Raw genomic sequence first — 72,089 nt, 5'->3', positions numbered from 1 at the left:
TAGTCTTTAAACTGTTTCTAAGATACTCAGTATTTGCCTTCTCAATGTCACTACACTGTCGAACATGTTTTTCTAGTGTCCTTAGCTCAAAATTGTCTTCGTCAAAATACATTTGCATGTCCTCAAACGAACATTCACACTGCCGGCACTTACTATAGGCGAAACCAACACCCTCTTTAAATCCACAAAGCTCATGTTGTGCTAAGGTGTCTCCACAGATCGAAACTAATGCTCCAAATATTTCACGTTCCCCATTCGCAGTTTGAATATTAACACCATCATATAGCATTTCCAAGTCCTCATACAACCTGGCCAAAATTCCATCCACTCCACAATGAGACAACTCTCTCTTCTTTGCAATAGCAAGTAGACGAATTGCAGCGAGTTTTGATCTATATTTTGGATCAATGTTTCCTAATGTATAATAAAACATTAGTAACTTATTCTTGGAAGCATGAGATCCAAGTGGATTGCAGATTTCAATTTCGTCTGAGTAAATGATTATCTGTAAAGCAGAGGGCCGGGCTGAAAATAAAGGGTGTGATTTCATGAGCTCTCCATCTATGATGTCATACAGATAACCGCCACTTCTGTATTTTTGCGGCTGATCTATCATTTCTAAAACTTTTGGATGGGACAATAACTGTTCTAAACTTTTAATCAGAGGTACGTAATGAAAACATTTGGTTCTTGTGGAGAGGACCCTTTTTGTCCCTTTTTTCTTCAAGCAGGCAGTATACCCAACAGTAACCTCCTCTGACTCCACAAAATTGAAATTTTCCTTAATCACGTTGTCCTGCCTGTATGTTGTTGCAACAGAGGAAAATGGATCCTCAATCCGGTCGAATACTGCCATCGCTTCCTTTTCAAGTTCACTTCCTTGATGTTGCTGGAATACAGTTTGTAGCTGACTCCTCAGATTAGTCACCAACAGGGCTTGATATTGCTGCATTGCAGCCAAGACATCATTCACACCTCTCTGAAAAACAGTCAAGAAAGAAGAGCAAATTAAATCCAAACAGTCCAGTTTTAAAACTGTTTAGCACACAATCTCTTTTATAAATAATACAAATATTAATAAGAGTAACATCAACACAATGATGCTTTTCAACGAATTGATAAGGCATTATTAAAAGTAAATTCAAAATATGAAATTATCCTAACTAGATAGCAGAGAGCAAATACAAGGCATTATTAAAAATGAAATCTCATGGAGATACAAGTTAAGTTGCAGCTAAGGGAGACTAATTAGGTAACTGTAAACTGACTTGGATTTGACATGCAGATAATCAACAGAGCCACAGATGAAATGAATGTAATAATGTTGTATGTAGACAAACCTGTGAAAGATGGTGTTTTTCTCTTGCAGTCAACATAATAGCAGTAGCTTGTCTGGTCAGAGTGTTATAACTGATGTCATCCTTAAAAAAAAAAAAAGGGAAAAAAAGAACGTATAATAAAACACACTGTTGCCACAAACACTGATGTGCAGTGATAAAATAGCATTTTATGACAATCCAGTTGAGATTTTTTTTGAAATGGTGAGACATAAACAAAAAGATTGATAATAAAGCTTAGCTGTGTAATGAAGGAAATAACAGACTTACCTCTGACTGACATGATGCAGAAGAGTCTACAGCAGGACATGACCCAACAGGCATTACATCTTGTACCCTGTTTTCCACCACTGCTTCATCCGTTTGATGCTCTCTGATTTGTACCGTCGCATCAGCTGGCCTGTAAGCCCACGCATTCACCGCTGAAGAGGCTTCCGGGCTTGCTGTTGACCTCTCTCTCCGTGAGTTGCTGCTGCCACTTTCCAGGTGTTCGTAGTGGTTTCTTCTAATGTGATACCATAGTGAGTTGTAGACTCGATACTCTTTGGTGCATCCATCAATTCCACAAACAACGCGAAAATCTGGACTGCGACTATGAGCAGTATTAATATGACTCAATAAAGATTTGAGAGTGAGAGCCACGAACACAAAGCAAATAACACAGCGCCAAATCATTTCCCCCGTTTTTAGCCTGAGTTAACTAGCTGGAATCCGACCTGCGTTTTCCCCTGCTCTGTCTGAACTGTCTGAACCGGGACCTGGTGATACGTCACGTGAAAAGGTAAAGGTACGTACCATAATTCAGTGTCTTATGACGGCAGAAACGACTTGCCATTTATCAATTATCACATGAGTGTGACTCAATTTTAATAATTATAAAGTAATATGATCTTATTTAGATGAATATAATTTGTATAAATGCAAAATAAACTAATTTAGTCTTAGTGCCCACCCCCGCCCCCTCTTGGAAGATGGTACAATCCACCCTGTTGCGCCTTTCCCCCCCCCGCTTGGAGTCCGTTGCAATTTGAATTCGGCCTACACAGAAGCTACTCCGGATGTCACCTGCTGCTGCTCGAATTGATTATTCTCAAACGTCGATTGTGGATATCAGAGTCAAAAGATGGAAAAACTGGACGAGGTCGCAATTGCCACACTAAGAGGTATGCTACAGGGGTTACTTTTATGTTGTACTGGCGTTCTTTACCTATCTTAACAATTCGTGGATTTGCGGCTAATGGGCTAAAGTTTAGCAGCTAATCTACATCAAAAAATGTCTGGTGTTGCATTATGATTCCCATCTAGAAATAGGTTAAGTCTAATTAAGCTTTGGGTCCATTATGTTAATATTAGGGGCTGTAAATGCTGAAAAAACAGCAACACCTTGTTGTAAAACGTTAAGGGTTAATTGATTAAGCAGTGCCATGCCCAGGCATGAGCCGGAGCCGTTGGAGCTCTTTTGCGCGCACAGGACCCCGGCACTATCAGTACAAGGCGCCTGAGTTTAATCTGTAGGCTAACGCATTTGTTTAAAGGTGCCATTTGTGGTGCCAATTGTCTATCAAGCTTTACAAAATATATTAACTGACATGAAATGTGAATGCATTTTATCTAGCAAGGCTCTATTGTCACTCTTACTGTAGTTTGCATGGCTTCAATATATGTACCGGTAATTTATAAATGCTGTCAAATTCACTCACTGCTCTTGAAGTAAAAATGTTAAAATCTGAGGGAATTAAATGATAACCTTTGTTTCTTGGCCCTGTCTGTAACTGTTCTATATTCCAGCTGCTAATATTGGAGAAGACTTACTCCCCTCGCTTTCCCGAGACGACATCAAAGACCTCTTTCCTGGTCCTGAAAATTTCTTGAGGCGGCGGGCTATATGGCTTGTTGTAAATAAAGATGAAAAGGTCAGGTTTGTCTTTCACAGTACAACATAACTGTTTAACAGTACAACATTCTCCAATATCACAGTTTAAATCTGGTTCATATACATAAATATGACATTTCTGCTTTGAGTCCATTTCAACAGTGGATATAAAATAAAAGTGTTTTTTTAATCCCCAAAATGATAATGCTTAAACTAACAAGTAAGAACATACTATGACAAAGTTACTCAATAAATGTTTGTGTAAATGTGTTTTAGGTGGATACTGCTCCCGAAATTCAGCAATCACCCCCCACTGGAGGCAGTGACTTTTCATTAGAGGAGGCCAATACTTCTAAATTTGTGACTATGTCAAACCCAGAATACATAGTCTTCACCGACAGTGAGCTTGAACAGGTGCGACGCTCCTACTTTGAACAGAAACGACTGGGGACCGAGCACAATGGGACCCTATCCAAGGAACTCTTCTGCCGACTCATAAGAAACACTATGACTAACATGATCTCCATCGCAAGAGCCACAGAGGACTCCAGATACCCCACCAAACATGAGGTGAATGCCATGGCAAAGCGACTGGTGGATTACTATCCAATGATAAAAGACAGGTCATCAATCAATGAGTGGGTGAGTAGATTTTGTCACTTTTGTTTTTTGCCTGTATGATAATACTGAGATTTCTGTTCATACAGTGCTAAATCGTGACAGAAAGTTCAAATGGAGCAAGACATTGCCGAAAGCTATAATTAGAATATAAGAAAGTTTGAGCCTATTGTCATTTTTTTTAATGTTAACTACGTATGCCTCGCAGGAGCATGTTGCCAAAAAGCTCATGAAGAGACTCTCAAATGTCAGAAGTCCAAAGAAGGCCAAAGGTCCTCCTTCCAAGAAACCACGACAAGAAGTCAGTTCAGACGTTGCAACTACTGACTACGATGGAGACTCCAGTACATCCACCATTATTCTGGAACGGTCACCTGTTAGTCCCATGGGCATCCCAGTAGATCTGTCACCTAGAACCAGCACCCCAGTGCAGAACCGGAACAGCAGTGATGAAGAATGTATGTATTGTATTACATTTAATTTGTCAGTTTTACTTGTCAGTTTGGAAATCTCATGTCCCCTTTCCACCATAACGTTCCTGTAATGTCTTCAGCTTGTTCAGTTGACATCATGGACAGCCAGAAAATCCAAGCAAGACACTACAAGACCCTCCAAGAAATATACAAGTCCAAAAAGCCAAACAAAGCTGCGGTAACTCATTTGCTGAACATGGAATTTGAGTCTCGAAGATGCTTCATCACCTCTGATGTTTTAAAGGAGCAAGACAGAGCCACAAAGATTCTAGAGGCTTACCCTTGTTTCAGAGAACTGGATCATGTAAGTAATGTTTTTTTTAATTTTTTTTTAAGAAGTCATCAGAATGTACTTTTTTCAGTTTTTTTTTTCTTTATCTGAATCTATTTTTCAGGTGCTGGATGAGCTGCAGCGAATCATCCAACCGACCAACTCCCAGTACATATCAGAGATGCAGAACAGGTGGAAAACCTTCTATTCAAAGGTCCAGTTTTATGGAGTGATGAAGAAGGCCATGAAGATTCCTAAAACTTTGAATGGAGGTGAAGTCACAATACATTGACTTGTTCATTTTATATAATAATGTCTCGTAATTATTTGTTATGTTAAAGTTATTTATGGTACCACCTTGTATTGTCCCTTTTCCATTAAACCAGTGGAGCATATCACAGCTGTCTTCAGAGCCCTGCCACTGCTCTTTCCGTCCAGCACTTTGCCACCGAAGAAACTGGGCTCAAGCAGCGAGGCTCTTTTCCATGTCCTAGCGGTGAGATTTACAGACTTACTGAAATATTTCATAATAAATGTTAGTGTTTCAGGCATACATTTTATATTACGTAGGTTTAGTTACTTTGAGATAAACTTTTATCATTTCAAAAGCTCCAAAGGGGAAGTGTTTTCCATAGTGTACTTAATGTAGTACTAACATCATTGGAACTAGCTGTGCATTCAGCATTTGCAGTGGGCTTAATGCTGAGGGGTTACTGTGACTATGTGTTTTAAAGTACAATATGATTTCACTAATGTACTAGTCCAGGTCTTAAGTTTATGTTACTTGCAATGTTTTTTCTAATCTTCTTGATTTATTTGTGTCATCTAGACTTCTGAGGATCCTAATGGTTTCTTGCAACAGCGACCCCTGTCTTCTCCGGTTCTGCTAGTTTCTGAGGACAACTACATGATCGCAATCGGAAAAACACCTGTGACCACCTTCACCATGGACGGACTTAATGAGGGACTTCTCTACGTCATGGCATATTACTATGCCCTGCACATGACCTACCCCAAGTGCATTTCTACACTACTCTCAGTACTGCAGACAGAGGTACTTCAAGATTCAATTCATGAGCAGGATTTGACCCCTCACTACAAAAAAGCGATGGGTGAGTGGAAGTCATTCAGTGAGTGAGTCCCTTTGTCCATCACTCTGCCCCACTCTGCCTGTTGTTGAAGACTTTCAAAGAAAGTTGATGTTCTGTTTTTAAAAAAAGTTCATCACAGTTGGACACATTTGTTGGTGAGATTGAAAACCTTTCCTGTGGGATAATATGCTGCAAAGCAGCTGCAACATGTTGTTTATTGCTGTAGTATGCTGCTACAATAACTGATTTTTTTTTTTTATAGTGAGGTTCAAATCAAAACTGGTTTTTCAATCTGTTAGATTATGATAGCTCTAATGTGGAAGTCCTTTTTTGGATGTTAAGTTGAGCAATTGTATTGCAAAGTTAATAAAAAAAATATTAAATGAGAATGTTTTGGTGTCTTGATTTAAGACAACATCACTTATATTTGTTATGCTGTTTTAAGAAATTATGTCTTATTTGAACTACTTTTATGCTCATTATCAATCCCAGATTAAGGTGTCAATTCTTAAATTTAATTTAGTCAAGAGACTTAAATTCTAATTTTAAGTAACTTAATCTTAAATTTGTGATTTTTTCATTGCTTGTTTTAGAAGAATTCGGGTTAATTTAAGATTTTCTGTCTAGTTTAAAGTCTCATTTTAGTCTTTCAGAGCTAAGAATTTTGGGCTTAATTTAAGAAATCTTGTCAAGCAAAAAAAGCTTACCCCATTGGCAGATTTTTTTGCTTGATATAGGATAATTTGATTGAATATAAGAATTTTTTGCTTCTTTTTAGAAGGGCAGTTTTTGCAGTGTGAGAGAGGTGATAATGTTAGCCACAGTCGTTTTATAAAGCCAAGCACGATCTCAGATTATGGGATCATTTATGAAAGATCCTGATGTTGTCTGAGACGATATTTTCCCTGACATCAGTTAGATGAAACCCCCCCCGTGATCAAACATGAGGAGGAAAGCTTCTTACACGATTACACAAACACTTAAGGTATCCTCCATAACGGATTTCTCTCATTTGGATTACATACTCTTTGGAATTAATTTAAACAATGCAAATTTCTGAAAGTTAGAACTTATTTTGAATACCTTAACTATAGACAAAGCAACAAACTAATGATATTTTCTTCTATAACAAATGCGAGGTGTTTTTTTTTGTCAAGTGACGAGAAGAAAATGAGTCACACGTTATTAAATAGAAACTTCCCAGCAGTCCCACTGCAGACAATAAGTTGGAAAGGACTGAAGGGTAAGATTTGTGTCCAGTGCTTGGCTTGGAAACATATTATCATAAGAGCAATTTACTTCATATCAAATTGAGCTTGTACTTATTGGTGTGAAGGTAATTTACAGCAATGTCACTGTTAACAATTCAGCTTAAAGACACAATGAGGAGAGAATAATTTACTGTAGTCTCTGCACCTGGATGGAAACACTTAATAAAAAGAACGGCTTAGTGCTGCCACTCACATCGATGCTAGTTTCCCTCGTGAACATTGGGATTTGTTTGTTTGTTTGGCAGTTACAAGTGAATTCATCCAACTTAATAGTATTTAAAGTGCAGAGTAGTCAATTAGAGCAAGTGGGTTTAAATAATAGTTTAAAAGAATATCTACATCTTTTAATGAAATCTCAACTTGTCAATGTTTCACTTTGGGATTCAAATGTTGCTTTAACATCAACATTAACAGCTACTACCAGAGGTTTTCAGTGGCGATAATTTCAACCAGCTTTAAGTGTCTTTTTTTCATCTACCTCTCCAACTTTGATTTTCTTGAAGTTAGCATGCTAACCAGCTAACCCTGGCCTGTCCCGTCTTTGAATTAGACCAGAACATGTGGATCAAGTGGAGTGAAATAGATGAGATTCTCTGAAATAAGGGTGATGCCCTTTGAAGCTAAATGCATAAGTTTATGGTTGCAAGCCATTAAACGGACAAACTGATTAAATCTCCACTGTTTATCACACAAAGGCAGAAATAAATGACGTAGTTACTAATGATAAATAAGTTATAGCAGCAAAAACAAAGCTGGTATTCTTATTAGTCTATTTCATAATAGTAAACACCATTAATCAACGTTAACAATATTAGCATGTAAGAAGAAATAGCTTGTAAAGCGACCTGCTCACAGACAGTTAAACCATAACATAATGTAAAAATGCAATCATGCAATAGGGAAGAACCCATTTTAAAACCTGTGGTGTGACATTTACTTTATACTATGAATGAGTGCAAACTTGCCATGAGACGAAATATCATTGGTGTTACAAATGTAATAGAATTAATAATTTCACTGCACAGGCAAGTAAACAGGTAATCCTGTACATCCAACATGTCTGCAAGACTCTAGTGAGGTGCAGAGCTGACACATCATATCCCTGCTATGACTAGAGGTTATGGTTCTTTGGAAACGTGTGAACATGGGACCACAAAAGCCAGGGCTAGTCCTTGGGTGAAAGTGTCATATTGAGAAAGAGAGAAAAAGCCAGACTGCGGTTCGGTCTGAACATCCACATTCACAGAAAAGGCTGATTCTATAATATAAATTCTGTCTTAATATTTAAATCTGGTGGCCAAGTGGCCATGCTAGGTAGAGCAGCAGTTGGTAGGGCAGGGGCAACATTAGGCTCAGACAATATTATTTCCTTCCTACACATCTTTGGGTCAGACGGGACCCATTTCTCATTTCACTGGCTTTGATTTAATAATGCACCCATACTCTGGAAAATGAGGAACACGAGTGATCGCTTTCTTACTTTTCTCTGATGTTGGCTTGTCATGGCTCTCTCTCCTCTTTAACAGCACCGCCCAAACTTAAGTCTACCTCTTCCCCCTCTACTCTAAAATCCATCACCACACATCTCTGTCAGCGCCACAGAGACCCTGAGTCGGGTGCACTGAGTTGTCCATGCTCACCCAAGCACCAGTGGACCTCCGATGGGGAAATGCTTGGCTACAGAGAAACCTGCACGAAATTAAATTCTCCACTTGGCTGACTAGGGTGACTCGTCCTGGTCTGCTGGCCTGCTCCTTCATTATTCCTGGGCTGATAACTGACTGAACGGGATGTCTTGTCTGTTTAATGCCAGCTCAGCTGCTGCATGGGAGGAACGGGCTTGTCACTCTCCACTATAACACTCGGTATTACCATCTCCACTTCATTTATTTGGCTGCGATTTTGTCCGCCCGTCAAGTCACCCGTCCCCCCCCAAAGACACATGCAATTCACCACTGCTCAACCTTCTGCATCTTTTAGGAAACTCTTCAAAATAACCTGTCTAAAATTTTCATTAAAATGTCATTTAGATGTCACACCGATGATTTAGATTGGAAACAATAAAGGTGACCCTAATTGTATCTTTCTCATAACTAGTTCTCTGTGGGTGGCACTGGGTTGGTTGGATTTCATTAATATGCTCCCTTTTGTCCACAAAAACACAATATCTTCCAGCTTCGAGCAGAAAACAAAACCAAACAATGAAAAATACCCACTGACCACGATGAATACAAGAACAGAGGTTGTTGATGGAGCGCACAGTGCGCTTTGCTTCCCTGCATTTATGAGCATTGAGTTAAAGGTTTCTGCATGAGGGCACCGCATGATTGAACGTTGTGATATGGAAACACAGGCAGGCAGCCACTGTCAAAGACACGGCTCGCACTTGACCCCGCAAGCACTCAGCCCCTGGCCCCCACCCACTTTAGCAGCTCTGGCTTTTTCTCCCCAGCTTGCTTTGGGGCATTTGCAGAATTAAAATGAATATGTCCTCTCCTAATGCACCGGTATGCAGTGTACTAATCATAATTCATAGTCCTAATGCATGCTTTTAAGTGCACATGGTGGTGTTGAGCCCTTTGGTGCTCATAAAGGGGAATCAATGGCAAATGCTATTGTCCTACTGGCACACGGTCGCTCAACAAAGAGCATCAAAGATAATCGAAGGCTTGGGAGTGAATAGTAATAAGTGTTTGGGCCAAAAAAAAAGAGAGAAGTCAGTATTTGGAAGTCATTAAACATCCAACGCCCACCCCTTCTGTGTAACCACAAAGCCAATAGCATTGTGGGACAAAATGTTTTCCAATGTGACAATTGATTGCTTTTTGAGGTAGTTGTTGGTTGATTTCATAATTGGTATAATTTTTCACGAGTACATGAGTGTCATGCCATGATGGGCTGTAGAATCTAGGTAATGCAGTGGCCCGTAGTTCAACCTTGGGATCAATAATGTATTAAAACCAAAGGCCTATTGAAATAATAGAAGGGTTTTCACCAGGGGAAGAAAGGCAGAGGAAGAAAAATGCACCAAAGAGAAGTGCTGGAGTCCACGCCAGGCTTCCACTGTGAGGAGCATTGTTTTCATGCCAGCGCTTTTACTCCCAGATATAAAAGCGCAGTGAAAGTCGCAGTGATGTGAAAACTCTGGACTCTGTGGCGTTGACATACAGTTCAATGTGCGAGGAGCTTAAAGTAGCACTTGATAATTCAGTGTCCAAATGAACTGCGAAACCGAAGCTGTGAACACAAACTGTTCACTTGTTCTTATTTGGAAAGCAGTCGGCGCGTTGATGAAGTAAACAATCCCAGACCGCTTTACCTACACAAGTCATTATTGGCGGCGTCTGATCATCGTATAACATTTTGCAATCTGCGGTTCCCTGCTGCTATCGCCTCTTGTCGGATCTGCCTGTTTTGACAGTGTCTGAGAGAGGAGCACTCTGTGAGGTGTCAGGTGAAGACTATATGTGACAGATTTGGAGGGGAAATCAAGAGAAGACAAACAGGCAGCTAAATGCCTGGGAAATGTCTCAGCGCTCAGACAGAAGGCGATAAGTGCTGTTGACGCAGACATGACAAGCTAGCAACAGTAAACCTCAGGACACGCAATCCCACCGGAGGCCCGAGACTGGACACAATTGTTGATGACTGCTGAATGTGCTTAACAGCTCTTATGAAAAGAATTAACAAGAAGTGGGAAGCTCCGCCGCTGCCGCCGCCGCCGTTGCCACACACACACACACACGCACACGCACACACACTAGACTTCAACCACCTCTGCCTTTCTTCTGCAAGCTCTTTGATGTTTCCCTGTTTCTCTTCGACAGTCAGCTTCGGTTTTGATCAAGGCTTGATTTCTTGTGACATATCTGAATATCTGACACATATTATGAAAGCAATACAAGCCCTCACAGAGAGGCCAGGGTGCCTCGAAACTTGAACTGCTGCAGAGCGTCACGCAGAACAGGGCAATGACAGAAGTACGTCATCCTTCCACACTGCTAAGGACCAAGAAACTGTAACTCTGTTTGTAGGAAGTGACACAAGTGAACCAATTGTTCAAAGTCTCCTCATATTGGTGTTGATTTATTTTGTGGTTACAGACGCACATTGTCATGAGGGTCTACGTATATTGTACTTTACTTCAATACCATCAGAAAAATCTGTTCTATTAGTACTATTTTCTATTTAAACTGAGCATTATCAATACAGAAACTGTATTATATCTGTATTATACAAGGTATAAAATATAACTTGAGTGTTTATTAATGTAATAACAAAATTAGGAAAATCTAGATACACAAAAAAAAGTTAAACCAATTAAAAAAGATAAGAATTATTATCACACAAATTTATTTAGATTGTTATAATTAAGGTAAGATGCTATATAAAAACAATTGTTAAATTTAATATGATCAAATTAAAGTATTATGCTTGTGATCATTTTACCATGTATTTTCATGTACTTGTCCTTCACAAATAAGCAGTTTAAACAGAAATATCCTTTGAACTTATAAAAGTTACTCATCCAATCCATCAGTGTGTAACAAATAAAATGTAAAACAACTTAACCAGCTGCATAAATGGCTAACTTATAAAAATATCTATTATAAAATACAATACTGTATTATATCATTTCTTAATTGGGCCAATTTACTGCACATTTGATGTTTTATTATTTTTTAGTAGTCCAACACTCACCTTTTAAGTTAAATTAGCGTGTTAGAAAAGAGTAGCTTCCAACAGTTACACACGAACATTCGATTTTATCTAGAGTCATGTCTGTTTTCCATAAACTACCAAAAGATTTGGCTCTCAAAACCGTTATGTTTATACCTACTAAATATCTGCCGGCCTTTATAGCTTTTTCTATAGTGCTCTTGCTAAAATTATGATAATGGCAATAAAGAGCACTGAGAGTGAATCAAAACGGTGGTGTTGTTGGCAGTAAAACCAAAACACTGAGCTAAGAAAGAAGCTAAAATGCTCCTTGTGTCTGAAGGTTAATGACTTAATCAATACAAGCTAATTCTGTCCCACACACCTTGTGATCCATAGTTTATATAAAAACTGTTTAGAATCTAAAAGCCACTTCCACCGCTGCTTACTTCTGAGATAGAGCTGATACCACATTACATTACATGTCATTTAGCTGACGCTTTTGTCCAAAGCAACTTGCTTTTTTACGAACACTCAGCATTTATTAGGGGCCATTTTAGGGGTTCAGTATCTTGCCAAGGACACTTAGGCATGCAGATGGGAAAGAGTGGGATTCGAACCGGCAACCTTCTTGTTGCAGAACACCCGCTCTCTCCCAACGCCATGCACATGGTACAACTGGGCCTTTTTAAAGCATCCACTAACAGCATCCACCTCAGACTCCCCCTCCACACCCAAAGGTTTGACGCCTAAAAACAGTAGCAGTCCATGGTTCTCGACGTCTGCACAGAATTGTTCGGTGAATCAAAATTGGGATAAAACATTTGAATTACAGAACCCAACTGTGACGTCTGCCCTCCTGGACTGCCGGATCATGAATATATATTGCATTATGAAGATGTGATGACATTTAGAGCAATCACATTTAACCCTCTCCTCTTGTGCCTCTGTTTTTACTCTTCCCCACTAATGCATTTTGCAGCGAGGGATGCATCTTAAAAGATTCAGGGTAAAATGTCAGCCGAAGCAGACACTGCTCTGGAGCCGGGGTCATTTCAGAGCAGTCTGTGATTCTGGAGCGCTCACATGCACACACACAAGGGGGCTCTATCCTTCACCACCACCACCGCTCCACCACTTTCTTCTTTTCCTGTACTCCATTCCACCTCCTTCCTCACTAAATATATCTGTTGGTTTACCCCTCCCGTCCATGTGACTGAGAGGGAGGTAGCACCGACGCACTACCAGGAGAGAGAGGCCTGACCAGTTGGGCGCTGTCTCCCACCTCATTACCAGATGCAAATGAAACGGGTACACATGTTTAATATTTAGTGGCAGCAGAAATGTCAGGCTGGCACAAGATGGAATTAAACAGCACTGTCAGCGCAAGTGAACTCAAGGCTTTCTCAGCTATTTCACTTCATATTGAGTTACTGTCACAATTTATTTCACAGCGGTGGGACGACTAGTGTGAAAATGTTCCGTGATGCCTTTTAAGGATCGAAGGGGAATCAGGGAAGAAGTGTGAAGGGTATTGTCCTGATGAGGCTTTGTATTTATTTCTGAGCTCTGTGACAAAGCTTTATTGTTTTAACAAAGCTCGACTATTTATCAGGAATCTTTTTTCTTTCTTTTAGATGAGCCTGACAGCGCTCCTGTTTTATTGGATGGTATAATGATTAAACACAAAAGTGAGAGCCAGCAAATGCACAATGTTGTTAAGGACAGTAATATTATGCATACATTGTGCTGCTGAGCCATAGACCTCCTAGGAGAAGGGGTTTGGTTTAACTAATCCTGATGATCCATACCCATATCAAATGTGTCATCCTGGCAACACCAATAGGAAATGAAGGATTTAAAGGAGTGTGGCTTTTCCCTCTGCCATCATGAAAGCAATACAGAGTAATAGCTAAAAAAAAAAATTATATATATCATATGTTGCAAAAACAGGGTAGCATATTGAGTATGCAAAAAGACGTCGGATTGGATTTTTCACTCTCGTCCCCGCACTCTGACACACATTATCAGACTCAGGGCTAAAGCAAGTTAATGTTCGTTCTAATCAGCGTGGCAGATAACAGCGGGACCCACAGGGACCTAATTAAAGATACTGTGAGAGGTTTATCTTTGCGGCACTGGCAAAAGTCCCCTCATCGGTCTGTCCTGGCGAGGGGGCAGGAAGTAAGTGTTCAGTTGCTAGTTCATGTATAGCAGTTTTTGGCACATGGGTTATTTTAACAGCCATTCTTCTAACGCCCCATTAAAAGGAGCTGATGAGAAGGGGAGGGGGGAGTGGTCAGATCAAAGTGAGAGAGGGAACAAAGTTGCATATTTAACTCACGGAAAGCCTTTATCAGATTCTAATATATGAGTGAATGGAAATGAGAAAGTTTTTCTGTGGACAGGCAGTCAATGAACTCCCACCGCCTTCTCTAAAAAACAGTAGAAGCGTTTCATTATTCCAAGGTGAGGGCTTTAAAACAGCATTTTAAATGTTACCCCGCTGTTCAAGATCATGAAAACCTTTAATTTCATGCAAATGAACAGCAAGGAGCATGGAGCTTAATGTAAATGCTCCTTTTGTACTGTTGTAGAAGTGAGCTGGAGAGAGAGGCCAAGAAGAAAATTCCCAAGGATTCTTTAATTGCTATCTGAAATTATGTAAATCCCTCTGCTAGGCTGAGTGCAATTATCCAGCACCTCTCGCTGCCAGCTTTACTAATGTCTAACAAAATATCGGTGGCTGACATTTAGACGTGGTAATGCAAATGAGAATTAATTTTTCTTCCAAGACAAAGGGCAGTGGAAAGATCACACCATTTCATACAATAAGGGCAGAAAAAAGTGGGGTTTGCAAGATGACAAAAAATTGTTGATCGAGAGATGAGCTCAGCATTGAAGCTCATTTGCTATCAGTGCAGCCTGGTACAGGATAAGATTATTTTCTCTATTCTGCACCATTAATCTGCCTCTATTGCCACAAAGAGGTATGCTGCGAGCAGTAGACATTCATTTAGGGCCGGAATTAATTGCAGTGTGGTAATGATATGGGGAACCCTCCCCGCTCCCCATTGTTACAACACGCTCCTGCCATCGCCTTGATGTTGGACTGTTTGGGTCCCATATTTCCATTTATCTCCCCCGGTACAGAGATGGATGTAGGCCAGGCACTGCAGCCCGGTGAGACTCCCCCGTGTGCAGCTCGGAACACCTGTCCCCCGCTGTGCATCGGCACCCCCAATCTTTACCAGGCCAAGGAGGAGCACCATCATAACACTTTCCCCCAACCCCACCGTCTCACGGGACGCCCGAAGGAGCAAGATGAGGGAGAACCGAGAGGCCGGTGTGTTCATCTGACGCCCAAAACTGCATTTCTTACCTAGAAATCAAATTACAAGCTGCTGACATGCTGGAAAAACTGGCTATTCATTATTTGAATGTGGATACTATGTGCGAGACACCCCCAACTGGGACCGTTCTCAGATGAAGGGAGGAATAAGACTGGGATGCACCAACAAGTTGCCGTCCACCATGCTACTCTCAATACGTCCCATCTAACATGGCAAAAAATAAACAGACTAATAATGCACACTTAGAATCAGCGGCCAGGTAAGATGATAAAAAAAAAATGTATGTAATCCCTAGTGTAATGCATAATGTTGTTTTCCTGTGAAAATCTCATATCTGTAATTTATAATTGTTAAGAAAAATCCAACTTGTAGTTTTCCACCATGTCTGTAAAAAAAATAAAACTCAACAATATGTCTAAAATCCATTGCACTGGCTGAGAGAACATTTGACACGAGCTCTTTAACCTACACTCAGTATGGGTGATAAAGCCCGTGTTAATACATACAGAAGCCTGTGCATCTGCTGTTCTGCTACAAGAAAACATGATTGACAAACAGTCATTTAACACATGACTTCCTGCTCTGAGGTGTTGTACTCGGCTGCATTTTATTGAGAGCAGTTTGTAATATTCTGTTATTCAACCATGTATGTTAATGGGAAGTACGAAAAAAAGGAAATCCAGTACAGCACAGTACGCCACCTTAAATGAACATGTTAGTACACATTTCTGACTCTGTCACTGGATATTATAAAGGTATAGACTTTACAGTGAATTGACTCGTAGTGTATTGCACATGTGAATACTCCCACTGAGTGTATCTGGCATTGCATAATGTGTCAGTCCTTGACGTACAGTTATTTTGATTTTCTAAATTACTTTCAAATGGGCTGTTATCATGAGTCGGTTTCATACGGGGAACAAATCATCGCAGGTCACAAGAAATAGGCTTTGAGAATTCAACACACAGGACCTTTATTTTGTTTCGGTGATGGCCTGTCCAATCGGGAGCTTTATCATGCATGCTAATGTTATCTCCGGGCTCTGCACCTACACTGCTAATGTGCCGCATTCTGTATAGGTGTTTACCATTGTATATAACCCCCACTGCACCTTTTCTCCTCATCTCCAGCTTTCTAACCTCCATCTTCCCTGCCCCTCCACCACCCGTACATCCATCAGAGCGCTGTCATGGTAGAGGGGCTTCGATGCTCCTTCCTGATGCGGCCATCAAGGCCCTCCATCTAACACAAGCCGACACATCATAATAACAGTAAGAGGCCTTTCCTGTCCAGTGTCATGCTTGGAGAGATTAGTTCCCCTCCACAAAACCCAGGTAATTTGCTTTTGCTGAAACACATTTGTAGAGCGTATTCTTTCAGGTTAACTAGTTCACGAGAGGAGAGGAGACACTTGCTGCACAGTGTTTGCTTCTTTCTGCCATTATTCCTCTCGGCTGTTTTTACGTTCAGGCCAAACTCTTCATGTGTGTGTGCCGCTGAATGCACATATCTGGTCCTTGCAGTTAAAAATCGATCAGGCATGTCGACACTACTTTCATGGATATGGTGCTCACGTGCAGCAGCGTACACAAAGCTGATATTCTGCAACGGAGGGCAAAATTAAAATGAATAATAATTTCAATGTGTCGACTTGAAAACACATCAGAGTGTTGCCCCTGGATTTTCACAGACTTTGGCTTCAGGAATACATGATATCTGTTTTACTTACACTAGTGTCCATGTTAAATCACACACAGTGGAGAAGATGACCACTGAGGGACAAGTCAGTAAAGCACAGCGTTTTATAGCTGTCATTATTTCCTGCAGAATTATTGGGTGGGTGAGTTACAGATAGGTAAGGGTTTGAATATGTCACAGACATAATGGGACATTAATCCATCTGTGACCCAGGTGTAAAGACAGTCAAATGTCAATTTTGGTCGCGGCTTTTAAAGACATTTTATATATGTATTAAAAAAAAGGAGACTAGATAGAAAGATAAAATGTCCAGGGTTAATTTCTGCAGGTCTAATGTCTATTTCATTCTTTATTAATCACAGAGGGTTGCTCTAAATCCCCTCTGTGTATGAATGGGCTGTGCTCTGTGTCTTCTCACATTTGCTGCATGATCATATTTCATAAACACTGCATTTGAATTTTTATGTACAGAGTATGCAATATTTATGAAAAACTGAATATGTAAATAGGTAACCTTTATTTATGAGTCCCTGCCAGACTCGTACTCTTAAGTATTACTTCGGATGATAAGATGGATAGACAAACATGTTAGTTAGGGGGAACGTGTGGCTCTGGAATGATTGATAATTAACAGCTTAATCAGGTTGGAGGTCATAATTTACCTTCTTTCGTGTGGCAGGATTTTTTTTTTTTTCCAAGGCTGGAAAAAAATGAACATATTCATAATTCTACACAATGACAAAAAACATTCAACCTTTAATCATTCCTCTGAAATAGAGACCAAAGGATGTGCTGTTATTCTGCTGGCTGGCTTCTATTAGGATGTATGGCACTGCCGGACATGAGCGGAGAATATCCACAAATTTATTTGAATGAATCACCCAGGAAAGAGCCCAAAACTAGTCAAGTCGGTGTCTTTTAGTCACACATTTAATCCTAATGCTGCATCCTGTTACATTTCCAGGCTGTAAGTGCCTCGGAATTACCCATCCCATCCTGGAGGAGTCCTTTTTTCTGATTGTTTAGAGAGCGGTTAGCATGCCGAGGATGCTCCAAATACAATTTTACATCCACTTATGGAAATCCATTGTTCCTTGAACATTTCCACACACAAACCAATATATGCTTTTCTAAGAGGTCTAAGACCTCAATTACATCAAATGCAGTTTGTCCTGCTGCTGGGCTGCCTGCTAAAGGGCTTAAACAACTGTGTCAATGCTACCCCCTTGTGACCGCACTGCAGCAGGAGCATTTCCTCACAGCCGCCGTTCACTGCAGAGGAAACGGTCCACTTCAATAACATAAAAGACCTTTTTTTACAAATAATATTGTGCTTGTATGATACATCAAAAATTGACACGTATGATGCACATATTTTAAAGATTGTTGGTGTAACAACAATCCCCATCATGCTGCACAGGTAACCCATATTCATTACAATGAGTCTTTGTGGAATTCTTGGCTTTGAAGGGCAATTGTCAGACATCGTCACTGCAGCTTGAACTGAAGCATGATAAAGATTAAAGGGAACTCAGAGATATTCTATTTGCACAAAAGAAATTGAAGTGTGTCATCAGAGCACCTACTGCATTTGTAGCTCCCACATCTCTTTCATTAAAACCAGAAGACGTCTTGGAAGTTGCCACGCTGACGTGCAGACAGATGTGCATGTCAGAGGCATGAGAGGGAATATTTTGGGGGGCACTCCTCCTGCTGTCCTCTCCGCCGGCAAGAAGAATGCACGCACTCTTTTTATTGTATGGACTTGAAAAGAAATAATTAGACACACAGGTATATAATTGTGCAAAGCTGCATGGCTCACTTGTCACATGTGGCAGAAGGAAAAAAGGGCTGGATTCTCTGAAGTGCAGTTTGCCATAGGCCGCCACTTTAATTTCCCAAGTTTGCTACATCTTCAAAGACGGCTCAGGAATTTAGAGAGCTTTCTTCTTTTGTTATTGAAGCGGGGTCTTAAGCAGAGAAGTGGAACGATTTTTACAAATAGTATTTTATTTGCAAAAACTGAATTTAAATTATGGCACAGGGAAATATTATTGAGCAGATTATCAGATTTATATATAATTCGATATGACCTAAACATGTTCCTTGTGAATAATAATGGATATTTCAAGAACACAGAAATCACCAAACAATGTCAAACTATAAAAATCTCTATTAGTATAAGTAACTCAATTTCCTGTTACAAGATCAGATCCTCGGAGGGTATTTCTTAGAAACTGTGTACAGAGATACTGAGATTAGCATTTCCAACAATTCCAACAAAAACTGGGAGGCAGCAGAGCATCAATCAGGATGGTTATGCCAGCAGTCATAAACGTTGATGTTAGCCAGCTGAGAGAGGAGAGTTTATCCGAAAGCATGAAAAATGTCAACACACATTCGTCCACTATAACGTCCAATACAGGCACTTTCATATATATATATTTTTTTTTTTTTTCACAATATGATAAATAAAGCTTTAACATCGTTTGAAAACAGGCCCACAGCATTAAGATGAAAGCTTATCTATTAAACCACACAGTAAAAGAGATGCAGGTTGGATCTCACAGTGCCCCTCTGTGTGATTCACTGTGATCCGACGAAGCTGAGGTTATATTTGGTTGCTGCACTTTATGTTGACATCTCACACAGCAACCCCACCCCCCCAGGTTAGGGCACGTCAATCACAGGACACGTGACTGCAGGAGTCCCCGCCTGCCCTCTCATTGACACCTTCCATTGACTTTCCTTCATACAGATCAGTGAGCCTAAACCATTTCATTCAGGGTGACCCGCTGCCGCTCCCCCCCCCGACTCCCACCACTGGACAGGTTGATTTGTGCCTCACTGGCAGGCTTCAACACAGCTATGACTTTTATCCACTTAAGTATGTATATTTTTACCCGACTGCAGGGTTCCATCTCTCATTAACAGTCCGTGCACACTGGGAAGCGAAGCGTGGCTCCCAGCGCCATGTATGTAAGCAGCCTATGTACGCAGCTAAAACAATGTTCACTTCAGAAGAAGAGAAACACTGTTTGAATTATTCCCTTCCCTGACCTCAGGTCCATGTATGTAAACATGTGACCTAATCTCTTGCTACCACGTTGTTATTTATGTCATATAATCATTTCAACCCCCTCCGGATGCAGTCGGCAAACAAACATGACCAAAATACATATTTAGATTTATTTGTCTGCAACTGTCCAATAAAACATATCCTTTGCATTTCCATCTCTGGGCTTTGGTCCCAGTGGGAGTTGCTGGCTGAGAAATGTTGTGCTTTCAAGCTTCAGGGAACAGCGATGTGAGCAATGTTCAGGGTGGAAAAAAGAAAAAAGTGGTACGCTGCCTAAGTGTTGTACTATAAAGAGAGAAGAAGTGGGTTTTCACATTCCAAAAGCCTCCGAGGGTTTAAGCTCTGCAGTGGAATGTGGGTGCAATCATCATACTCATCTCAGGAGAGACTACAGCGGGCTCTCGACCACTCACTCAATCTTTGTGTCTCACTCTCCTCTTATTTCTCCGTCTGTGGCATCATCGTCTGGCTTCCTTTCACTTTGTCCACCTCTTTAATGCCCTCCCGCACTTAAACGAGCCGTCTGAGTGGCATGTTTTCTACCGGGGGAAGAACAACTCCGAAATACCCAAATGAGCCTTGCTCATGTCTTTCCCCCAGTCGAGGAAATCAAATGTACGACTTTGTAATGAAACAAGTCGATTTTAAAAGCGGAATGAAATATTTTATGACGTGCTTACGCAGGGAGAGAGAATGCCTTGATGAAAGCTGTGCCCCTTGGTGCATTGTGGATTTCATCCTCATGCCATCCACACATGGTTTAGGGTGTTTGTGGCAGGAGCGGCATCCCCTCTGTGACCAGTCCCATAAATGAATTACTATAAAAAGGGTTACTCCAGGGCTAGATGGCTTTTACGTAATTGTGTGGTGGTGAAAGGGGGTAAGAGTATTTCCATAAAATTTCAATAAATTGTGCATTTTCTCAATGACTTGTTGCCCCGCGTGAACGGCACAGCGAGAATTCCTGACTCCAAGAAATGGGGTGCAAATCCTGGCAGCGGCAATCGTTATTTTGCAGTTTAACCCGTTAAAAGGTAGCAATATGCTTCTTCTTCTTTTTTATAGTGTTTGCATATTAAAGCTTATTAAAAATGTCATAAAATGTCATTGGAGGTCATCCACATATGTGACATCTGTGTAAAAACTGCCTGTTAAGTGCACCTCATATTCACGGGACATTACAGGGCTAAATGAAATTCATGACCACACGGCTGTTATCCCCTGAGCAATACAAAATGGCTTTTTTTTTTATTTAATATGCTTGTAAGTATAAAAAAAAGTGTAAAAACAAGTTAATCATGTTACAACATAACAAATCTTTACTGTAAATTTGCTCATTTACCACAGAAAAATTGAGTAAATTCATTAAAATAGACTGTTGTGACACGGGCCAGCAAACTAAGCAACAATCACAATGCCCTTGTGAATGTGTTTTGTTCACATTAGCTACAGTCATAATCATAATTGTCGTACGGAAGAATGTGACCCCAATCTCTCATGTCACCTATTCCAACCTCGCAGAATCACCAGTCACGCAGAATTGAGAAGCTGATTTGAACACGATGATTTCGGAGCATTTCAAGTTGTGAATGTACGTAGCACATCATTTTTAAACTAACTGATATCAAACCGTTCACTCCCACCTCTGTGAAATGGCTGGCAGCTGCTATCTGGGTGTCTGGAATATTGGTTTCTCCCACTTTCTGTAATTAGCAATGATCAAGAGGAATTATAAGCGGCGGTTAACAACATTGGACTCCTCAATGACCCTGATAGATGGTCAATTATAGTGATCAGGTCGTGGCGTTTATTGGATTTAAAGTGGCAGTGATGGGCCCTTTTGGCCTAGTGTGGGTAATTATCACATTTATGCATGATTTAAGGCGACAGTGTATAACGAGAAAGACTTGACTTAAATTTAATCATTTTCTTATCTATGTATTTATGCAAGAGTTAACAATGGATGGCCATGAGTGGAATAATGCAGGATTAGTGTGAGATCCACGTGCTGTCACAGCCACAGTGTTGCTGTGGGCTCGTCATATCTGAGGCTGCAGGAGAATTGACTGCTTCAGACAACTTGTGTCAGAGATGGGCTCGTTCCTAGAAACGTCTTGTTTCATTCATTTTTTTACTCCTCATATATATGTGTATAATTCACTTCAGGGCATCAGTGACGCTTTTCAAAATTAAACTTGTCTCGCTTCCCTGGTTATTCTGTATTTTATCGTGACCTCCACACGGAGCTACATTTTTAAAGAACGCTCACACTAAAACATCTCATGGTCAACAGCCTCTGGTTTTGCTAGCAGGGGAAATATGCCAATAGAAAGCAGATGCTACAAAACGATCACAGTTGTCGATAAATTTCTCTCTTCCTCCCCGTCATCCATTATTCTGTGCCTGTTCCGCAGGAAGAGGCATCTCGCCACTCTTGCTTAGGCAGCCACAGACAGCTTTCTGAATCCAGACACCTGAATATGATCAACTGGAAAGCTGCGTCTCGGCTCCTCTGGTAACAGAGGGAATACATCAGTGCCTTGTTTATTTACTTTTTCCACATGCCAGAAAAGGTCAGAGTCAGAGGATTATACTGCACGGCCCAAGTAGAACTCAATAAAAGCCCAGCAATGAAAACAATATCATCCATATTTTAAACAGCTGGCACCAAACAGAGGGAGTCTTACACTAGGGTGCCAATTATTCTACTTCTCGGGGTTTTGCAGCAAACCACTGTAGCTCAGGTGTTCTTCTCAAATAAAACAACACAATCATCCAGTTTGTGAGAAATCAGAGACAATCTGACGAATGCGACAGCTATCATTTATGTATTTTAATTTGTTTATTTTAATCAGGAACCACTCACTGATGCTTAATGCTGAAGGGAGGGGGGGGGGGCAGATTTATTGCTGTTTAAATGCAGAGGTTTTTCAGGCAGCAAGTGTGGTTGTTTTCATAGTCTGGGTTTGTTTTCCCTCCATGGACTTATTAAAGTCAGTGCTGCACAGTCTGTGCTCTATAATCCTGATGTATTATTAATCATGTCTTCCCATGCAACTCAAAAAAGAAAGAAGATCCCTCTTTTTAGATTTTTGTAACTTGAAAGTGAATTGAATTTGCAGCAGAGCCTGGTCCACGGCGACAGGATGCTTCATTGTGTATGTCCTGCTACAGAGCAAAGCAAGTGAATACAATGGCTGCATTGTGAGCGGTTGCAGCACACTCTGTGCCTTGTCCAGTGGGGCATGTGAGTGTAAGTTCACAAGTGCTGTTATTCTATAGAGAACTGCTGAGAGTCAGACATCACGGTGCATTAACAAGAAAGATGTCCCAGTGTTATATTAATTTGTCATGGTGCGTTCACACCAAAACTGAATGCGAATTTTCCTTTCATCAATTGTGTTTACATACGTGAGCAACACTAGTAAACACACTATATTATAACGCTGTGTTGTTGGCTACTTGCTGTGGAAACATTACATTACATTACATTACATTACATTTAGCTGACGCTTTTATCCAAACCGACTTACAATAAGAGCATTTAACCCCGAGGGTACAGACCCAGAACAACAAGAATCAAGAAAGTACAATTTCTTCAAAATAAAACAAAACTACAACGTGCTATGAGTAAGTGCCATTTAAGTGCTACTAAAAAGTGTTCGTTTCAAAGAGTTATTAGTGTTTTATTTATTTTTTATTCATTCATTCAAGGTAAAGTCGGAAGAGGTGTGTTTTTAGTTTTCAAAACGGGTAAAAGCCAGAGCTGTTGTGTGTGGGTCCTCACGCCCATCCAGGTGAGCTGCTTGTTGGGTTTGGACCAGGACCTGAGTCCGGTGAGTTCCATTCTCAACACTGATTGGCTTTCGCAACCTCGCATCACAAAAGTGTTTCATAGACACAAATGATAATAATGATAATAAAAATACCTTTACTTGTATAGCATTTATCTAATCAAGGTTACAAAGTGCAATGCAAAATACATGTCAATAAAAAACAATTGAATAAAAAAAAAGTTAAGCAGATATTAGAGTCATATTCAATTCACTTTAATATTAATTGTCAGATCATAACCGAGACCTTAGAAATTAGAAACAGTTCAGACTGACGCAATATTCACGTCTATTGCATCGTGCCATTCAGATCGTTGGCTTTGCTCAACACGAGAGATGCAAAATGTGTCTATTTGCGTCTTTGCATTGACGTTGTAAGTAATCTCATCACGCGTAATGTTAACTTTGCATTCGCGGTTAACACAGCATAATAAAGCCTTTACTTTTCATTGATTCAAGGAACTAATGACGTGTTCGATTCCTACAATGGAAACCCTATAGATGCTATTAGCCGCGATGCTTAATGTCAGTATTTGCTCTCACAAAACCCTGAAGCAATCATCATGTCTCTTTGAAGCTTCAAGCTTTGTCAAAATAAAGAGAAAGAGACAAGCCTTTTCACTTTAATCACTCAAACCCGTATTTATATGACAGTGACATTTGACAAAGGATCAGATTTTTGCCGAGACAACTAGGCAAATGATACAGATGGCAAATACGGTTCTTTTATCTGAGTCGCACTCGGAGTCTTCTTTTGATTATATTTCAGGGAAAAGTTACCAAGATCTCCTCTCGTGTCTCTGTGAAATGAAAGCACGTCAGATACAACAGCATGTGAGGTGATCAATATTCCAAATGTACAACTCGGCAACAGTTTGGGAGTCATGCTCACATATACCACCCTGTCATCATGGCAGGTGCTCGTGGCTTTTTTTCCCCCTCCTCCTCTTTTATTTTTTGCCTCGCATGGGTAAGATGATAATCCAAGCCTAGTCTACTGACAGACTGCAACATGATTCACTTGGACAGTGACTGACTGCACATCCAATTTGTTTCAACTCCAGAGCAGCAGCTTATTATCTGAAATGCATGAGATGTCTGTGCATGAGAGGCATGATCAGCTGGGGCATGTGCCGGGGCTGCTGGGAAAGTAATCAATAAGGGATTGTCTCTTGTAGTTTAGGCCGACACATTATGACAGAGCTGAAAATTAAACAGGCAGATATTAATAATAATGGAAATCAGAGGCTCATGGGAGAGATTGGGGGGAGGGGGCGAGACTCAAAATATGTATCATGCTCAGCTGTAGGTGTATGCGTGTTGGAGCGCGTGGAGGGGGGGGGGGTGTACTTGTTGTTTGGGGGGTATTATCTCCTCCATTGAAATCAGAGGCGGATTTAGGATTTTTCTAAATCAGGGGCAATAAAGGGGCCACTATTTACATAGAGGGGCCAATTTTATGTCCAACATCTATGCAAGATTCTGGATTCAGTAAAGTGCACATTTAAAGGTCCAGTGTGTAAGATATAGGTGAAAGGGATCTATTGACAGAAGATTTATATAAAATAATCCTAGTGATGTTTACACAAGTGTGTTTCATCTAAATTATACAAATTGTTGTTTTACTTACAAATGAAATCTTTATATCGGGGGGGAGGGAGTCCTCTCTATGGAGGCCGCCATATTTCTTGTAGTTACCACAGGTTCTCTTTCCTGTTTGGAAGGGGAGGGTGAGGTGAGGGGTGCTCAGCTGCTACATGCAACTTCACCATCACTAAATTATACACACTGCAACTTTAGGTCATTCCTTGTTTACTGTTAACTCTATAGCTATAAACAAAGACACACATCATTGAATATATTTAGAAAATTGTATCCTGTTCGAGCACATTCTGTTCTACAAAGAAGCTTAGAGTGGCCAAACCCCTGGATCCACCCCTGCTGGAAATAAATACAATGTGAGAACTGGATGTAACCGTGAGAGCTTAGTGTTCATGTGATTGAGAATATAATGACACGTTTTATTTTTAAATGTGGCACTGCTCCTTTCAAAACTTATTAGCATTAAAAAGTTTACTAGTTTTATAATATTTCAGTTCACACAATTAAACGTTTTGGCAATTCTTTGTAGCCCCTTGTGGCTGAGGCATTTAATTGGTCAATAAAAGTTCATTTGTGAGACACTCTTATAATAAGCAACAGCTGAAATGACACAAGAGAAAAACAGATTAATAGTAGAGAGCACATTCCGACTGCAATGCATGCATGCATAACTTATTATTTAACATGGACTTAATCACTTTTCGTCTTCCATTTATCCACTGCACGTGCACTTATACTGACACAACATGGGTATATGGCACATATGATAAGCATCCGTGCGTAGTTCACAGCTTAATATGATGGGGACAAACCCCAAAAGGTTCCCAGTGGCATGATACAAGAGGTCTCACACACAGCCAGAGGAACAGAGACAACTAAAGAGACATTCCCCTGCTTTGTCAATTAGCCGCGGCAATCCGTTTCTATTGTTTGGGCAACAAACGCGCCTGTGTGGGTGGGGGCGGGGTGGAGTGGGGGGAGTTAACAAACTGCATTACAGGCCATTACAGATGCAGTGTCATTGATTATTTATACCCTTATAAAACGCCTGGCTCCCTGGTGGACCAGGCTTGCTTGGCTAGCTCTGATAAAATGCTCCCTCTAAATCACCAGACCGGGCAAACAACACATTCAAATACATAAGAGAGTCGAGGGGAGGGAGGGGCGGGGGAAAAGTGTGTAATGGATGTGACGATCGCTGCATCAAAAACAAGAAATAAAAAAGATAGCGTTCTGATAGCTATAGGCCTATCGCAACATCTTATTAAACTAGTAACTCATAGTGTTCCCTGCTTTTTTTTTCTGATGTGTATCTGATATGTGTGATTTGAGGGAGCTCCTTCTTGGAAGAGAAATTGGACAGGGGATGGCATCCCTCCTGGAGATATGTTCGTAGGTGATGTTTCTGCATTAGTTAGCAGGGGAGCAGATGGCTGCTACAAGCTCACGAGGAAGTCAGCACTTTTCTTTTTTTTTGTTACTTTCACGTTGCAGGTGTCTGCGCTGGAGCAGGACCTTCTTCAACCAGTCACCTCGCCATGGGAATACTCCCTCGCTGATATTAATGGTCGCCCTTGCCGAGCACCACCACCTCAGCACAAAGCCCACTGGGAACTGGGAGCAGAAAACGCCACACCTCTTCGAATCCTTGCTTCTTAATGACACTACGCTGACATTGTGGCGCCTTCAAAAACTTCCCGAAGAACATATATCAAACGCTTAGTCGACTAAAACACCCATGTAGTAATTTGACACGCTGCCCTCTAAATATTTGTTATTACCAAGATATATCGCCGCTGATGAACCGCATACTTTATCATTTGGGTTAAAGGTCAAAATGCCAGATGTCCCATAGCACAGCATGTGGAAAAACATGCAAGAAATGCACGGTGTGTCTCGATGGTGACAAACGCATGCCAACTGAATAGCAAAGAGGCACAGTAAGTTCATATTGGACACACTTCCCAGAGCACGGAAAGTATGAAAGAGAGAACATCTTGTGTCATCTATCTTCCTTAAATGCTGAAGCCGTGACAAAGTGGATGGAGAAATTATGATAAATGATAAGACATATTGCGTCAATATCTGTAATTCTCTTTCTTCCCTCCACTGTGTTTTTATCCTCTCTCTGTTTAGTTGAAAAGACACCCGTTCATTTAAATTGCACTTTGAGGGGCCAGATTGTGATCAAATTGAAATGGGCATTGCACATGTTAATATTAATATCAATATCTCCATCCAGGAGAGAGATTGTCAGATGGGCTTTTATGAATTGATATCTTATTTACACATAGAAGGAAGCAGATCTAGAAGATACAAACTGTACAGATGTTTCTTTACCCCAGCTTTCTCAGAAAGCGTAAAAAGAGTCAAAGAGTCAAATGAAAATGTACATCACACATCTACTAACCAGTTTCTGCACAGATAAACACTAGTCTCATAAATGGAATTGGAAATTAAAGTTAAAGACATTTTTAACTCATTATAAAACATTCATTTTAAACTTTTATAGTTTGCATACTGAACAGGTTCTGTGGTCCCACTGTGGACAGAGTTGTGTTTCATTGTAGTAAATGCTGACAAGTTTCTGGATCGACTTTGGGTTAATTAAATTAAAGTTGTTTATCTTTTCATAAGGTGGGGTTGTGGATCAGTTTCTATTTTATCTGTCACATGGATTGGATACTGAAAATACTTAAGACAGTTATCGGGTCCCAGCATTATCGTATTCTCAGTAGTTTATTGGAAGTAACTTCTTTAGGCAACCAGGGATCCAGAGAAAAGGACATTTATATTCCATTTGGGATATTTATGTCAAATATTCAGTTTACTGTTAGAAATTTCCCTGTTAAATTACAGCAAACTACTAGCAGCTACAGTTGCCAGTAAGATCCCGTTTTTATAAAGTGTAACTACAGTCTGTCTTTCACCTATATGCTATTAGGGATTGTCCTCTTGTAAAAAACAAAACAACAGCCCCATATTTTGTCTGTGAAGCATCAAAAAAGCATAGTTAGGTTTATTGTAAGGCGACCTCTAAAGGCCCTTGTAAGTATGACAAAAGCAAAGGAAGCAGTAGGGAGTCAAGATTGTTTACATATCAGATTGTCCCGATTTTTCTATCAGAGTACTCAAGATGCTATATCCAGGTTTCTCGAAACAGGGTAAGATGTTAACATGTGTGAAACGTAACCAGGATACTCCCAAAACCTGATCCTAGGCAGAAGGAGCACTCGGAAAAAAGAGTGGGGACAAATTTCCTACATGGTGTTTCAGTTTGGAGGACTTGTTATGCAAGTTAATACTAAGACTGGTGCCAGTAACAACAATTAACAATGGCTCTGTTCTGTTCCAGCCATGGCAGTGTGACAGTGAGTCAACACCCTCAATACCAGGCCCCTGAAACCAAAGCAGCTTAATTTAATTCCGCCATCATTAGTTTTATTAATAACACCTTTTTTAAGTTTATTTCATGGTTTCACAAAAAGAAAAAAAAAAGAATGAAGAAAGGCTCGGGTTCATGGAGCAAATTAAATCCTGCAGCACTAGTTGGTAGTCGATACATCAGTGGGTTAGGGGAAGAATTTTAAACTCTCCAGAAGAAGACCAGTGGGCAGTGAAGTTAGTAACGGATGGGAGTAATATGGTGATATTTCTTCTCTGTCATTAGGGTAATAGCAGCACTGCTCTGAATATACTGGAGTTTCTACCGACTGCTGGCAGGGGTCCCAAACACAAGAGCGTTGCAGTGGTAGAGCCCTGCCCTTTCCTTTTAGAATCCTTTACATTGGTTCTCCTAATATTTTTATGTGTTCCATAAATATCAACGTGAATACCACATCATGTTTTACAGTCCCTTAAAAAAACGGTGATCAACTTTACATTAGCCTTGAGAAATTATCTTTTTTACTTCCAATGAGGAGTTTATGTTTTCACCCCTGTCTCTTTGTTGGTTGGTTGGTTTGTTTGTGAGTAAGATCACATAAACACTACAAGACAAATTCCTACGAAGCTTGATGGAGGGAAGTGGCATGGTTTCAGAGAGGAACCCATTCAATTTTGTCGTGGATCTGGACCAGGGGGTGTATGCAGGAATTTTTATATCAGCTTTTTTGAACATTGTGAGATAGTGCGTTCTCACTGTTCTCCCAGGGACTAATTCATGGAGCTTGATGAAAAAAAGTCAGGGATACTTAGGTAACTACTATCCATGAGTGAAAGATTTATTACAATTAAGGGTACTGTTGGGCCTTGGCGGAGGTATTCACTCTACAGAGGGTAATTCTGCAGATTGGCAACACGGCAAACTGCAAATGAAAACTCACTCATTATCTCCTCACCACTTTGCCGGTGGAGGGGTGGGTGAAGTGTTGGGGTCCACAAAACACTTTTTGGAGTCTCAGGGGTAAACAGTGTTGAAGCCAAATCCAACACATCTTTAATTGTAGAAAAAACAACAGAAAGAAAACATACAATGCCTCCATACTGCTTCTGTGGTGTCATCTAAGTGTCAGCAAGCCCTGACGTCTAGATTCGACTCGAACAGCGTCATGTACATGTGTTTTAAGCCAAAATGTCCACTGTGATCCACGCGTGAAAGCGGCATCATAGGATAATAAAAGCGGACATCTAGAGTACAAACATGGTGTGAGTGACCTTGTTTGAAGAAGTGGTCACCAGTTACTTCAATTGTATTGGATTTGGCTGCAATGCTTTTTACCCCTGAGACTCCAAAAGTGTATTGTGGACTCAAACACTTCACCCACCCCTCCATCAGCCTAGTGGTGAGTCGACAATAAGTGCATTTTTATTTTGGGGTGAACCATCCCTTTAATGCCTCCTACTTGTTACTGTTAAAGTCTTTGGTGACCCCTGATGTAATGACTCTTGGCTGTCACTCCATCGAGCCAGTGGCAGAGAGGAAGTGCAGTAGAAGCTGCCAGTGCACTGAGTGAGTTGTGTGTCAGTGTGAGCAGCCCTGGGAACTGAGAACATGACAGGAAGATGAGTGAAAAGTGCCACGCAATACAACGCAACATCCCCTCAGAGGAGTACGACGTGCTGGTGACTCATAATGTGTAATGTCTTGTTACCCTGCACACACACACACACACACACACAAATACACCCACCCACCAACAGACACCCATTCAGAATCCATAAGGGATTTCAATTTCCTGTACAAGATACCTGAGAAATATCTAATTACGCGACTGAAGCATGATTGAGGGGTGTAGTAATGGACTGAATGGTGACGCTGGGAAACACCTTGTTACAAACTGTTTCTCGGATGCCATCAGTCACACTGCAGCGGGGAGAATGCTACTGCAACAGGTAGCTGACTGTGTGCAGTCAACGGAGCCCAACCTCTCCGTGTGCTTTGACACACAGAGCGGGAGAGTCCAACGGGAAAGGACGAGGACGTGGGACCGGAGCAAAGGACGAGGGGATCACACCGCCCGGAAAAATGTTTGCAGAGTTGATACTGAACACCGTTGTCGAGGTTACTATTTATCTCATGCCAGCCAAGTTGGCACGCACATCTGGCGCTGGGTACTTAGTGCAATTATTTATGATTTCCTCCAAGATTTAAAAGCTCTTCGCCCGGCCTTGTAATGCAGTAACTGATTGCACTGCTAATGTAATTAAGGGGAGATTATGATGTCCACGTGGCACACCAGATGGTGGCATTCACAGCGATGGGGGAAGGCACAACTGGCACACCACTGCACAAGGGCAGTGAGGCGCAGTCAGTCGGAGCAGTCCAGACTCCCCACCAGACGGAGGAAAGTATATGTGCGTGTGGGCGTGTGCCTGTGTGTGTGTGGTGTGCATGCAGATGTGAGTGTATGGTTGTGCTTGATGATAAGTTGAGCAATGGAGTGTAAGCTGGTAGAGATGAGCGTACGAAATAATCTACCCAAGAAAGTGCCAGACTGACCGTCTCTGAGCGATACGAGTGGGATACATGTATCTCTTCTTTTTACAAAGAATGCAAGTAGAAAGTGACTCAACTTTCAACTTGCATTTCAGTGCTTCGGCCAAGAACACAGATGGCATAAATGGAAAATTAAATCACATTTGGCAAAGCCATCATGTTTCAGAAGATGTTTCAGCCACGAAAACAATGAGACTAGACCAAACTGACCTTTAATTAGAGAAAAGGCATTATACTATAGAGCCTTGCAAGGCTGTATCCTATGAGGCACTAAGGGTAGCTTTCTTAAAGCTTGTTATTATAAGCTATTCAGGAGACACAGGGTTTTTTGTGTGTAGACAGAAAAAGAGAGGAGGAGGAGGGGCGTGAGGGTCATATATGAAATGAGACCTGCAGATTTCTACAAAGCCCGTAATGGGTTCATGCGGGTGACGGGGACATTGGGGCGCAGTAGATTTCCCAAGTTGAGATAGGGATATTATTACTCTCAGGGTGGCAACACAGAAATCTCCGTCTTCAGTCCCCTGACTAGTGTCAGCAAATTACAAAACACAGTGAATGACCTTTACACAGGGAAAAGAAAACCTTTGCTGTTTTGTTTTTTTATCATTTGGGTGCAGAGTCATTCACAGAGGTATCATTTTGGCCCAGGGGCTCCTCAGTCATCCGCTGATTACCACTCACGACTACAGCGTTGTTAAGACTTACCAGAAAAGGCGTGCGATATTCTGCACCTGATGGGATGATCCCGTGTTTATGGGATTGACTTTAACTGAGACGTATCATAAAGTGTACACGAAACAAAGCGTGAACGAGGAAATCACAGTTTTAATGAACCTTTTCAAAATGCCAGCTGTAATGCTATGCGTCCTACACTGGCTGCTCCCCCACAGAAACCTGCCACAGCCATCATTCATCTTACCCCACAGTCCTCAGCGTGCGATGTGCCGCACATTAAAACACTGTAATAGCTGATGGCTTTCACAGTTAGCATGTGTTGCTGATATCTCCAGACTCCCGACGAGTGTTTCATCACCTATTCCATAATTAGACCATTACTTGAGCAGGTGTAGCTCTTCTCGAGCATGTGTTGTGTTTCTGTTTTTTTCTTTCCCACACTGACACCTGAGTTTTTATCTTATTGCCAACTTCAAAATAAAATGAGCATGCCTATTTCTGAAGGTTGTCAACACCTTGATGTGAGAGCGTGTGTTGGTGGGGTTATGTGTGTGTGAGGTGGGTAGTGGTGTTGATGGAGGTGTGGTGTTACAGTATCTGATGAAGTAAGACTGGAATAAAAATAAATCTTCCTCCACCATGTAAATGTCTCTGCTGTAATTATTTGTAGTTAATATTGACATACAGACATTAAGGATATGTTGCTGTGGTACAGTTTTTGAAAATACTGTCCTGAAGACTGTTTGGCAACAGGCCAAAGTCTTTATAGTTGTTCTGTCAACTACTATCATGTCCAAAGTGTATTATATCCAAAATGTATTATATATAAAATGAGTTATGTCAAGAATGCACTCTTAACACATGTCTCTGCTGTATTTATTTGACATTAATATTGACATCTGTGATTTGCTGCTACGGGACAGTATGAGAACACTAACCTGGACACTGTTCATAAGCAGGCTGGTATCTTTAGAGTTGTCCAATCAATCATTCTTACATCAAAAAATATAAATTTTATGTATTAAATAACATTAACTCACATGCTAACTTAAGTCGCTAAAACAGAAGGATTTCTTCATAATAACCTATACTATTCAGATGGCAGCTACAACAATAACTTAATCAAAAGAACATTTATCAGCAATTATTTTAATAAAGGATTAATCATTAAATTCAATTTAAACCCAAAGATGATAATAAAAAAAAGAAAATAGTTCTGGGTTTGCAAATGTGCGACCTGTGACTTTTCTCTGTCCTTTGGCGCCTCAGACTGTTCGTCTATGACTGCCAGTTGCAGTGCTGCTGAGAAACAAGTTAAAGTATAGTTTTGGAAAAGATGATCATAATCCAGCGTCACAACAACAACAAGATAAAGATTTAGCAAACTGTTTTACGCAGCCATGGTGGTTGAGATTTACTGACGCACGAGACGACTAAACCCAGAATAGATACAAGGGCTGCAAAAGCAGAAAGTGCCATGTTTCGACTGTTGAGAATTTCGAGAATTAATATTAGTCAAATTAACCCAAACACAGGCAAGACATTGCGTCTTCAGTTAACATCAACAGTGAGCGGAGGCGGTGAAAGCTGCTGGACGTGTGAGGTGGCAGAATATCTCCCCTATAATTATATGAGCATCATGCATTTAAAAAAAGGGAAAACTGATCACATATTGTGTGGGCCAATAAATACATCTCAGTGTGTGTGTGTGTGTGTGTGTGTGTGTGTGTGTGTGTGTGGTCCCAGTGAAGACACCCTACTGGCCTGTGGCACCATGTCACACAACAGAGCAGCACGTCTTTGATAAGTTATTGGATTTGGTATCATGAGGGTTAGAAATAATAATTTTAATGGGAAAACATCTGCTGCTGGTTGCTGTTTTGGACAGTCAACAAAGCGGCTCCCCGTATCCTAATGTTGAAGCCAAGCTAATACATTGCTCTTCATCTTACTTTTATCTGATTACAGTAATGACATGTGATGATTATTGAGAGAAGCAACTGTCAGAGGGCGTGACCTTAGATTGCATCCATGTAATGACGGTCATTTAGTGAAGCACAGCCTTAATTTTGTTACCGTAGTTAAATTGGCTCTCAGAAGTTATTGCAAAGAAATACACCCACAACTCAGTGTGGCGTTGTTGTTCTGGGCCTTGATGCTCCGTGCAGACTCACTCAGACAAAGTCAATTGACATGTTGACCCTTTCTGATAATGCTTTTCTAAGATGTTGTGCTGCACTCATTAGCTGTGTCTCCGGGACTGCATCTACCCGGCCCGTGAAGACCGCCCCATGCCAAACTCAAATGAGATGGTGTGGTCTGCAGAGGATTTCTGAATCAGCCTTACCAGCTTGTTTCACCCTTATTGCTGTTGCATAGCAACAGAGCTGAAGCTGGACCTGACGATAAAGTTGTAATGCCCTTTGCTTTTTTAAATGTGTACCATTAGCTGTTCAGATGAGTTGACACGCGATACTCCATCAACAGACGTCTCACTGCTTGCTGGCACCATCACCTCTTTTGTCACAGAAACGCAATGAATTCTGGGATAGGTTGGGCTGGGAAGGATTCCACCGGTGGAGGCATCTTTCGGCTGCATTTACAGTGACCCAAAAGAAATGCCCGAAGGATGCAGAATTATGAATTATGAATGAATCTAAACACAGCTATAGCGTCCTATGATAGATGTATTAATTTAATACTCCTGATAGACATAGGAAATGATAATGCAATTCTAAAAGACAACTTCAGTGAGTAGGGAATGAGCTTCATCTTATTGTAATAGCGTAAAACATCACAACATACATTACTTGAAGACACTTGTCACAGCAAGGTCGAGGCTTTAAAAATCACATAGAAACACAACAGTTCCCATAATGAGCAAATACTTGGCAAACAGAAGCAGACTCAGTGTAATCAACAACTGGTTGGGGTAAGGGAGGGGAAATGGGGGGGGGGGGGGGGGGGACAGGGACAGTTGTGTAACCATCATATTTAAGCTCTGAATTTTAATAAATGTAAAACTTATGATACTAATAGATGGTACTATATATGCAGGATATCAGCACCAGTTAATACCACTACTACTACTACTACTACTACTAATGAAATAACAACAACAACAACAACAATAATAATAATAATCCTTACAATTTCAATAGGGCCTCTCACCATTCGGTGCTCGGGCCCTAATAATAATAATAATAATAATAATAATAATAATAAATGCTAATAGGACCCTATTTATATAGATGGTCTTTTTATAAAAGTGTTCCGTTTTCTTAATAAGATTAATGAAAAATAATAATAATAATAATAATAAGCATACGAATAAATGTACACAGTCAGGATCATGATCACCTGAATGCTTGGTTAATTATTAATTACCCACAACACCCGGAGTGGCTGGCGGGGGTGAAGTCCAGAGCATAGACTGGTCCACAGTGGGTTCAGCAGGAAGACACGTCTGAACAGGTAAAACAAACCACACACGTTTACACTGGTCAATTCAACTAAATGTTTAACCAGTTAACAGAAGACGCCACGTGAAGGACTGTGGTTTTCAGTCTCTCTCCTGTGTGTAATGGCGCAGAGAGTTTGTTTCTATAGGATTCATTAGCTGCTGTAACGAGTCCTGGTGTTCAGAAACGACGTCATGTGTCACGTGCACATCTGAGGGAGTGTACCGTAAAGTTTGCACAAACGCAGACAACAGGAAGGAGGTGAAGATGAGAGTGAGGAACGAGTGAGGAACTTAATGAATGAGCTAGCTACACGGTGCTAACTACAGACTATAATCAACCAGGGTAGTTTGTGGGTTTATGTTGATTGTTGTCTGGCTCTAAATCAGCTGCCTGATGCCTCATTATGTCACTCTATGATTATGAGTCTAGTTTTATATGTTTCATAGCCCCTAGGTGTAAGCTAGCTAAAGTGATATGACATAAAGAGTCATGGATTAGTGATATGTTAACCCGCTGCTCACTCCCTCTCAACACTTTACATTAGTTTTATTGCATAATGGGAAACTAAAGCAGTCATTCCTCATCAGTTTTGTGATAGTTATTTAACTTTTATTTAGTAATATTCATAATATTAATAATCATACAAATACCAGACCATTTTGGGGGGAAAACATACAGAAAATGAAGGTCTTTTATTTTCTAGATTGACAGGCATAAATGAAAATGAACACTCATACACAACAATTTCTTCCATTAAACAGAAAATGTATAGAGTATATTCAGCATCAAACAGTGCGACTACAACTTCATACTATATAAATCTCAGAACGAATATATAGTGCAACCCAAACTGAAGTCTTGCATACAGTAAAGATCACAGTTTTACTTTTAGGACTATCCAGCGTGAGCAAAAATTGCTGACTTTTTAGCTAGCTCCGGCTAATGCTTCAATCCTGCAAATCAATTCTTCGCTGCTCTAAAAACAGTACAGCACGACTACTTTATTGGAGAGGTGAAGAAGTAGAGGAATTAATCGACTTTAAGACTGCAAATTTCTGTACTATCGGAGGCATTTCCAATGGTTGTATCTCTAAAATTAACATTATTATCACCTCAAATTGTATATTGGAGGCTACGCTTGAAATGCTACATGTTTACGTGTCCTACAGTCATTATTAACCTATTGTCGGATATCACAGACTCACTATTCCTGTTGGGTCACCATGGGTGAGAACACAGTGATTCTTTCCACATATGAGACAGAAATAAGTTTGGATTTCTGTTTCTTCGCCCTTGCAGGATAAGTCTCAAAGCCTTGATGTTGTGCTGGAAAACAAGGCTAATTTTGAACAAATTAATGTTACAAAGAGATCCCTCATCCTATTAGCCAATTTGCTATCGTGTTTCATTTGAATAAGTACGGCTATCTAACATTTGTTAAAGAGACAGCTGTTTCTGGAGCAAATCCCCTAATTCCATCAGTGTAATTGCAATAGATTTCGTAAACATCAAGATTGAATGCAGCAACTTTGTCAGTTAGTACAAGAATGCTTTAAAGCTAATCTAATAACATTGCATAAGGGAACCTTTGCACAGCCACTCACCCTGTAAAAGGCTTGCATGCCCATTAGGCAAAAATTCCCTTGGACAGGAATAGACAGCAATTGATTGGGACTTCCTTGAAAATATGTGATCACTCTGCCTAATTTGTGATTTGGTGAAGTCACTGGGTGGTCTCCCAATGCTGTTTTGTCACTGGTCTCACTTGTCATTTGATCCTTGATTAGGAAGCCACTTTTTCTTCTGGATCCTAATTAGCCTCATCAAGAAGTCAATAATGTGGTCATTTTAGCCAAGAAAAACCTTGTTCGTTCTCCATGTATTGACCCAGAAGGATGCAACTCCCACTTAGTTTCACCATCTGTATTGCGTCCATTTCCTTATGTTTGCATTTTCCTGTTTAAAATGAGTTTCCATTGAGCTGTTTGTCTCAAATAACATGTATGTTTAGTTTTTTTAGCCCTATTGGTCTGATGAGTCTCTTCTTCTTTTCTAACAGATTTCCAACATGTCTGATGTGAGTAACCAGCTGCCTGCTGATCCCATCTCTGCAGTTGGATTTGTCACTTCGCTAAATAAGGCCCCTGATGACTTCTGGGTTGTGAGTAATTATTTTAATCTATTGATGGCTTGATGTTTTAAAGGTATTGTGTTTTTTTTCCCCCATCTCATTTAAAAGTCAGAGTTGCAATTAGAGGCTTATCTCTTGCATCGGTTATGTGTGTAATTGTTGTTACTGATTGTATATAATGACGCACAGCCAGGAGGTTGGCAGCTTTCCATGGTGTTTTTTGTTAGATGACTTATTCATTAAGTTTACTTTGATGATTAGGATGATTCCCTTCCTGACATTGTTACTGGTTGCCGCCAGTATAACAGACACACCAGAGGCAAAAGTTTAATTATGTTGGGTTGATGCCCACCAGAGTTATTTAGGTGTACCCCCCTTATGCTCAAGTACAACTGCACGGTGAATAGGATTGTGTCAGGATGTGAAGTAGTGCAGGATGGACAGGTTTATATAAGCTCTTCCCTTGTTGCGAAAGAGTTAGAGAGGTTAAAAAGCGAGGAGTGTGAGTAAGTTTAACAAAGCACAGAACAAGCTCAGGGGCAGATTCTCTCTTCCTCCTGCTCCCTCTTCCTATTCAGACTTTCTTGCCTTTACCCGTTGCCTCCCAACCCTCTCGCTTCCCCCCAGTTTTTATCTCTTCCTGCTCCACCCTGCACACCCAGCTTGTTCTAATCTCTGGCAGATGATGGTGGGTTGGCATTAGAATGGAGCCACTGGCAGGGAAACTGTGTACACACCACGCGGCAGTGACAAACACAGAAACCCCATCAGACTTCCTCCTCTGCTGCTTCAGTGCGCCCTTACATTTCAGCTGATATGCAAATACTGTGGATGTTCTGGGGGGGCTCAAATCTGAATATGGTACAGATTTCACCTAATAATAGCTGCTCAGCTTATTTTTAAAAGTTTTTTGTTAATCTACAGGTTATAGAGCAGCAGTTGGAAATTTGTAATTAGTTTAGACTTGGTACATCATTCAAAGAGTGTTGACATATAAATATATATAGGACACTACTCATGTCACTAATAGACTGTCACTTTATATATGAAAAATGAAAATTAATTTGAACTTGGGGGGGCAGAGGGGCTCATATTGGAACTGTAATGCCATGTTGGATATCTACAGTCAAGAGGCGCATCAGACTGTCTGACGTAGTTTGCCTCGTGATCCAGCAGAGGGCCCTCACTGTCACATTGACCTTTTGCATGCCCTCTTGACCTGTCAGTAAATTAAGCCAATACTGTTAGTGTTTTGCGTCACAGATAGAGGAGTCTAGCAAACTAAGCCATCCTGAGCCGACAATAACAATATCACAGCATCTGAGAAGCGGTGTGTGGACGTGTTTTGAATATGTCTGTGCTTGTGGATCATGATGTAGATTCTGAATTTATACTGCCGCAAAAAAAACACAAGGGCATAGTATAAACTCAGACTATTGGTCATTGTACTTTTTTTTTACTTCTTTCTTTACACAGCAATGTTGTAGCAACCGTGTGACAAGCTGTAAACTGTACAAACCAACATTTGCCTTATATTGAGTAAACCTCAAATCCAATCATAATGAAGATAGAGCCGGGTGTTGAAAACAGTGGACAGCACAGCACCAGTGTGAGGCAGAGCGCACCACTCGTTACTGTTGGGTGTGCCAATATTTTCACCACTGACTTTCAGTGGAAAGAGTTGTTCACAGCCAAGTAGGAGAGAAACTGCTGCTGAAACTAAGAAACGCAGACTTTCACTGTTTATAAATCTTGGAAGAGTAACCCAGCTGATGAACAAAGACAAATGGGAAACAGGGTTACCGTACCAATAGCTTAAAGCCTATAGTCTTTAACACAACCATTTTCATTGGTAAAGTTTACCTGTGTTAGTTTTCCTTTGTAGAATAGGAAACATTTTCTTAAGAGGAAAAAATATTAATATCAAATCTATGCAAAGTTCAAATCATCTTCTACGATAAAGTTCAAGGACTTTCAGACTCTGAGGAATCTTTCAAATGCATTTGTCCCATCTTCAGCAACATTTTACCAATGCAGTGCTGACAAAGGTAAATCTCAGGATATAACGCTGTATTGATTTGTTTTTCTCTTCGTACTAGACTTCCTTGCAAATTCCTCCCTAACACTGGCTGCTTACCATACTTACCGTACTTTTGATACTGCAGATCAAAGGGTTGATTAACTCTTTTGCTCTCTGGTGCGGTGCGCTCACATCTCTGAACTCTGAGCAAGTTGTTCCAGCGCAGGAGAGCACAGGCCCAGATCAAACACTGCTCCGCTGGGATCAGGAGCTTTTCTGAAGCACTAGCAACCACCCAACATCAAACACCATGAGCAGACTCCTGCACACTCACTCTCTGTGCACAGGTTGCAAAGTGGATGTTTGTGTGTGTTTTAGATTCACCTCAGCATTTGATATTTTATGCCCACAAACTTGTTAATGAAATGTACGTTTATTTGAAGATGACTAGTTATAGCTTTGATTGGCTGGAATGTGTGGGTTTACAATCCCAAATAGCTGCTTTAAATCACCTGTCCTTTGAAGGTGTAGCTTGAAATTTTGGTGAGGTTATTTGTTGTCTAGCCAGAAGAGGACAGCAACAATTTTCATGTCTGTGTGCTAAGTTTTCGAGCTGAGGCAAGGCAGCACTTAGCATTAAGAATGCGAGTAGGGGTAAAAACAACTAGTGGAGTTCTGTCTAAAACTCAAAGATACAACTACAATATACAATTGTTTGTTTCATTTGTTTATAAAAAAGATATAAGTGACACTGATTGGTTTTGAGCTGAGACAATCCACAGAAGAGTTTGTTTTTTCAAGTAACAGTTGCGGCATGGAAGTCCCCTTTTGAACCGACAAAACTTTGTTCTTACAGAGATTAAAAAAACCAAAAAAATATCCTTTTCTAACTGAGGCTCAAACTGTGTCCCAATTTGAGTTGGCCGCTACGGCTGAACCGAAACGAGATGGTTAGGTCTAAGGAGGATTTCCTATTTGCTATCAGGTTCTCCTGCCTCTACTTAGCTACACTGAGCAGCTGCCCATAATGCAGCTCAACCACCCACATAGCTAGCTTGTTAGCTTTGTTAACGCCGTGCAATCCTGGATCAGGGTGGCCTGAAAAGCATCCAACCGTTGGATTCTTCATTGCTTGGGAATGAAAGGACACATTTGTCAGTTCCGTTTGAAGAAGCCTTTGAAAAGGGTGAGGGTGCATTTGAATAGTCCATTTGCTTAGGAACCTTCCTTACTCAGTGAAATCACCCGGAAGTATTTCCGCGGCAGCCATTATAAGAGCTTCAATGTCTCCTTCAGCATAGGAAACATCCGACCATCCTTTATGAAAGGAAAGGAGAAAATGCCGCCCCACAGTTGTTTGAGGCAGCAACATTTAGAGCGACACAACCTCGTAGTTGCACCTGGACAGACCCATGTAAATATAGATAACAGAACATTGTTATTAATATTATTCTAATGAAACGATCCAGAACTGATGGATTTCCCAACAATAGGCATATTAAACTTATAGTTTATAAAATCCACATCAGAGCTAAATACAAATGTAAAGGTCATTTCAAGCTTCTAATAGTGGAATGCACACAAAATATAATAATCTCCACTCATATAAGCTTTTCTCCATGTATAGTCTTCACCTTATTATATTATTTCAACATTTCAGCACTTTGCATACAGCACAGAGTACCATACATTTTGTGAGTAGACAGCAAGTGCACCGTGGTTCTCTTTTCTTAACTCCTTACAGCTTCTCTTTCATATTTTTCCTTGACCATTGTGTCGCAGTCGGTCTTCAGATGCAGCCACCAAAGAATGCGATCCATGAATCGGAACACAGGTCATGATACTGGCAGGCGTATTCTGTCAACTTTGACCAGAGCCAAGCTGCTCCCTCTGCTTCCACTCTTAAGCTAAACTAATCTAAACTAGGTGTCCCCTGGCTTTAATGTCTCCTCCTTAGGCTACTTGATGCATAGAATAGAGTTATATTATCTACATCCCGGCAAGTTAGCCAATAACCACATTTGCAAAAATGTCAAACTATTACTGAAAATAAAAGAACTTTTCAAAGTAACTGTGCCTGTAAGTCAGCATCTCTTTTCAATTGAGAGAAAATATATTTTTTTGTTCATTTTTTCTCTGTTTATGTAAAGAGAAGTTTTTTTTCCTCTACTTTTCATCTCCACCTGGTTTCACTCAGTGGAGATTTTTGATGGTGTGCCTTTATATCTTTGTATTCACAGCTGTGCTTCATAGTGCTTCATAGCAACTTGCTGGTGATGTCGGTCTCCAGAGATGCTTCATAGGAATATGCAGCACCCCCTTAAGACTTGTTTCATAGGTGGGCTTTCAGATCACTGTTAGCGTAAGATTTTAGGAAGTGGCAGTTGAATCTGTCACTGCATTTTACATCAAACGTTACACCCTTATTTTAATATCATAGCCGTGACGTCTCTTATTAGACATGTGGCGTTCCTCTTGAAGTCTGTAATGATGGAGCCAGACAGTGGCAGGCCTGAAAGTGTGAGAGAAGAGCCACTGCAACTTTACACATGCCTTTCCTGCCGTGGCTCAGCAGTTGGCGTTTCAAATTCAAGCTGCGTAGCATCCTTGCTGCCGGTGGCTGTGGCAGGATGATGCCTGAGGTGCCTCCGAGGAGGACCGTGCCCTCGTTACTCCTCAGCTTGACTTTGGGTTTCACAAAGCGAGCCCTTTGTTTACGCTGACAGGATGCGCTGGCTACTGACCTGGAAAAAGTGGCCAAGACGGGTTGTCTTGTAAAGAAGAGGGAGGCTGGTGATGTATAGGCTCCTTCTGGGACCTTTCATGGAACTGCTGGTGGAGACGCCCCACAATCCCTCTCTCTGCTCATCTTCTGCTCTTTCTCTCTCTCTCATCCCACTATCTATCTCTGTTCCCCACTCTAGTCTCTGCTCGCATCTCATCTAGTCAGTGGTGGTTTTGCATGAATCTCCCCATGCCATGTTTCCCCCACCAGTCACCAGGGTCATTCATCATTATTGTCAAGGGGTAATGTGTGTGGGTGGGTGCAGAGATCTATGACTTCTTCATTTGAATGAACCTCATTAGATTGACTCTTCTTTGTAAAGGATCCCTTTAGAAAATAACTCTGGCAGTTATTTAGGTGATTCTCACATGATAGCCAATGGAACATGACGTTTCAGCCAACCGTATTTGCTCCAGCGATGGAGGAGTGTTGGTGATGCAGTATGTGGGTTATATTTTGCTTTATCGTTATGCCCTCCACAACTGCATTTACATAGCAATGTAGTTTAGGACCTTGAGCTTGACTTGTGGTGCCCACATGCTGTCAATATGATGCTATCTATTTTTTTTTACTGACTCCACTGATCATTTACAACCACGAATGAGCTTATTGTACAAGGACAAGCAGCGTACATCTCTGAATTTAGACTTATTTGGCCATCCACGTGGAATTGGTTTAAATCCTCAGTAATTCATTCTTAGAGAAGTTGTCTCATTAAATGATAGAATGAATACACACTGGGTATAGCAGTAAACATATTCAAGGTGCCTGTGCAGTGTTGTCAGTTCACCTGTGTCTTGGGATACAATGGTAGGTCTTTTACAAATACACATTCCACATTTACCGCAAATAAAATCCCTGCTTTTCCATTGAAGCACACTGAAGTTTGGTTTCCTTATTAGGGCAGATCCTTTGTCAGGGCATCTTTAATCAGCCTGGTCCCAAGGGATGGTATTTTTAGCCACGTTTTTGGAGGCTAAGACTCCTTTACCCACACAGAGCACTAATGAGATGGAGCGCTAGTGTAGGCAAGCGTTAATTAAGGCTAGTATGCAAGGGAAGAGGCAAGAGCAACACGCTTGTGGCATACATACATTAACTTTATCCCACCTCCTGCATGTTTTTTTCACTCCTTGTTTTTTTTCCTCCCTCTTTTTTCCACGTAGGTTGCACAAACAACAGATGGCTCTGACGCCGACCTGTGGAAGGACGCCTTATTCAAATCCAAGGTCACTCGCTACCTCTGTTTCACCAGAAAACCTGTAAGTGCAAATGTAAACTTCTCCCTTTCCCTATGCATCCGGCCCATCATCTACAGCACTTTTTATTTCTGTCTTCCAGCAGTTATTATCTCAGCTTTCAGAATAGCTTTATGCACTTTGCACTTTGATCAGTAAAAGTCCCATTTAGAAAGGCCATCGTTGGCAGCGCAGTTTTGAACTCTTAGATATAATGGATTTGCATGCATATTCTAGATGAATAATACCCCGGTGCGATATTTTCATGTTGCAGTAGTCCTTCTGAGGATATAATCTATGTTTATTCATGATATAACAATGAGCTGTGTTCTAAGTATTCCAATTCATTCAATCAACAGTGTCTCTGAAGAGAAAAACTGTGATTTGAGAAAGCTGATGTACCTATGAATATGAAAATAATGCTATTTATGTCAGAAAGTACTCTGGTAGAACTTTATAAATGACCCAAAAGGATTCTGAGAAACATTCACAGCCACAGCAGAGTTGTTCTTGCTCAATGTCGTTATGATACCAGAACTTTTTACTTTCATAGAATACATAAATAGCTCGACATTGCTACTAAACAATATCACAACCCCATTCTTATTATTGTCCTTTTAAATCTAATCTTACCCTAATTTGATCAAACAGAAAAGAGGCTCAGTAGAGCACAATTATTTGCTTAAGTAGTTAAATTAATAACATTAATCATTGGATTATTGCAAGTAATTAGATCAAGATCACACTGTTATTAAGCATTTGCATGCAGTATTCTTATATCCCTAATACTTTATATGAGTTTATATGATTTCTTTAAAAAGTTAGTTTAGATTTGCATTTGAATATCACTTGTGAACAGTGTTTAACAAGGCTCAACACACCCCTTTTTATTTTGAAAAGTCTTTGCTCTTAACAGGACTAACGATTTCACTAACCCATCACTGTTTAAATTCCTGCACGTGCTGCATCTGCATTGGTTTCAAACATGTTTCCTGTCTTGTCTCTGATTTGTCAACAATCCATTGATGGTCGACAAGAGCATATGTGCCTCGAACATTGTTTTGTCACTATGAAATCTAAAAATATTTGCACATTATGTACTCATCCCTGGTGTCACAAATTGATGAAACTCATTGGAATTATAGCTCTTATTAAACAGCTAATAAAATCATATCAATGATTGTTGCAATATAATTGTCATGAATTGCAACATAACAAAAGTCCAATATATATCAATATGGTGCTTATACATTGTGTAAGCACAGTGATGAGGTTTAACAGATATTAACAGATCATTGATTAAGAATTGTATCAGGTTTTGCTGTTTATCAGACTTTTGTCATTCTCTGCTAATCAATAAGAGTTTCAAACCACAACCTTCACTCGGAGCAAAAATCTGTCTTTTAACTGAAATAATAACGTGACTTTAGTCCTGATAATAACTATCAACAGATAAGAAAATCTTTTGTTAAATTAAGATATATATCTTGATATAATATTTTGCCATTTTGTCCATCCCTAATACTAAATGGGATATTGTAATGTTTTGAACTGCAGGGTATCATAACACCTTTGAATTATCAGTATAACACCAGTCATTGTTGTCTCCTCTGCAGCCTGCAGCTGATGTGTTGTTGTGTGGCTGTCAGCAGCTCTGTGGCCATAAATACACCTGCTGGGTGATCAGCCTGTCTAACCTCAGCTCATACAGCTTACTGTTGGCCGTCTATCCATTTGTTTCCCTGGGTTGCAGGCAGATAATGCAGACAGCATCGTAAACAAAAGCTGCATTTTTGTTATTATTTTGCATCAGCTCAATTTCAGGACTTAATCAAGTCTTTCATTTTTTGCTGTGTGTCCTCGAGAAGCCGGGCAACTTGGTAGTGGCTGCCTCATGCCCGAGCTCAATCTGCTCCTCTGTTTAGTATCTAGCATACAAATAGCCTCCCCCTAGTTCCTGTATATTATCTTAAAATATGTGTCCACATTGTTTTAAAGGCTTTGACACAAATAAAACATGACAGAGCCATCAACAAAGGATATTTTGTCTGCCAGTCATTGGAGCCCCCACTGTAATTGTCTATGACAAAAACAGATTCTGTAAAATTAGCCCCTGAATTATATGGGGGGGAAGTAAATAGTTTGTGATTTATCATACTCTAGGTTGGAGGTAGATAGCCCCTTTTGTCAAGCCCTGATGGAAGAAATCTCTCCAGTAAAAAGGGGAAACCACTAAAAAACAAGGTTCCATGCATAGTAATAACATTCATCCATATTCCTCCTTAAGTCAGTATAAAAACCATGAATAAAAAATGTCTCTAATGGTAATGACTATCGGGCAACAGTAGCAGTGGAATCCAGCCTTTTCGGACGCATCACGTCACGCCTGGTCCGCCCCACTCTCTACTGCCGCTGTGTATTATTGCAATTTATTATGGCAAAAAATGGAAATGTAATGGGAGGCAGGGAAGAGTCATGCTTGAAAATGTCAACTACACAGTCCCTGATTGTTTTTAACCAGTCCCATTCTGTTGATCAGACTCCCCGCTCTGTCTCCCATCATCCCACAGCTTCTCGCCAAAAGGTTGAGAGTGATTACAAGTTCACAGATGCATTCTCTCATTGCAAAAAAAAGGCTATTAGAGAGTAATTACTTCAGCTATTTTGTCAACCCTTCTCTTTAGAGATTTCCTGAGCTTTTAGTAAATCATCGGCTCTATTATCTCTACATTTTCTTTTCTGAGCCCTCCGATAAAATGATGAACCTTTTTCTGTTCGTGCACTCTGTCCTTTTTAAAAGTTGAATTTGCATACAAGACTTTAATTTCCCTGCCCGTGCTCTGTCTTTCAGGGGCCTGACGTGGTTGCAGACGTGAAGCTGACTGACATTAAGGACGTGTTGCCAGAGGGCTTCACACCTGTGCTAGAAACAATGGATACGAGTAAGTAAACAGTCAATACCAACCACAGGCTCGCTCCTCTCCTCTGCTTGTTTTTCACTCTCCGACCAGCTCACGAGGAGGTCCTCAGGGGCAGCTTTGCTTGAGATAGTGAATGTTTTATGGGTGCAGGTTAGCTTAATTTATGGCAGACTGTGGGAATAAAATAAACATTTTGCCCTGGAGGTACAAGAGAAGAGAATCATGAGTCATTGTTTATCTCAGCTGGAGCTGTGCTTTTCTTTATGAGAGGCTTATTTATTTATGTATTTATTTGGGGAGAGGACGAGTGGATGGGGGTTATCTAATATTAATGAAATGCATTCCCCAATGCTTTAGTGCTTTTTGAGTGCTATGTATTTCCCCCTCACTATCCATGCCTCGGAAATGTAATAATATTTTGGTGTGGGGAGTGAGGACAGCTTGTTTATTATTTTTATTATCATTGCATTTACACTGCACTTTCTAGTGTTGCTGGGGAAATAAATGAGCGAGGCACAGATGCAATATAGAAGGCCATGGCAATGATGTTGTTGTTTTTTTGGCAGAACGAAGAAAAGAGATTATGTTTTGTTTGGCTATGTTGTAATTTAATGTTTTATTACTTGGTCTGAATCCATGTTTAATGTATACATGTGGCATTATGTATGAGTTTCTATCTAGAATATCCACTTTAAATCCCTGTTGTGCACTAAAGCTGATGGAGGATTCACTTGCTTCTGTCATTTTGCCTCCTAAAATGATAAAAATGATAATAACGCATGTGGATTTTTGTGACTCTCCGCTGTCCGGTCATTTCCCTTTGAGCATAGCAGGTCGCCAGGAAACTGATATTATACTGATATTAGCTCATCTCTTATTCTGAGACTGGTAAACACTAAATAGCAAAGAATAAGCAGGATTTATGAATACATATTTCTCCTACAGGTTCAAAATGTCTTGAGGTATATTTTGTAGCCTGAAACCAAGAGAAGACAGGCCTGAATATGTGACCATGTTTTCCTGTCTGACACCCTTGTCTGTACCTGACTCATCAGAGGAAACTGCCACGAGGAAGAGGAGGCTCTGTGTGAAAATCAGCCCTCGTGGGCTTGCTGAGACGGCTGTATGTGACATCCAGATCACTGCGAAGTCCAAGCGACATCTTGTTAACTACACCTGTATAGGGTGAGCTGTTTGGCACCAGAAATGAATGCAATCGTCATGGTTCTGCTTCTATCATTCACTTAGTGTATTGTACTTTATAAAGTGTCTTAAGATTACTAACAGAGCCCTTTCAAAACTATGAAACACTCTTTGTGTGTCTCCTTTTATTTTTACATAGTGAGATCAACAATATGGGAATATGGTATCAAATCAGAGCGGTTCCTCAGCATCAGTTGTGTCAGAAAACGTCAATCCCAGCTGAGACGGACATCCCAACACAAATAAACACAGCAAGGTAATGTCATATTACAGTATTCTGCACCAGCTCTTGAAGTTCAGCTTTTCTCTTGCTTTCCTTTGTATTTCACACTCAGTTCACTCTCGAGCTGTTGTTACGCTTCTGTACCGTATGTACGACAATGAAGACACAAGCAATTGATCATTCCCGGGCAATCTGCCGTAAAGGTTGTGGCTGGACAACGAGGTAGCGAGGGTGAACCGGAGAGACAGGCTAACTAGACAGGATCCCCTGAACAAGAACATGAGTTCAATGAGGGCTAAACTCCTGCTATTTGTGGAGTATCCCAGGAGGCAGACGCAGGTCGCTCCTCTGACTGTGTTGACAGGAGTGTTGTTATGTGCAGACAAAGAGGAGGAGATGTAGCCCGGAGAGGGAGCGACAGCTGCAGAGGAAGGGAGGAGAGCTCCAAGATCTCCGCCATGCTGGAGTGTGTGTGTCCCCCTCCTCTGCTCATGCTGCTCAGCCTTCCTCCGCCTCGGGCCTCAGTGTGAATGGAGCAACCCTTTGTACTGTGTCCAGATCAAACAGCTCAATTATTTATTGCAATGAAGAACTTGGGGATTTCCACAGCAAATTGTAAATAAACAATTGAGACTCCTACGGTGTAGCGGTGCTGAGGCGAGGGAAGCTTGGCACGGGGTGCCTGTGGCTTTGCCAGCTTGAAGTGCTATGATCTGCCATCCTGTGCCGGGCTGAGTAAAAGCCACTTAAAAGCCACAACAGGCCAGAGCAGTGGATGCCAGCAGGCGTATTCAAACCGAGCTTCTGTTCACATGGCCACGCCGCAGAATGAGAACAGTAGAAATGGACAGCCCGGAATCTAAAACCCAGTTTCAAACTCGACATTTGTGAATTGTCCACATTTTGGAAGTCAATGGTCAATAATCTTTGATGTGCTGAAGTGATGGAGAGAGTCTGGGTCTACATGTTACCGGTAATCCTCAGCTCCTTTGAAACCCACTTTCAAGTTGGTGAGGCTCAGAGGTTGGAATAAATTGCACCTCGAAGCCACCCACACCCCCTCCTGATGCCTGCTGAGATCAGAGGCTGCTGTTTTTGTATTAACATTAAAATTCATCCCACAGTCGGAGAGTCTTCCTTTTAGAGCATTTCCATCCATAATGCACTGACACATAAGGACGGCACTGTGGGCAATTTCCACAGTGGCAGTTCTTTGACTGTTTATCTGCCATCCTTTCTGTGTAGTTACATGCTCCTCAGACAGCCATACATGCGGCCATAATTATTTCTGTAGTTATTTTGAAGTCACAGATTAGATGGTCCGACACAGTGATTTATAAACAGCTCCTCGAGCTCACTGATTGCCTATGTAAGTACAGTACCACAGTGTAGCTGTCTGTGTAGTATCACCCCACTATACTTTATTCATATTCAGCAGGAGAAAATTCTCTCCTCCATGCCTCCTTCGGGCTATCTATAACAACTTTATGGCCTTTGGAGAATAGCACCTCTTAAATTTAAGTGCTCTTTACAGTCAGTGGAAAAGATGTTTTAAATACAGTCAATAATGTGTAAATTTTTAATGACCCTTATAATTTTGAAAGCTTCAGTGATCCCTCTCAAATGTTCCGTTGCCTCAGGCAGCGAGAGCTTGTTAGAGTTGTGTACAAATGTAAACTGCAAATCAGGTTTTTCAGCCGCACAGAGCTGCAGCACACAGTAACTGCAGGGTGTTGCATCATTATGGGATGCACACAGTTATTGCATCAAGGCTAAGGTGTTGTATTTGAATTGTTTTTGTGCTGTTATTGTCAGCTGAAAGCAGAGAACCTGAAAGTGTAGAAATCTTTAAAAAAAATGTTCTGAATTCAACTCCTGGGAATGTTTTTTAAGTTTGGAATTGAATTTACAGAAGTCTTTAATACTTTCTCCTCATAGCTGTAGCCAGTAAGGTTGGTCATGAAATGTGTTTGTATCTTTGTCAGGATATGTTGAACACCTTCAAACTGTTAGTGTCATTAGGCACATCTGAGGTTCTTCCATCAGTCTTAAAGGAAGGCTTTGTGTTTTCTGTGATAGTAGCTCAGAGGACCATTGTCCTATAATCTTATCTAATAGAATCCTGAGCACCTCAGATCTACCTTTTTGTATGAAAGCTACTTTTTAAATAAGATTGACTTGCCCTAATAATAGGCAGTCGATTTTTGACTTATTATTATTATTGACTTATTGACTTATTATTGACCAATCTGTCAATTTTCTTAATTGTTTATTTGTTAAGTATTTTAAATATTCAACAGCCTAATATGACGTCTTCAAATTGCTTGTTTTTTTCTGGTCAACATTTCAATTTTCAATCAGATACAGTGAAACAAAGAAATCAGCAAATCACGTTTCAGAAACTAAAACTAGTAATTTTGTCAGTTTAGCTTTTTTTTAAACTGAACATTTTTATTGATTTTTTTAAAATGTAAGATTTTCCTCCAATTGGTCGGGAATTCCTACAAGATAAATTAATCATTTGAATTGGTTAATCTGTGCAAACGTATTTGTATAGTAGAGGACTTATAGTTATATTCAGCTATGAAGTGACATACTAATACAGAATTCCAGGTCATGTTGTTCCAATCACACTTGTTTTATGTCTTATGTTGATGCTGTTATTGGTGTGATAATGAGTCGGGTATTAACCCACAGTCTGTGTGGTATTTAGAAGTCTTAAATGTAACTACGGGGAAACTGCAGAAACCCTGTAAAAAAGGAATCTTACGAGTTCGTAAAGTAAGATCAAGGATAAACACTAAACCTAAAATAGTTATTTCTTATTGGGCCAGGCTGTTGCACCATACGGAGCCACTAAAACTGTGAGGGTGGGGCCCTGTCAAGCAGCCCGCCTTGTAGATGCATTTGAACCTTGTGTGTTTTAATGTGTCTTTATCAAGTTCGTCTCGAGCGTTTCAACCAGCAACAGTGTTGTGTCTTGATTCATAGCTGCAGGTTGATGTCAACCACTTTGGCTTGTTATCTGTCAGGACAGACCGTATCAGCCACTCCCTGACTTTATAATGTGAAAAACCTGCACCATCCGGTCAGCCTTTTAATGTGTCCAGTAAAGTATCCCCCTCCTTTCTTCCGCCGGCCAACGTTGCCATTTGTTCTCCTGATAAAACTGTCATTGCTGAGGCTGATATCTGACCTCTACGGTGACTGCTAGCATAAATTATTCTTGTCCTAATATTGCAATTTCTTTGGCTTCACTCAGAATCAAGGTTTTTGACATTTCTCTTAGAATAATAGGCTATTGTACACACGGACACTTTTTAAATCAAACTGCACAGCGATAAAAATGTCAAGGCCAGGCATCTTTTTTTCCCTCCATTGCATAGCTGGCTTTTTCTTCAACACGTGAAGCCTACAGAGTCATCAGTGTCACAACTGGCGCGCATATCAATACGCTTTGGATTGCTCTGTCGTCTACCTGTGACACGCCACGCGTTGCTGCGGCTCTGCAGGAGAACTGTATCAGCTTTCATTGCACGCTGGTTAACCAAGACTTCCCACTGCATACCAGTAGCGAGAGAAAGACACTGTGCCTGTCAAGTGTGTCGCCCTGAAAATCTTCCGTCTGGGGTGTTGAAGAACAATCATCATTCCCAGCTCAATCTCAGTCATTACTTTGTTGTGTTCAGGAAAGTTACAAAAAAGTGGAGAAGATCAAGCGCGGGGAGGTGGCGCAGTCGCCAGGGATGATCGAATGATCAGCTGAGATCTGATGGGCTCAGGCTGTTCGCTGATTTGCCACCAAATTCAGAGAGATCCTCTTTTCAGCACCTGACACCAGACTTAAAGGAGGATAATGATGGGTGAGAAAGCAGCTTCCACAAAGCAGCACTGCCGGCACACAGAGGAAGGTGTGGAGATGTTGTCACGGGAAAGGCTGGATGTGTGTCAAAACAAGCGCTCCCAGCTCTCTGTATCGCAGCTCTGGCTCTTCAGTGATATTACTCTCATCCTCATCTTACCTCTCCACTGACTACCACACGTCTGTCCCCACTGTCTCTCACACTTTTCTCTTCTTCCTTCTCTTTTCGTTATTCCTCATGGAACAAAATAAAGAACACCACGCATTGGAGAGAAAAAGTCAGTAGAAGTGTAATTCATGTTGTCATGTAATCCTTAGTGTTGTGCTTTGCTTTACGGCACTAATATGATTTTAACTCCGGCAGATTTCAAGGGAACATGAGACTCTTGGTCTGCGTTGTAATTACGTAAATCGCTCAGGCCGTGTTCCCAGTTTTACTATAATTTGATGAGGAACTACACTATAATTGAATATTCAAATTAGGATTATGTGTCAATATGGCTCTCCTTGCCTGAAATGAGGATTAATTGTTGTCAAAACTCCAGTGGCCAACATAATGTGAGCCCCAACACTGCTGTTGATTAGCAAATGCATTTGCCATGTTTTTGTTTTGAGAATTAGTTTTCTAATTGATTTGCCATATGTTACACTCTCCCATGCACCTAAAATTGTATTTAGAAATCACCAGTTTGGATTAAGACAGTTTTGTGTTTGAGACAGATGGGAAAAACAACCCCGGAGGTGGCCAGTGGAAAAAGCGTTTCTTGAGCACATTTCCCTGGATCCACGCCGAGTCTTTAGGATCTTAAGTACCACTTTCACTCTTTCTGATAAATACATAGATAGAGAGCCTGACTTAATACTTTTCCTCTCTTGTTCTTTTTTTTCTTCTCGGGAGCACTAATTTCACAACACAGGCACACTGTGACGATAGTCCCTCTCGTCTTTCCTTAAAAGACATTTAAACCGTTTCCCTCCGTGTTATCTGCCTTGTTGCTTTGAAAGATGTGTACCTTTTCTTCCTCTGCGGTGAAATCAACCTTTCGCGAGGTAAAGGAAGTCTGCGTCGAATATGGCAATCGGTCCCCGCAAGATTGATGCCAACCTTTTAAAAATTCACCATTGGCCTGGATTTAACATGGCCAAATGCTGATGTAAATGAGGAGGAGAAAAGTCGACCCTTTCATTGCAAATAAATCTGAGTTGCAGGCTTCAGCTCATAAATACCACGGCCCGTCAGAAGTCTTGTTTTATTGCTCTTGATGGAAATTATTGCATTTATTTATCTCATAGTGAGAGATAAGGCTTTGAAAGCCACAACTCACGTGCAGGCACCCTCAGGGATATATGATCTGTCTTAAATTTAAAAAAAAATTGATTTTATTATGTAAACCATACAAAGACCAAATACACAACATGATATACACTTTAATATTTGTAGCTTCACACCTGCTCATTTCCAAAAATTTGCCTCGTCTCATAATTCAGTAGTTTTCCCTGCATTCTCCATCCTGCCCTTGTCTGCCGTGTTCTCTTTTTTTTACAACAGGCTCTTACTGCCTGCCTGTGTATCCTCTAACCAAAGCAGTACACTTCTTTTTTTTTATATCGCCAACTGCTTTGCATTATCGTTATGAGATCATTTGTTTTATAATGCCATCTCAGAGCTCATTTTCCCTTCAGAGCATGTCATGTTATGCAGCCCTCTCGAAGCTGTGAATTTTTTTTTTTCCCTGCTTGCTGTGGATTTATCGATCCGTAGGGGTGGGTCACAGGGTGTAATTCATGATAGCTTGATTGATGAGGATTTCAATCTTATATGGTTTGTTAACTTCAACTCCCCACAAAGTGCATTCTGTGCTGTTTTCTGTAATACAAGGCCATGAATGGTAGAAAAAAAAGAAAAAGACTTCCCTTGAATAATGGAATCTCTCAGTTCCTCCAGAATTAACAAGATCCTGCTCCGAACCTCCTGTTAAAGGTCTGTTCGAGCCCCTGGGCACAAGCTGAGGCACGGTTTAACTTTTACCATATTTCTCCTCTTCCCTTTTCAGCCGGGTATTTCAGTGCTCTGCTTTGCCTGTAGACAGATCAGAATTCCTTTGTGTAGGGGAGAGTGCCATGCTTACATTTTAATGTCTGAAGCACTTCTCTTGGTATAAACTGAAAGTGTTCTTAAATACAACATTTTCATGCATATTGGGTGTTTTTATAACGATTGTCAATACAATTGTAGGAATCAGTTGACTGAACTTTTGTTTTTTTCTGCAGTAGAACCACGACAAGGCCAGACTGTGAGCTGCAGAGAAGTGGGAGCAACACCAAGACAGGTAAAGAGGTCCCACACTTTAAATCCATTCATGAAAGTCACAGTAGACGATCAGCGGAATCCAACATACGTTACATTGTAAAACTAAGATCTTACTGAAGCTGTGATTTTGGAGAAAGAGTTAAATACTCGTGCTTCCAATGTTGCATCTACAAACAGTCTCGTCTCCACCTGTACATAAAAGAAGCTTCTCTGCTACTTGATCTACAAACGCTCCGTGTCTACATCTCCTCACTGATGGATACTGCACAGAGCTTTGCTTATCTGAGCCAACGTGCCTTCCCAGAGGAGCTCGGCTTTACACTCAAGAGAACATTTAACAGCTGTCAAAGACCATCCATCACATGCCATACTCACATGTGTACCGTGCATGCACTGGACGAATGCTCTTCTCTTTGTCAAGGACAAACTCAACTACTGCACAATGCCCCATGACTAAAACAGAAAAAGGGCTAATTCGTTAGGAAGCGGAGCTCAGCTCTGACAGCCTCAGAGCCACAGAGTCGGAGCCGGCTGAGACGCTCCAGCCTTAAAAGAGCGTGAGATTCACACGAGGTGAACAAGGCAGGCAGGTTTTTATCCAGCTGGAGAGAGACACCATGTGGTGAGGATTCCTCCTGCTGCTCCAGTAGAGAGAGGCACGCCCAGGCTCCGGCCACTTTACACCCAACCCTTTTTAATACAAGTCTAGTTTTAAACAGCTGCTGAAATGTACAGAAATGTGAGTTTTATTTTTAATGCTTTAAATGAATTTGAAAGAAATAGAACATAATTGACTAAACAAAGATGAATACATCACGGTGTTGGTATGACGGTCATTAGAAGTTAGTCCAGACAAGTGTGCAGAGTGTAGCCCTGAAGGAGCAGACATTAACACACAGCTGAATGGTTTGTGGCATTTGGTGTGCGATTCCTCCGCTGGGACGGGATTTGAGTGACAGTGAAGAACATGCACATACTGTACAGAGCGCTGCCAACGGTCATCATTTATCCGCAGAAAAACTGTCCTTTGCAGGTGCACGCGCTTCCTCTTCCTCCTTCCTTTATGTGTCTCCTCGTGAGTGGCTGAGATTTTAAAGGAAAGAAGATTAATGGCGTTAGCCTGAGATGCTTCTTGCTTTATTGCTTGCGACCGTGTACTCGTCAGCCTCACAGCATCACACTGTGAATGTGAGAGAACGCAACTTCCCTTCATTAGCAATGTGATAGCCTGCAGACCAAGTGTGAGGTCGTAGCCGACAGCCTATTTGTGTTAATTGTTACCGTGGTGGTAGCTCGGGTGTGTGTGTATGTGGGTGCGTGGGCGCCCGGGTGTGCATGTGTGTGTGTGTGTGTGCGTGTGTGTGTGTGTGTGGGCTGACAGCTGGCCAGGTTCGAGTTGGTCTAAAACCATGTGCGCTCTGTCAGGGTTGTACAGGCGCCTTCTTTAGGATTGATGAATTGCCTGCTTTCTTGATTAAACCCTCCGTCACTTCCCAACAAAACAAAAACCCCAACACAAAAAAAAAGAGCAAGCTGAGGGGAGGAGAGGTAACATGTCTGGGAAATCTGTCATCTGCAGTCACATCATGTACAGATGTGATGTGCAGGCGCTTTGACATTTATTACCAGAATATTAAAAACTAATTCACATTTATTTTGCTGCCCTCTTTGACTTGACAGTTCAAGCTCATTTGAAAAGTTATCAAGTTTTCCTAGCAGCGCCAACCTTTTGCTTTTCTTCACTGGTGTTGCTTTGATCCACACCAAGTCCCTTTGCCAATTAGGTCCATTATTCATACATTGACAGAAAAAGCAGGATGTTTTAAAGGTAATTAAATTAGCATTTTGTGAAATGTGTCATATGTTGCATATCTTTGATAGAAATATATGTAACAGTGCTGGGGAAAAAAAGTCTATATCTGTAAAATAAACCTATGTGACGGTTCAGTCAGTTGCGCTGCGGTCTCACTTCATTACCCACAGAACAACATATAGTATTCAGCAGCCATCCACCTGATAAAAAGGTAAACGTAATAAAAAGCAATACATTTACATATCTATCGCATTAATCAAAAATACATCCTGACATTGGCCCTGATCTAACGTAATATGGAGAGCAATTATTTCCCTATCCATTAGGGGAACTTCAATTAACAGACACCAGACAGTTCATCCTTCAGAGGAGGAACAGGAAGGAGAAAAAAATAGGAGGCTCAAAATTAACTTGGGTTTGCAAAATATCTTGGCAGGATGACAGTGATTTTTGATTTTCAGGAAACAATATTAGAATTCTTATTAAACTATGTGCATCTGCTTTTAATTTGCTGCAAATAATTGGAAAATGCAATGGAGCTTTCCAATTAAAGCTGTACTTTATGCTGTTTAATAATACCCTCATAATATTATAGCTTATGAAATGACAGGTGAGTTGGTGTATGAATAAAACATAAAGCCCTGTAATAAGAGACAGAAAAAAGAGGAGACAGTTGTTGGGGGGCTTTTAAATGCTCGACATAATTTGCATATATTAATCTCCTCTTTTCAGCCTTATCAAGTATTCCACTGTATTTGAAGTTAAAATAGTCGTGACAGGCAGGGGTACGCTTCGTTTTTCCAAGGATTTATTACTTGTATAATTCTGGATCTTTAATAAGCCAATATGACTGATCCTCTGAGTTCTGTGGAATTTGGTTAATTGTTCCAGATGGTGCTCACTGATTATGCAAAATTACTTTCTTTCTCCTCTTTTTCCCCCCAACTACACCATTTCTTGATTGACTAACATGGAGAAAAAAGATTATTTTTGGCGCAGCACTTTCATTAAGAGGGTTCTCATCAGGTTTCAAACAAAAGTTCCATCTTATCGCCCCGTGTAGTTCTGGGCAAGGCTATACAGAGGGAGGAGATCAACCGGCTCTTATCTCAAACCATGATGGATCGCAACCGCTTTTACCGCCGGGGTTATATTTTAGAATAACACAATTCTTTAGGCTGAGGGATTAAAAAACACAACCTCTGGATAGTGACACAGAAGTTATTATTAGTGTACGCCGTTCTCCTCTTTCTCTCTCACGCTCGCTCTCTCTCCCAGAGATTGATGAAATTACTAAGCAGCCGGGTTGGTCCTACACTTGCAGCTCGGGCTCCATCCACAACTCACTAACATTCTGTTTTGCATCAGCTAAACTGAGCTGAATGAATCATTTATGGAAGTGTTATGGGGGGAGGTATGGGCAGATTTACTGCCGAGCTTTTACTTTAGATGGAATGGGATTTCTATGAAACCGATCTTGATGTCTGAAGTAATGCCAAAGCTTACATCAAGACATGAAAGGAACGCTCTTAAAACCCACATTTTGCTCCTTAATTCCCCTGGTCAGCAAAAGGCAAAGGAGAGCACGAGAGAGCTTCAGCAGAAGAAAAGTATTTACACCTAATGTACACACACACACACACACACACACACACACACACACACACACGAGTAAGAGCTAAATGTGTTTACTAATCCCAGAAACTAATTATATAAAGCAGTGCTGAATTTCATTTTATAATTTGACGTCTTGTATATTATATCATATATTATTCAAATTAGCTTTAATTCAGGTTTAGGTTTGAGCTATTTGTGCATTTTCCATATTGACATAGCAGGGTAGCTTCAGTGTTTTATGGCAAATTTACTACAGAACTGGATCAAAGCATGGGATTGAAACCACACCAGCATGCTGTCATGACAATTCTATGTTATAGGATAATTAATATTAGTGTCATAAAGGTAGTATATAGTATATGGTATAATGTCTGGATAGATCATGAATGTAATCATTTTCAGATCTTGAGTGAAAGTTTGTTTATGAAAACAGTTTGTAAGTGGAGATTGTGTAATAAGTACTTGTGTAATAAGTTTTTTTTTCTTTGTGAGTCTGGAAAATATTGGTGTGTATTTTAAAAAATCTGAGATCTTAAACAAATCCATTCTGTTGTGACCAAAGTGAAGTGTGAAGATTAAGAAGTATTTTTTCTCTCTTTGAGTATAGTCTGTGTATCGCCTCAGTTAAAAAGTGCTTTTTTGCTTCAAACAGATGAGAAACTTCTCAAAAACAATCCCATTGGAATTTATTCTGTTGATATGTCAAACATTCTTTATGACTAGGCGGCTTTTGTAGCAAAACATGATCGATCCCGTTGTGATGATGCCAAGTATTTGAGGATCAATCCTGTATAAATCCTAATGGATTTTTTTGACTGGAGTCTTGAGGCCCTCGGGCATTTTCGGACCTTTATTATAGTCAAATAAGAGATTTTAGCAGACTTTTGCATTTGCAGGCCAGACTGGACTCTGGAGTCTCATCCCTCATTGCTTTCTATCCATCCCTGAGATAGAAGCAGTGCTCCATTAGTTTCAGTGTCCAGACGTGGACAGCCTCAATGGATGGGCCTGTCACGGCTCCCTCATTTGCCCCGTGTACAGCAGGGTTTGTTATCACACATCTAATTAGAACTTGATAAAAAATATTTCACAAAAATCCAGTCATTAAATATAGTTTAAGGAGATTTATGGTCAAATATGCCTTAAAGATCTTTTAATGGCTCTGCTGACTTGTTAAGTTTGTAATTAATGATCTTCTAATACATACTGTGGTGTGATTTAGAAAGCACAATGAGATTCTGGGAATGAAGTCGTTGTAGAAAAGGGCATCTGGGGCTCCCAGAAGCTACTGTATATTAAATAGTTCTGCTCAGACTGCTTTGCTTAGAGCCATAAAGTCTGCCGTGAAAAAGTTCAAACCCATCAGTGTTTTTACATGGATGGGGCCGTTTCTATGGTAGGGGTGCAAGGAATAGTGCATGATTATTAAAGTGTTGCCTTGTCATCCCAAAAGAGTCAATTAGCTCGGACAGAAATGTCGTGGGCTCCTTTGTAGCAGGAAATATTCTTTGCTTAACAGTTTTAAGCTATCTCTTTTTAAAGTGCACTTCTCCACACACAATAAAACTAATAATCAAATGCATATGTATGAAACTGTAAGTGCATTATACTAATAACAGTTGCCCATTTCATCAGGAGAGTAATGGTGTCCTTATTAGCATAATTAATGACAAATGGCAGCGCAGCATTGGTGGATTGGTTCTAGGGGATGATAAATTGGTGGATGCCCAGGTTAGTGGCTGCCAAGGAGGCCTCTTTGGCTGTCATCCCTCCTGCTTCTACTCTGGCACAGTTCATTACTCACTGTGTGAGATGCCACTTTACATTGCCTGGTACTGTGAGCATGGAGAACTTAATAACGCCACCCACAACCGCTCAGGGCCTGCTGCTTTACCCACAGTCCAGAGGGCAAGCAGCTCAGCGAGGGCGAGGGGTTGTAGGGAGCAGGGCAGCACGGGGATCATCTCCTGCTGCCGCGCTGATCAAAACAGATCACACGTCAGTCCCGACTTCAGGGGAACCATGTGACCCAGTCTCCTGTGCCGGTGAGTGTTTCTTGTTAGGATTTCCGGGGCTCGCCACATCCCTCGCATCATTACGGTTTAGTTTGCCCACAGAACTGCTAATTAAGAGGGGATTTGTGTAATTGTGCCTTCTGCTGTGTCCCATCCGGCACATGCAATTTACTGTCAGCCCTCTGCCAGCGTTTACACTTGTCCAGAGAGGCGTACCCCATTTATACACACATTCTGCTGCACGTTGAGCAGCAGCCACAGCTGGGGATCAATGTCAGTGCCATGGCAATGTCTTAAAGACACTGTGTTGCTGATTAAAGTCTGAATGTCCATTTAATTTCATGAGAGCCATCCAGCAAAAGAGTGCTCTCCCAGTATTTCTCCAGTACATAGCATCAAGAAACAGGCTTTACAATTATACCAAATGACCCTGCAATTCTGATACTTTATTGAATTATCCTGTTCTACATTTAAACTCAATACGACCTAACTTTCACTTATGCATTATTGGAGGAGTTATAACACACTTGCGTGCCTCCACACAGTATACACTGCTATGCAGCGGTGTTTGTGGCCAACTCACTGTAGGTGTTTCTGGCTCTGCCCACTTTCTGGAAGACTGATGGACCAGCGCCTGACTGGGACTGCCGCCTGGCTCCCTACCCACAACCAGATTTCAAGGACTGCTTGTCACAGATGGAAAAGTAAGTGGGTCATTCTACATAAGCTTGCCATTTTGCATCCCTCTGGTCGCACAGTTTGTTTTGTGTCGCTTTTTTTGTTTTAATTATTTCAAGCAGTATGTTCATTTTTTATTTGCCAGTGAAGACATAAATATTTGGCACCATATAACTATAATCTTAATATTTCAAATCTGACTGTAAAGGCCAGTTATAGAGGTGAGTAAAGGTTTTATATGTAAAAGTAAAATGTTCCGTGCATTTCATACATTTCTCTTGTGTTCTTACAAAAAGTAGCACATCCTAATATAATACTAAACATTTCTTCTTTTCGTGATTTTTTTCCCTATACACACATATATACATACACATTTATCCATACACTCATACTTACATATGCACCTACATATATACATATACACAAAATAAAACTGAGTAAACATTTCTCGCTGAAAATGGTAAAAAAAGTCTACGAATTTTAGTTGAGGTCAAACAGCAAGCTTATGTAAAATGATGCATCTTCTTTTCACTCACCCTGTTCTTCCTTCTTCCCCTCTATAAACCATTATTTGTATTTTTCGAGCCTGCAGTTTGAAGCTATACGGACGTGTATCCACTGGATGTCTTGCATTTTCCCAGCTTAGAGCATCATTTAAGTTTGTTTACATTTTAAACATTTGGCTGAGGTATAATTAATATTTCAGTATAACGGACTCGCTGTCAGCAGAGTTGCCGCAGAAACTTGTGTACGCTACAGTGAGACGGGGAAACGAGTTGCATGCAGCTGGCAGAAACAAATAAAAATAGATTATCAGAAGCACTCAACATCATTTCAGTGCGTGATCTATTTTGGCATCAATTTTATTCACTTTTTAGAATGTTAATTGACTCCCCAGTAAACATTTAAATAATTCAAAAGTTACACTTCCACTTTTGCCAGAGAGATTTTTAATATATTAAAAAGTTTTTATTTTTTTCCGCTCAGCTGTCTAGAGAGTTTGAAAAAGCGGGGAGAAGATAAAAGTAAAAGAATGGGTTTCATAGAGCCGTAGTCATTAAAAGAATCTGAAAATAGCAACTCGCTATCATCTGTTCTCATAGCACGGGTCAGGAGCTCTGACACCTCCAAAATTCCTCCTGTCAGGGTAGGGGGCCATTTGTATTCTCTCTCATTAGGCAATTTGACTAATGACCTGCCGCGGCTGCAGAGTTACTGAGGGACCCAGAGCCTCGCGCCCTCTCTTGCAGCAGCCTGAACACACACCCTCCATTGGAATGGCACAGATGGCATGCCCGGGCGACAAAATAAACTACAATATGTCTCCGAGATGCTGTCAGGCCTGGGCACTATTTCTCATGTCAGAGCGGGGCTAAGGGCTGTGAGTGGGCATAGGGGGTCCTCCTCCAGCTCTCTGTTCATCTACTCACCATTATCTGCAGAGGTGACAGAGAGCGGGGTCTGCAACTAGAATAGCGCCTTCATGGTCTGCATAAAGAATCCGGCTCCAATTGAGAGTCAGGCCGACAGGAAAGGCATTGCAATGTCTAGCCTGGATACACAGCGAGAAGAGGCAATATCCCATTGTTTTATGGCAGATTCCAGATGTAGTTCCAACCACTTTTTGACCAGCTTTACTTATTATTTATTATTTTACAATACTAAACAAGAGAAATCAGCTCAGTCATTTTTGTGATGGATGGTCTCCTGCTGATTGTTGCCCGAGCCGAGACTCTCTCACTTAATTCAGGTGCGAGACAGATTCACCCAAGTAATCGCACCAGACAGAGATCAATGCAATTCTGCTGAATTAGTGAAGTGTAAAATAAAAGTTCATCAACATTCCCAAACTGTTACTCTTGAGTCGTGGTGGTGATATGGGTTACGCTCGATCACCCGCACATATTTTCCCATCAGTCAGTGTCGGAGCACAACTCGTGTGCTTTATGTGCGTGTGTACGTACGCTTGTCCACATGGCCACGTCGGTACGAGTCCTGGAGATGCAATGTATGGCGCAGCCGAAGTCCTGGGTGACAGTGCATCCAACAATGGAAAAGTGAGGGATTAGTGCTCAGCCCAGCGTACGAGGGAGCCCTTCCCGCCCTGAAACAGCCATTCATCTGTGCCCAGGGGCTGGAGATGACAATGCAGCCATTGCTCATCGCACCTGACGGAGCCATTAATAAGGCAATGATCCACACGGGGCCTGTGCTGACTCCGTTCTTTACACTACAATCACTCAAGCCACAGGGTCCTCCTTACTTAACGCCACCTCTGTGCTCACCGCCGCCATCATCATCACCATCATCATCAATGTAGTCATTGTGCCAAAATTCCTGCCAGATGTTTTCATATTGACTGTGCTCATACACTCCAAACGCCCCAATAAGTACCCGGTTCCCCCCCACTGTAATACACTCACGAGTTAATGGACTGTAGCCTGGTCATTTGAGAGCCTCGAACATGCTTCAAAGTGGGATTCCCGGTCAGAAGATTGGATTTACATTATTTTTGCCCTTTGCACCTTTGGATTTCTCCGCGGTGCAGCATTCATTCCTTCCCACAAAGTCATCTCCCGCGCCTCTCCATTTGTCTGGGTATAAGATAGCCTCTCCAGTATAGATGGTGGAGGAATACAAAGTGAGATCTGGTTTTAAATGTAATCCGTGAGCAATAAAGAAACTCTCTGGCCTTCAGCTCTTGTGGATTCATCTGTCCGTGCCACGCAGATCCATCAGCCGCTACAATCTCAGTTCCTCGTGGCTGGCTGTAGATTAAACCGTATTCTCCCCGCCGAACGCTTCTCGGACACGCTACTCCCAGCGACACAGCAGTGCATGTTCATTCACTTGTTTTTATGACTACAACAAGCCATTGTGCTTAGCTGGTCAGCCTGGCTTCCCTGCTGCTCTAAATACCCACTCATCAAAAGCTGCTACAGGGATGTAAGTGTCACAGAACATCTTTTGGATGAATTAAATATTTCAGCTATTGGATGTATTCCGATAAAATCTGGTGCAGACATCCTGGGTTCCCAGATGATGAGTCCTGATGACTTTGGTGATTAACTGACTCTTTTTTTTCCCACCATGAGGTTGACATTTGGGGTTTTGAGTGAGATGTTTAGTATCTATTCTAAACCTGTATGCAAGTAAAGACCGGCTTCTGGACCCTGAAGCTGCTGCACTAAGTTCACCTGTTCACCTGCTCATTCAAAGTTCATTGAAGCTCAACAGTGTATGCAGAACCCAAACTGGAGAATCAGTTGTCTCTTTGATATTGTTGTTAACGCCCTTGTTCTGATTGACGTCACTAACATTCCTGAGTCCCAACCACCGCTGCTACAGAGCACTGGTCGCCTGTATAAGTGTATTAATATTGAACGTATCGTGTGCCCACATCGCCCATCACAATGCATGTACCAGGTGTGAAGCTGATAATATGAGATATACTTTCCACAGACAGAGATTTCTGGATTTATGAGATAGATACTGCATATCTGAAGTATTTGGTGGATTCCAAACACTAATGTCATGAACTAAACATCAATTACTCTGGTGATCCCTTGATTTTCATATAGCGCCATCATTGGTCTAATGAGTCATGAGGTAAATGGTCTGTGTTTATATAGATCTTTTCTGGTCGTGATGACCACTTAAAGCACTTCAATTCAATCCAATTCAAACACTTTAATAAAATGGATCTATAAGCAGCAATTTCTTTATTATGCATCTATCGTATACTGCCGGCTGAGCCGCCGGGGGCAGTTTGGGGTTCAGTGTCCTGCCCAAGGACACTAAGGCACTCAAAATGGGAGAGCCATAGCCGCCCCAAGGTAAGGTTTGTTCACAAGATTAAATTACGACCACAACTACTTACGACTACTTCTGCCTTCAGCTAGTTTTAACGTCTATTATCATCAAACATGGTAAACATTTAATCTGTTAACATCCTCCTGGTAGCATGGTTACTGCATTGTTATTGTGAGGATGTTAGCATGCTGATGTTGTAATTTAGTTCAAAGCACCATGGACCAATGTGGACTCCTGTTATTGCTGCACTTTTACTCGGAGACGACTGGAAGCCAAGAAACTAAATAAGCTTTCTTGTGGCCGTGGGGGTGAAGGTCATGCTTTGATTACAAAGCTCTCATTGTACTACAGTGGTGTGGAAATTGCCAAACCGGGGATCTGTGTTATAACCGAGAGAGGAAAGCAAAGTCACATAAGTGTCAAAGTGAATGATATTTTAGAATTTCATACTTAAAAATATTGCTGTGAACAGGAAAAGACCAAAAGGAGTGTCAGCTCCAAAGCGATGACTCCTGAGCAGCCTAGGCTTACATTTATGAGTTCCTTTTCCTGTGCCAGCTCTGATGGACTGTGGGTTAGAGAACACCAGTTTGGAAGCTCTTGGGCTCTCTCGGCTCCCGACGAAGCCGGCGGCTGCAGAAGTTTTGTGCTTCCAGATTTGGGAGTTTTATAATGAAGCCGAACAGCTGCAGTTTTCCCTTCAGCCTGGAAACGAGGGGCTTTGTGTCCCCTGTCACCCTGTGTTAATTTGGACCCTAATGTATTTTATAAACAAAGGGCTGCTCTCTAGCCTGACAGTCATGACACCTTGATTCCAGAGCAGGATGCATGCAGTACAGGGTTACACCATTAATAATCAACTGGCAGCCATCACACCATTTTAACCACGATCATTATGATAAAGGGCATACACTTAATTACAGGCCTGCTTAATTATAGCTCTGTTGAAGCTCGTTTGTTTGGTCAAATGCTAATTATACCACCACGCTCTTGGCAAGTCCTCATTTCAATCCGCTTTTTGCCGGTTGAACAGTGTGGCTTATTTTCATGCAAATTCGATATCTGGTGAATGTTTTGTCTCTCTTCTTTCCACTTTTCTGTGCCTGGTGCGAGTGTGTCTTTGTTTGGGAGGTGAACATCTCCCAGACAAGACGGAATCGGGAATAATCAAGAGTAATTAAACTGGAAGAGGGTTGGAAAAGGGCTGGGTTTGGAGGAGAGAGTGGAGGTGCTCAAATAAAGCGGAGAATAGAAAAAAAAACCTTTCATCTTCTCTCCATAGACGGAAGGAGGGGAGACGTCTGAGCGGAGGGGGTGACAGGGGATGCTGATAGCTTTGCTGTTTTATAATCCCACATTTACTCTTGTGGAAATACTCAGGGTGCTTCTTTTATTGTTTAAAAGTCCAAATTAAACGTGTGTTTCCTCTCGTCTTTGCAGCTCTGGATGATGTGCCCTTTGTGATCTCTGAGAAGTTTTATGACAACCCCAAAAAGGTAAAAAAATTATATCTTTGAGGAACTAGTGACAGATGCATAATTAAGTTTTTAATATGAGAAGGATAATGGTTACTTGTCCTGCTGCCACGCCTTTCATGCCTCTTTTCTTTTCCTTTTCCCTACTTTCCTCTTTTCTTTTGTCTTTTCCTTTCCTTCCCTTAATCTCCTTCCCTCTCCTTTCTCTTCTCTCCTTTCCTTACATTTCTGTCCTCCCTCTTTCTCTCCTCTCCTATCCATTCCATTTATTCATTTTCATTTTCTCTACTTTCCTCTCTTTTCCTTTCCTTTCCTTTCTCATATCCTTTTTCTCTTTTCCTTTCCGCTTCTCTTCTCTCCTCTCCATTTCTTTCTTTCCCTTTCCTGTCCTGTCCTTTCCTTCCCCTTCTCCTCTTACCTCTGCATTCCTTCCCATGTCTCCCCTCTCTTTTCCTCTCCTCTCCATTACTTTCTTTCCTCTTCCTTTCCTTTCTCTTTTTCCCCTTTCCATTCTCCTGCTCTCCTTTTCTTTCTTCTACCTTTTCTCTACTTTTCTCTTTTCCTTTTTTGCCTTTTCCTTTCTCTCCCTTCCTTTCCATTCCTCTCTTTTACTTTCCTTTTATTATCTTTCTGTACCTTTTCTTCCCATTCCTCTCCTCCTCTCTCCTCTGCTCTGCTCTCCTCTCCTTTCCTTCAGACTGAGTGATGAATGCATGCAGTCAGGCAGAGCTGGCTCAATGCAGTCCATTTGGCTGGCTGGCGGCGGTTGTCACTATAGCCCCGTTTGTACTGACATAGAGAGGGAGAGGATTAAAGATTTTAAGCATGCTTACTTAGCCATGAGCCTAACCGCCATGTTTCTTCTGTGTGTTTTTTTCCCTCCTCCTTCTTCCTCCTCTCCCTGCTTTTGATTTCAGATACAGCAAGTCAATTTAATGGGCATTACGATCAAATCCCTGGCAGAGATCGAGGAGGAAGTGAGTAGAGGCTGCAACGCTCGGCTGCCGCTGACGCCGCTGGCCCAGAATGCAAAGCAAACGGTCTTGGGGTTGTAATTAAGTGTCTGAGACAGCGAGGCCCTGTTGGCTCCACTAAGCCCCAATTGAATAAAAGCATGGCCAGACTAGGCAGCCATTCTCTCTTAAAAGCTTCATCTCCTGTTCCAAAACACTTGACTTTTATCCCCCAATTCTTCTGTGCAACAGCTCAATCGAGCAACTCGCGAAGCGCCGCGGATCTCCAGGCGATTTCGTTTCTCTGCTCAGATTCTCAATGTTTTTAACTTTTTAAGTTTCCAATCAGCTTCATCTTCAGTGGTGAAAATTTTGGAGATCATGTACTGGCAAATAAAAGCAGGACTTTATTTCAGATGAAACACTGTAGCCTGCAGGCATTAGTGGGAAGGAAATCATCTACAGTATGTGCTGCTCCTTCTTTAGAGCCCATGTGTTTGAAAGAGCAAGAGGGAAGAAAGGGTGTGTGTGCGCGTGTGTGTACATGTGTGAGTGCGTGTTTGTGTGTGTGTGTCTGCACGCACGTGCACATGCTTTAAAGAGAGTGACAACCCCCCTTCTCTCTCATTAGCACGGTATCTTGGTATCAGAACTGCCAGGAAGTGACAGACCACTGTAAAAGAACAGGTGCTGTTGGGTTTGAGATGTGTTACAGAGCAAACACTCCCTCATCAAACTGGGTGTCTGTTCTGCACTCTGCCTCTGTCTTCTGTCACATACTATCCAAATCACACAGTCGCCATCTTGTCATATGGTCATCTGAATGAAGCTCATTGTCAGCGCAGGTATTAATGGTGTGTATGCGTCTCTGTATGTGTGTGTGTGTCCAGGGTGGAGACAGGCTGGCTGCTCATCCTATATGCTCTTGTCTTTTCTTTTTTTCCTCTCCTCCTCCTTCCTCTCCCGCTCCCTCTCCTCCTGCCTTTCTTCTCAGAGAGTGTGATTAGCAGCAGGACACATGGTGAGCTGAGCTGGGGAAGGGAAGGGAAGGGCATGAGAAATCATTAATTACAGTCGCGCTGGAGCTGATGAAGTAAATGTGAGATAGTGTAACACATAGGATTTAGTGAAGTGGACGACAGCACAAGATTAATGGCGGGGCCAGGCTGATGAGGATGAAGTCACAGCTTAGCTTGATAATTAGTTTCCAAGTGGAAACATCCCTCACCATTGTGTTATTTTTACTTCTCTCCCCTTATTATTATCCCACGATGATATCTGCAGAACAAGGGCTGGAAATATAGTTTCCTCACAAACACGCCGGACATCAGAGGTTCTTCTTTTATAAACTGATGCATGTCTGTAGAGCCGCATCTTTTCTTTGTCTAGTTCTCCTCTGCCAGCCTTGAACCTTCAATTTAAAGTCCATTGTGTTTTCTGGGTCTGTGCTTCTGTTGAAGGGACTCATGAAAAAAAAGTAAAAAACTAAAAACTCACAATATTGAGGTTGATAAAAGGATGTTTCTAGAATGAAACTGGATCTCAGGTTTATAAATGAAGTGAATTCCTCCCTCTGTTGTCCAGAAGAGGTCACTGTCCAAACTTGACTCTGGGCCTTTTTTCCCCTCTTCAGAAACTAGTGGTGCTTCCTGCACAGAATGTAATTGCCCTGGTTTCTGAGCCCATTAATACATATAGATTCATGAGAGAGACCCACTCTCCAGAATTATACATATGCACATGTAATTGAGGAAAACTGTTGTAATCACAGCCACAGTTGTAGATAAGACCATTTCCTAACAGGCATCACTTAAGCCATGTCTCGGATGATGTTGGTTCCAGCAATTAGGCATTCTTTTCATTTCCCAAATGACTCGCAAAACTTGCGGATATTATAATTGCTTTTAGCCACGCATATCTAATTTGTGTCTTTTTAAGTGTTAATTAGTAAGCGATTTAAAGTGACATCTTTATGTAGTTTGCTCGGCTGAAAACTGTTGTTGGCGGCTGGCTAATGATTTTCAGAGGGAGTATGCAAGAGTGGAAAGAAGTGTGTGTGTGCAGACATGACAAGATTTTCATTAGCACCTATGTGTGATTGGTTTTCAGTTTTTCTAGAGTTGTGTGTGTGTGTGTGTGTGTGTGTGTGTGTGTGTGTGTGTGTGTGTGTGTGTGTGTGTGTGTGTGTGTGTGTGTGTGTGTGTGTGTGTGTGTGTGTGTGTGTGTGTGTGTGTGTGTGTGTGTGTGTGGTTGTGGTTGTGAATGGATGGAGGGACAGTGGTGTACAGGGGTATGTGAGAGGTGTGAGAGGGAGAGCTCCAAATGGAGGTGGAATTAATGAAGACAACATGTCACATATTTTTGGCAGTGGAGCAGGGACAGGAAATGAAGCTCGGCTCGTCTGGGTGACTGCCGCCCATGTTCTAGTGTGTCACTGTCCTGTCAGCCTGTGTGTAAAACTGGCAGACATTGATACATGCTCTCCCTGATAACACCCCATTCCCCCATCCATCATCCGCACACACACTAGTACACACACACACACACACACACACACACACACACACACACACACACACACATACACGTACACTAGCTTATTTATTTACTGAGCCAGATGTTGAGTCTGTATTTTAGTGTGGTGAGGGACTGGATTTCTTCACAACTAACAGGCTTGTGATATGTGACAGGTTTTGGGTAACTTGAAGCTTCGCCTCAACTAGATGAAAATCGGGGAAGGTGGTATTTTGATCGGGAGAACCCAGTGTCAGCCATTGTGGCTCTGTGGCCTCTGATGGAGATTCGGAAAGTTATTTCAGTGATCATACAGCAACACCTAGTGTTGTGTTGTGGTAATACAACTGTCTGACCTGCTTAAATGAGCAGTACTTAAAGTCACAAAACTATCTATTTTTAGAATATTTTATTGTAGTAATCATTTAATCACAAGTACCTCTAGAACCTTTTCTTTCTTATCATTTTTTAATAATTTGATTTTTATTAAATAATGAAAAGTTTTTGTACTGCTAATGTTTTCTGAGATGCATGATCCAACTGTTTCCCCTTTCACTATCTCAAGTCAGGGTTGTCCTTCTCCCAAATGTACCATCTCTTTATCTTCATGCATGGAACTCAGGGATTTATATAGATATTTTAGTTTTGGATAACTTGAGGCTAGATATTTGCAGGTGGACTAAAAAACTGACTGAGTGAGCATAACTGATGGTGGAAGAACAGAATTAACAAAGAGACAATTGTTCATGTGGATTTGTCATGTTGTTGCCTATAGGCCTGGATTCGCACTAAAAGCAACTCCTTTGAACTTAATATTACTTAAATATGACAAACCGACTTCCGGCACCAGAAACTCTTAACATCCGGGGGTTGAGAACAGAGGCAGAGAGAGCTCAAAATACTGCAACATCAGAAAACGCGTGCAAAACCACAAACACAAGCAAATAAAGCTAATGAATGTAGATACTGAAATATAGCTGAAAACAAAAGTTCTTTAAGCAGACACAAACAAGTGTTGAACTTGGCTGGGACATGCTTGTTGTAATATTTGGGGCTCTTTTCTGAGTACTTTTTCCATCTTATAGGTGGAAGAACGCCTGCCTCTACCCTACCTCTGATTGGATTAGGTTTTGACATGAAGAGTATTGATTGGTCAGGGTTAGAGGCAGGGTCTTCCTCCACCTGAGGTAATAAAAACAAATAACACAGATTACGCAGCCGCTGTCTTCAAGTGTAGTTTGTGCTACTTGCAGCACATTTCTGTATTTGGGTGTGTATTTGAAGTGTTTTTGTGTTGCCTGTACTTGCTGCAGATGTGTTATCAAGTGAATGAAGATATTTTCTGAGTTTGCACGTGTTTCCTTTAGTTGCTGTGTGTTGAGCTCTCCAGGCTACTGTGGCTAAGGCTTCCAAGACTTGATCTCTACAACATGGAGGAGCTAAAATGATTTATACATTCTTTTAAATATGATTTTCCATCTTCCAATGCAACAGAAGCTGAGCTGTCATGTCTTTGACACTCCAGAGGGGGGCAGTGTTTCCTTATATTTCCTCAATCTAAGGTCTGGTTGACCCACTAATCACTGTGCTGTAAGGCCAATTTTATGCTTGTGGCTTTCAATAGCGTAGATAACATTAAACCAATAAGTTTGAATCCACGGTTCAGCTGCTATAAATGTGTTAAATTGGTTATATAATGCTACTAATTTTGTGAGCCTGAATTTAATGGCACTGATTTCTTGTAATGTATGCCCTCTGTTCTGTTTTGGACAATTTGCTTTCAGTCATCTGTGTGTTCTGACTCCTCTTCTTATTCGTCTTCCTCAGTTTTACTACAACTTCAGCGCAGAGCAAAGCATCGCCCTGTGACTTTCCTCCCAGGCCTCCGAGGGGGACAGAGCCACAGGGACTGGACAAGTACTCAAGAAAAAAAGGGATCATTTGTAAAATAACAAACTAATGAAATGAAGAAAGTTTTGAAATCAAGATTTGCTTCAAATGTATATAATGTAATTTTAACCTTTAAATTTTAATGCAAAATTGCACAAAGTTTTTGTTGTTTTAATGAATTCTATGCAAATGTTAAATCTTAAAATATTTTTGATAATATACAAAGTTGAACATTAAACTTTTAGAAATGTTGTATCTGTCTTTAAAATGCTTCTGGTAAATGTGTGTGTGTTTTGTCTTATCTTACTCAGGAGGTCACAGCGGAAGTGTTTAAAATAGAATAATGAATATCCCCGTACAGTTAAAGTGATAAAGGGATGTTAACTGTGACTCGCTCTGTGCTCATCAGAATAACAGGGTCGTGCTGTCAGTGAGACGACAACAGGGAGCAGAGCCGCAGCCTCATCACACACACACACACACACACACGTACACACACACAGGCCCCTCTGACGTTCATTTTCCAGCAGAAGCATCTTTCTGTCACAAAGTTCATCATGAGCAGCGTGCAGCAAGAGTGAGCAGAGCTTTGAGACACAGGAGCCTTTTACCCCAGATGCCCACCCACGTCAGATCTTTAAGACTAGAACAACAGTAAGTCTCAGCTCCTATGTAACACTGGTTTCAAGGGGGGGGGGGATGCTGAAAAACTTTATTAATTTTAAGTTTTTGTAGCAACACAGCTTTATTTACTTTATATCCTATACACAGGATTATAAATTATTTGCAACATCCTCCTTGTTGCTAGATACAAAGGTAGATATAGGTATTTACACTTGGACACCAAAACATCACTATCCTCTCACTTCTCATCTCATTTGCAACCAAATTAATTTGTCAGAATCCATTTGCACATGTCTGCAGGTGTAATTAGTATTACAAACTCATTCATGTATTAATGTCTTGTTAATTGCGCTCTTCCTGCTGTGTTTTGAGAATTTATAGATTCTGTTAACAGTGCAACTATTCTTTTTCTCTTTTCTTTTTCCTTGACCAAAATTCCTAATGGCTTGCGATATTCACAGGTGTTTAGTGAAGCGTCCGGCAGATGACAACCCTCCACGAGCGTTTGCGTTGACTCCTCTGTTCTGCTGCGGGGATCAGAGCGACGGTCTGAAGGAATCCTCTGCACAGGGAACAGCTTTCATGCTCCTTCGTGAAGGTGACACTCATGTCAGTGATGCCCTGGAGCACAGTGTGACAGGCTCCGACAGCCCTGCTCCCCGCTGTGCTTAAAGTGCATCCACACAGTATTCCATATGTACCCACACTCATATGTAGACTGGTTTCCACCGTTACTTTATTGAATCATGTATAGAAGAAGAATT

General features: G+C 41.1%; 3 protein-coding genes across 6 annotated transcripts in view; 2 read left to right on the top strand and 1 right to left on the bottom strand.

Moving 5' to 3' along the window:
* The window catches only part of LOC128437969 (uncharacterized), a 9,150-nt gene extending 6,845 nt beyond the window's left edge, over nt 1–2,305 (bottom strand). The window contains exons 1-3 of the mRNA XM_053420290.1: nt 1,608–2,305; nt 1,341–1,421; nt 334–979 (exon numbers count right to left, since the gene is read on the bottom strand). Coding sequence (XP_053276265.1) covers nt 334–979; nt 1,341–1,421; nt 1,608–2,012 — 1,132 coding nt within the window. The 5' untranslated portion in view covers nt 2,013–2,305. The remainder of the gene's footprint in view (nt 1–333; nt 980–1,340; nt 1,422–1,607) is intronic.
* Nucleotides 2,306–2,368: 63 nt separating this feature from the next.
* LOC128439069 (uncharacterized) lies at nt 2,369–5,835 on the top strand. The gene is made up of 8 exons (XM_053421892.1): nt 2,369–2,500; nt 3,126–3,250; nt 3,487–3,852; nt 4,037–4,286; nt 4,382–4,605; nt 4,697–4,844; nt 4,959–5,068; nt 5,402–5,835. The coding sequence occupies exons 1-8, from the start codon at nt 2,461–2,463 to the stop codon at nt 5,708–5,710; spliced, it is 1,572 nt and encodes a 523-aa protein (XP_053277867.1). The 5' UTR covers nt 2,369–2,460; the 3' UTR covers nt 5,711–5,835.
* Nucleotides 5,836–35,165: 29,330 nt separating this feature from the next.
* Nucleotides 35,166–70,982, top strand: mvb12bb (multivesicular body subunit 12Bb). 4 transcript variants are annotated; one of them, XM_053421709.1, is made up of 10 exons: nt 35,166–35,249; nt 37,299–37,400; nt 43,342–43,437; nt 46,265–46,355; nt 47,390–47,519; nt 47,677–47,793; nt 53,897–53,952; nt 65,310–65,365; nt 66,262–66,321; nt 70,639–70,982. In XM_053421709.1, the coding sequence occupies exons 2-10, from the start codon at nt 37,308–37,310 to the stop codon at nt 70,678–70,680; spliced, it is 741 nt and encodes a 246-aa protein (XP_053277684.1). In that variant the 5' UTR covers nt 35,166–35,249; nt 37,299–37,307; the 3' UTR covers nt 70,681–70,982. The 4 variants fall into 4 exon arrangements, with proteins under 4 accessions (XP_053277684.1, XP_053277683.1, XP_053277686.1 ...); XM_053421708.1 differs by having other exon boundaries at nt 53,894–53,952; XM_053421711.1 differs by lacking the exon at nt 66,262–66,321.
* Nucleotides 70,983–72,089: the final 1,107 nt, after the last annotated feature.

Source organism: Pleuronectes platessa, chromosome 4 (genome assembly GCF_947347685.1).
Source record: "Pleuronectes platessa chromosome 4, fPlePla1.1, whole genome shotgun sequence".
Lineage (NCBI taxonomy): Eukaryota > Metazoa > Chordata > Actinopteri > Pleuronectiformes > Pleuronectidae > Pleuronectes > Pleuronectes platessa.
Note: the sequence above shows the minus strand (reverse complement) of the source record. Positions and strands in the feature narration are given on the sequence as shown.

Excerpts from the sequence above, each read along its gene's own strand:
- LOC128439069 (XM_053421892.1), top strand. The coding sequence starts at position 2,461 with ATGGAAAAACTGGACGAGGTCGCAATTGCCACACTAAGAG. Across the intron at positions 4,287-4,381 it reads GAACAGCAGTGATGAAGAAT|CTTGTTCAGTTGACATCATG; the intron begins GTATGTATTGTA and ends TAATGTCTTCAG. Across the intron at positions 5,069-5,401 it reads CTCTTTTCCATGTCCTAGCG|ACTTCTGAGGATCCTAATGG; the intron begins GTGAGATTTACA and ends TGTGTCATCTAG.
- mvb12bb (XM_053421708.1), top strand. The coding sequence starts at position 37,308 with ATGTCTGATGTGAGTAACCAGCTGCCTGCTGATCCCATCTCTGCAGTT. Across the intron at positions 47,520-47,676 it reads GTTAACTACACCTGTATAGG|TGAGATCAACAATATGGGAA; the intron begins GTGAGCTGTTTG and ends ATTTTTACATAG. Across the intron at positions 47,794-53,893 it reads ACACAAATAAACACAGCAAG|TAGAACCACGACAAGGCCAG; the intron begins GTAATGTCATAT and ends TTTTTTCTGCAG.